This window comes from Malania oleifera, chromosome 12 (assembly GCF_029873635.1).
Source record: "Malania oleifera isolate guangnan ecotype guangnan chromosome 12, ASM2987363v1, whole genome shotgun sequence".
Lineage (NCBI taxonomy): Eukaryota > Viridiplantae > Streptophyta > Magnoliopsida > Santalales > Ximeniaceae > Malania > Malania oleifera.
Window position 1 is genome coordinate 6,213,428 of NC_080428.1, and position 72,089 is coordinate 6,285,516.

The 72,089-nt window shown below is 36.8% G+C and overlaps 1 protein-coding gene across 8 annotated transcripts; it reads right to left on the bottom strand.

The window, feature by feature from the left end:
• Positions 1–3,968: 3,968 nt before the first annotated feature.
• LOC131143792 (uncharacterized) lies at positions 3,969–56,065 on the bottom strand. Of its 8 annotated transcripts, XM_058092133.1 has the most exons (5): positions 55,658–56,063; positions 38,430–39,522; positions 23,588–23,918; positions 9,160–9,218; positions 3,969–4,626 (listed from the first exon to the last, which is right to left on the bottom strand). In XM_058092133.1, the coding sequence occupies exons 2-5, from the start codon at positions 39,472–39,474 to the stop codon at positions 4,595–4,597; spliced, it is 1,467 nt and encodes a 488-aa protein (XP_057948116.1). In that variant the 5' UTR covers positions 39,475–39,522; positions 55,658–56,063; the 3' UTR covers positions 3,969–4,594. The 8 variants fall into 8 exon arrangements, with proteins under 8 accessions (XP_057948116.1, XP_057948122.1, XP_057948121.1 ...); XM_058092139.1 differs by lacking the exon at positions 23,588–23,918 and having other exon boundaries at positions 9,039–9,218; positions 55,658–56,065; XM_058092138.1 differs by lacking the exon at positions 9,160–9,218 and having other exon boundaries at positions 55,658–56,062.
• Between the last annotated feature and the right edge of the window lie 16,024 nt (positions 56,066–72,089).

Here is a 72,089-nt window from a genome sequence, read left to right on the forward strand (position 1 = left end):
ATACCCACAACCAGACATATCATGTCTAACCTCTAGTTTAACGAAGCTATAGTCGTACTCTGAATCCTATGATTTTTTCTTTTTCCTAGTTTTGGGAAATGGTCTAGTGCATTTTTTTATTAACCCCAAATTCAATATGTTTCTTGGGTTTGGTTGATTATATATTTTGAAGGGGGAAAAACTTATGGCATTGAAGCTGCAAAATAAGGTATTATGTAGGGAATCAATGACATGTAATTATCTAACCCTAAAGATGGATATGATGATGAAATGGATTACTTAATATAAGTATATAAATGTTATACAAATTTTTGTTAGTGACTTTTGGATTGTTTACACCATTGCTCCAGCTTCAATTTTAGGTCATATGTCTAAATTTTCTTAGTTGAAGGGTTTTATTTCCAATATGGAAAGGAACAAATACTCATCAATCGATGCCCAATTTTGACCTAAGGGCTTTTAACAGTAACTGATGAGCTTAAAGGATGTCTAAGCATCTCTAGGGAACTTTTATTACCTGATCACCAAAGACATCACTAGAGGGGAAAGTTGCAGAGGAGGTATGGACAGGTAATGCTGTAGGCTACTCCAATTTGAGAGTATTTGGTTATCTAGCCTATGTGCACATTTCTGGTGAGGAGAGATCAAAGTTTGATGCAAAGTCTAGACATTACATTTTCTGGGATATCATAAAGGTGTGAAAGGGTGAGTTATGAGATCCAATGACAAACAAAGTGGTGATAAGTAGAGACGTGGTTTTCGATGAGAAAGTCATGGTGAAGCGTAGTCGGGAGGAAGAAGAAGAGAAACAAGTGCCAGAAAACTGGAGAAAAGATGAGCATGTGGTGCATGTGGAGTTAGAGACTCAAGGCAGTGATGACATTGTTTGGAATGCATGGAGTTCTAACTCAGGAAACCAGCAAGATCACAATATCACTATACACAGCCTCAGGCGCAATTTCAGGCCACGGCCCAAGTATGGATTTAATGATCTGGTGTCTTATGCTCTCATTATCAATTGCAATGATTTAACTACCTTTCAAGAGGTGGTGCACAGCCAGAAGAAAAGTAGATAGATAAGTTTTATGTCAGACGAAATGAAGTCATTGCATAAGAACCATAAGTGAGATTTGGTGGAGCTTCCAAATGGGAAGAGCGTGATAGGATGCAAGCGGGTGTATAAGAAAAAAGAAGCGGTATCAGAAAAGAAAGGTGAGAAGTTCAAGGCTCGGTTAGTAGCAAAGGGTACTGACAAAAGAAAGAAGTTGATTATGATGAAATCTTCTCCCCTGTGGTTAGACACACTTTCATCAGGGTAGTGTTGGGATTGGTGGCGCATTACGATATGTACTTGGAGCAAATGGACGTAGAAACAACGTTTCTCCATGCTGATTTTGAGGAGCATATTTATATGGTACAGCCAGAAGGGTTTAGTCAACCCAGACAGGAGCAATTGGTTTGTAAACTAAGGAAGTCACTTTACAGGCCGAAGCAGTCTCCAAGGTAGTGGTACAAATGTTTTGACTCCTACATGATTTGGATAGGTTACAAGAGGTGTGAGTATGATTACTGCGTGTATGTGAAGAGTATTGAGGATGGTTCTCTCATTTTTATGTTGCTTTATGTTGATGACATGCTGATTGCTGCGAAATATATGACTGAGATAAATCAGTTGAAGACTCTGTTGAGTGAAGAGTTTGACATGAAAGATTTGGGTGCAGCTAAGAAAATTCTTGGAATGGAGATTCGTAGGGACAAAACTGCAAGGAGATTGTGGTTATGTTGGGGCAGCTATGTGGAGAAGGTGTAGGAGATGTTTAACATGGTTAATTCAAAACTGGTAAGTACACCGTTAGTGAATCATTTTAAATTGTTTACCGCTTAGTGCCCAAGGACGAATAATGATATCCATGATATATCAAAGGTCCCCTATGCTAGTGTAGTGGGGTGTTTAATGTATGCTATGGTATGTATAAGATCATACCTAGCACAAACTGTCAGTGTGGTGAGTAAGTTTCTTTCAAATCCGGGTACAACATTGGGATGTCATCAAGTGGATTTTCAGATACTTACGGGATACTTCTCACTATGGCATCATGTTTGGCAAGCAATAAAGTGATCCATCAGTTGTAGGATATGTGGATGCAGATTATCTAGGGGATTTGGATGATAGGAGGTCTACAACAGGGCATGTGTTCACCCTTGTGGAAGTGCCTATTTGTTGGAGGTTCATGGTATAATCTCAGGTTGCACTATCAACAACTGAGTCGAAGTATATGGTAGTCGCTGAAGCTGCCAAAGAAGCATTGTAACTTACAGATTTAGTCAAGGAGCCGAGTATACAGTAAAGTGGAGTTCAGCCGCATTGTGACAATCAGAGTGCCATCTATTTGGTGAAATTTCAAGTGTATCACGTGAGAACCAAGCGTATAGATGTGAGGTTCCGTAGGATCCGGGAGTTGATTTCTTCAAGTGAACTTGTGCTTGAGAAAGTTCACACTTCTAAGAATGCTGCAGATATCTTGACAAAGCCGATTACCATGGATAAGTTCAAGCATCGATTGGACTTACTTAATGTCTCCAGTTGCTGGACGGGAGGCATTCCCAACCTATTGTCATAGGTGGAGCAGCGGGTTATGTTTTCGATTTTCTCTTGAGGGGCGTATATTTACCAAGGTGGAGATTGTTATAATATGTGGATCATATGTTGAGTGGAATACATGTACAAAGAGAAAACATGGTAGAAAACAAGAATGCTGATTTGCAGGATCAAATCGTCAACAATTTCACTAAAACCATCGACGGTTTTGCTATATGCAGCAAAAACAGTCGATTGTTTTTGTCCTATTACATCGACTGTTTGGTCTCGACTTCAAACCATCGACGGTATGTCTGAAATTGAAACCATCGACAGTTTTGCCAGATGCAGAAGAAATTGTCAACTGTTTTTGTTCTGTTACATCAACTATTTGGTCTCGACTTCAAACCATCGATGGTATGTCTGAAACCATCGATGATTGTTCTCGGTTACTCAGTGCTGGTTTTCAAATTTTGAATTAGGAAGTTGTATAGGTTAGGTTTCAAGGGAAAAACCTCCGAAAGGGTTATATACACATGTTGTATGATGTAACTCTATGTCTTTGGACACAATATTGTGAAAATTCACTGTCGTTTGCTCTCGTAGATGTAGGCATTGTTAAACCACGTAATTCTTTGTGTCATTATTTTGTTACTTTCATATAATTTGCGTGATTGTGTTTTTTGTATATTCCTCAGTCAAACGCTAGGTGAAATTAATTTTAGAATAAAATAAAACATTATATTATTAAACTATTAATAATTTCAAGTTTATTTAAATTTTTAAGCAGCCTTGTTGATTAACTATCTCCATAATTCTAGAACGTTTTAGAACCTTTTTTACATAATGCATCCACTCAACACATTAGTGTTGGTCAACACAAAAATATAACAAATTTTGATAAGAAATGAAAAAGTTCTCTAATTCTAAAAGTTAATAAATTTCATACTAAAATAGCCCAAGTTGATTTAGAAGATAATTTTTTTTTTTTTAAACAAAAAAAGAGTTGGAACAATAAATAGGTCATCACCCAAAAAATGTCTAGGAATTTTGGTAATTTTGAATACTTGTATAACTTAAAACACACCCACTCCTCACTTGAGGGGAAAATAAATGAAATTTACAAAAATATTCAATGGAGGAATGCATATTTTTCAAAGCATGAATTTCATTAGAGGTTAATCATATTTATTTGTTTCAAAATGATTGTGATAAAAAAAAACATAATTAGATCACAATATTTTTAATTGCTTGTTTCTTCTTGATTGTGGTCAAACAAATAACTAGTGTTTGTAGGATCTATATTTTATTGTCACTTATGCTGCATTTGGGAGCTTGAATTTCGATGATATCCAAAAATATTGACAATCGCCTGGCAGAACAATGGATCTGAACTCCAAGAAAAGCCATATTTCATAAATAAAAAATTGGGGTGCCACTAATTTCAGTCCTGTTGCAAAACAGAGGGATTTGTACAAGGAAGGAAACTAAGTGCTTTGAAGCTTGCTTTCTTTTTATCCGTACAACAATGAAATTCCTTCCATAGAACAGATTGGTTACAGTATCAAAGCCACACTGTTCATCTGAGTAAAGAGCATAAATGACAGCAGTGACGTTCTCCTTCCACAGAACAGATTGGTTGCAGCATCAACGCCACACAGCTCATCTAAGTGCATAAATAATTCAGCCATTCAATCATGGACTCCAAAGTGCAAGTGACTCATGCCGTTCTACGTTCTTCTCTAACTAAGATCGCATCTAATACCCTTGAGAGCAACTTTAGGCCAGGGGAGCTCCGTGCCGAGTGAAGGGAAGAAAAATATAAATATTTCAAGTTCCTGCCCAATGATTATGTATTTACAGACAATCTATCATCTCTGGTGAGAACTACACACAGAATTGCCGACACACAATCCAGGATGAGAAACAAAAATCCAACAAATTAATTTCTCACAAACCGGAAAACATATCAGAAAAAATTTATGCCCTGCAAACATTACTCATGATTATCAAGGGTTACCACATATCATACACCATGAGACAAGTTCCTGCATACAAGTGAATTTAAAGTGGATTAGTAACAGAAAATGAACAGTTAAAACCAAAAGAAAAAGGAAAAAAAAAAAAAAACATTTAACAGAGAGAGAGAGAATGAAACGAAAAATAATAGAACACAAACAAGGAATATGTTGTTGGAAAAGAATATCTTGCAAATCAGTTAAAAATTCTCCAAAGCACAAAACCCCAGGTGATCTATAAGACGATCCCACATGCAAGGATCTTGTAGTCATATTGACACTATTGAAGATCATAGTAATGTGTAGCCCTAACAAGGAACCATTTTAAATGTGGACATTCAACATCTTCAACACGATAAAAATTTCATCCGCACTTGAGGTAACATATACCACAGGCTAAAAACTTTAGTACCGCATAAATGTTTGACACACAATTGTTTAATAACATTCATGGATTTATTGCACAATGAACTATAATATTGCACAAATATCAAAGAAATTATTATATCTTCATTATATATGATCTCTATACTAGTAAGATGAAACATACACATTCACATACATTTTGGGTGAAATAGTTTTGGTTGCCACCTCCAATTATGCAATCTTACACTCTATGTTCCACTCCAAATTTAAAAACCTTTCCTATTTTAGGCATCAACTAATTGTAGAACAATGCAAGGTGAACCTCCCCTCCTCACCAAACCCCACAGCCAACCACAAAGAAATTTCTCCAAAACACCAAAACTTGGTGATAGTATTAGAATATCCCAAATGTAAACCACCACAAAGCAGACACACACACACACACACACACATATATAAGCAAACGAATAGACATTCTTGGCTTCCAAAACTGCAATTCTAATTTCTAATGATTTTGAATAAAAAAATTCAATCCAATTTATGTAGATCACTGAGATGTCCAATTTTTAATTTTAATAGATTTTTTTATTGCGAGATACCCTCATACTTTCATCAATAATTTATCTTTACAACAATTTAGTACGATTTTTCATGGAAAAAAATTATTCTATATTCTTTAAAGAATATGTGACGGTGAGTCCTAACATCTTAACCCAGGTCAAAGGTTCAACTCACATAAACGGTCTCGATAAATATAGAGGTAAGATAGCATACAGAATTTCCTCCCTAGACCCCTGATGGCGTAGGAGCCGTGTACACCCAGTGTTACAAGCATTTAAAAAAAGATGAAAATACATTTTTTACTAATTATTTATTCCTATTATAAATTACCTGTTGTAAAGTTAGAGACGGAGGAGGGAAGAGGAGAAGGAGAGTAGAGAGGAAGAGAACAAGAGAAAAAGAGTGGAAAGAACTGAGCGGCAATTTCCTAGAGTCTACGTACAGCTCCAAGTCTACCCTCTTATATATTATTAATAATAAAGTCTTAGGGACAAACATACCCCCATTAACACAACCTAATTATAAACACAACATATTCTTTTCAAACACTCCCCCTCAAGCTAGAGGTGTATAAGTATCACCTAAGCCTAGCTTGTAACAAATATTAGACAAGGTGGGCCTAAATAAAGGCTTCATAAAAACATCTGATTGACAAATTTCACAGAGGGAGTCCTCACTACCTTCTACAACATAAATCCCTCACATAATTATACTCAACTTCTATGTACTTTGTCCTCTCATGAAACATTGGATTCCTAGCTATATAAATGGGAGTTTGATTATCACAAAACACATCTATTGGCTTCATTACCAAGAATCCCATCTCTGACATTAGAGAGTTCAGCCACATAACCTCACTCACAGTATGAGTCACAGCTTGATATTCTGCTTCAGCACTAGATCTTGCTACATTAATTTGTTTCTTGCTACACCAAGTAACAAGATTACCTCCTACAAATGTACAATATCCAATGCTTGACCTTCAATCATCAACAAATCCAGCCCAATCTGCATCAAAGTAATCCCACAATCTCTCAACTTCTATTACATTTATATATCAAACCTTTGCAAGGAATGCTTTTGAGATGCCGCAAAATCCTACAAACAGCATCCTAGTGTGGTTGTTTGGGATATTACATAAACTGACTCATCACCCCACTGCAAAAGATACGTTAGGTCTAGTGACAATCAAGTAGATCAACTTGCCAACCAACTGCCTATATCAATGTTTCTCTTCAAAGTCCGGTCCAACATCCCAATAAAACTTCACATTTAGATCCATAGGAATATCAACTAGTTTAGCTCACAACAAACCAATCTCACTTAGTAAGTGAAAAAAGGGCAGCCTAGTGCACAAAGCTCCCGCGTATGCGGAGCCCAGGGAAAGGACAGACCACAATGGGTCTATAGTACGCAGCCTTACCTTGCATTTTTGCTATAGTCTGTTTCCACGCCTTGAGCCCATGACCTCCAAGTCACATGGCAATAACCTTACCGTTGCACCCAAGTCCAACAACTAATCTCACTTAGTAAGTCCAACATATAATTTCCCTAAAATAAATTTAACCTTTTTCTACACAGTACAATCTCAATACAAAGAAAGTATTGCAGAATACCTAAGTCTTTAATTTGACATTTTTCCTGAGATCACTGCTTAACATCTGCAATCCCACTACGGTCTTTATCAGTGATGAGGATATCATCAACATAAACTACTAGAAGTACCACACTTGTCTCCATTTTGCAGAACAAAACAAAATGATTAGAGTAGCAGTAGATAAAGCCAAATACAGAAACTACAACATTAATTTTGTCAAACTAGGCCCTGAGGAGACTGTCCAAGACCATAAATGGCCTTAATGCAACATGCATACTTTACCATCCTCCCCCTAAGCAACATACTCATGAGGTTGCACCATGTATACCTGCTGCAAATCTCCATACAAGAAGGCATTCTTCACATCCAATTGATATAAGGTCCAATCAAAATTAACTGTCAATGAGATCGATACAAGAACAGAATTTAATCGAGCAACTGGAGAGAAGGTCTCAAAATAATCAATACCATACATTTGGGTTTACCACTTGGCAACCAACTGAGCCATAAGCCATAATTCATTCGATAGAGCGGTCAGCAAGATATTTGATGGTGAAGATCTGACGGCACCCAACCAACTCTTTACCAAGAGGAAGATTCACCAAGTCCCACGTCCCTCAAGTGGTAGGCATACATTTCTACATCTATAGCATGCTTCCACCCAGGATTAGCAAGTGCTTCAACATGCAAGGAAAGGATAGAAACTGAGGAAATAGACAAAGCAAAAGAACGCATAGGACTAGGAAGGTGAAGAACTGAAACTTAATAAGCGATAGGATAAGCAACTAAGGATTGTTGAGCACATGTTCGAATACCTTTCTGGTGAGTAATGGGTAAATATCCAAGTCGCATTAGGATGAATCTCAAGAACCAGATGTTGAAATAGTGATGGGTATAGGAGGCGTCTGCATGGTGGTAGTGATATCTGTGTTGCTTTCCGTTGTCCATAAACCTTCAATTGTTTCTCCAGATCAATAACCTATAGATTTGGAAGAGGGGCAGAAGATTTCTCGAAAGGGATAAGGGTAGGAACAGGTGTATCAACACAAGAGAGGAGGACCTTAAATTGTTGATGGAATCAAAGTATATTCATTCAAGGAGCACCCAGCACTGGAAAAATAGGGTGTCCCCTCAAAAAAGGTGACATCAGCACTAACATATTTCTTATAAGCATGGGGATCATAACATCTATATCCTTTTTGAGTTCTCAAGTACCCAAAAAAGACATATTTAACAGCACAAGGAGAGAACTTTTCTTGACTAGTATGTGGAACATGAACAAAACATATGCACCCAAAGACACGACGCACAACAGAGAACATGGATGTTTCTTGGTACACAATGGAGAAGGGAATTTGTCCCCCTAGAACACTTGAGGGCATCCTATTGAGCAGAAAACAAGTTGCAAGAAGAACATCCATCCAAAAGGTTTTAAGAACATGTATATATAAAGGAATACAAACTGTGCTATGTCAAGTAAATATCTAATTTTTTGTCCAGTTACTCCATTCTGCTAAGGGATATGAGTACATGATGTTTGATACTTCAATGAATAATCCTTTTGGCCAAGCAAAGAGACTAAAGCTCATTTTGAACAAATTCAAGTGCATTACCAGATCGAAAAATTTGAATACTGACGCCAAAATGAATTTTTATTTCCTAGTTAGAACTCAGTAAATACATTAAAAAATTCAGACCTATTTTTTAACAAATAGATACAGGTCATGCATGAAAAATCATCTGCAAAGGACACAATATATTGATGACTAATGAAATTATTGACTCTACACGGACCCTAAATATCTGAATGAATAAGAAAAAATAATGATTTACTACACAAGACTTGACTCTAGACAGAAACGATTTCCTAATATGCTTTCCCAACTAACATGCAGAACATTCAAAACAAGAAACTGACTTGAACATAGGAAGCACTTGTAGTTTTTGAAGGGATGGATGATCCATACGAGCATGCTACTAATCAAGAGAAACACCAGGAGTAGAAATTGAAGAAGCCACATGACAAGAATTAGACCCACCATGACCACCATCGATATAGTACAAGCCATCCACCAATCCTCTTCTTCGTCCAGAGATCCTAAATAATACAATGAGAAGGAAAGAAGGTCACAGAGTAGTTATGGGACTTAGTTAATTGACTAACTGATAGCAGGTTCAAGGGAAATTTTGGCACATATAACACACACACAAAAAAAAAAAAAAGAATAGAAGGAATTGAGAGAATATTGCCAGAAACAAAAACCAATGTAATCAAACTATCAGCAAGAGTAACCTTAAAGTGCAAAGTAATGAGGTTCAAGGAATCAAACAAATTAGGACTACCTATCATATGAGAGGAGGTACCAGAATCTATAACCCAAGAAGCCCGGTTGTACCTGAATGGGCCACAATAGCACTAGATGTAAAAGACTGAGTTTTGAGTTGTTGAACCATGAAAAACAATTGTTAAACTTGATGATGTAATCAACTCCCCAGTGGAGTGGCTAGGTGCATTTGAAGTGTCAATAGTAGAATCGCCCTCCACAAGAGACTTATTGGCCCAAGCTGCTTTGCCAAGGAGATGCCAACAGCAATTAATGGTATGATTTTCCTTGCCACAATGTGTGCAAATGAGAGAATTGCCACGACGAACTCCTCATTGTATTACACAAGTGCTGCCACGAGCACAATCTAAACCTCATCCTGGTCCTCCAAAGTTTCCCCTACAACAGTTCGAGGTAATATGCATGGCTGACTTATCACAGGAAGGAGCTTGAGTAGTCAAGCAGCACACAGTAACACCAACAGCACTTTCAGGGCTTCAGAAAAAAAAAAAAAAACCAGAACTTACAACACTTCAAACTCTCTAAATCCAGAACTTAAATATGCAGCTATGACAAAAGAACTGAGCTTACAATATCCTACTAGGAATGCTAAACCACCAAGAACAGGGTAGACCACAGCAAAGTACTGCAGGCATTTAATAAACAAGCTGGCAGCAGTTCCAGCCATTACGGCTGGCAGCAACTGGAAATAAATGCATAGAAGAACAAGAAATAAATATTTGAACACCAATTGAAACCAACAAGTGACCAGTACAAGATTGCAAGAAATCAATCACGAATACTCATCAGAACAGAATCTTCAGCAAACCAGAAACAGAGTGACAGAGGAACAGCAGCAGCAGCAGCATACTAGAAACAGAGTACAACTGAGCTCACATCAGCAAATCACCATGAAAACACAGCTTCCTGCAACAACCTAACCCAGGGGAAGGTGTCCTTGAACGACTCTCAAACCAACCAGAAAATCAGATTTGAGGACTGATTAGGAGAGGATAAAGAAAAAAACGAAAAACAGAGCATCAAAACTAATTCAGATAAATCAGATTTGAAGGAGATCAATGCTCTGATATCATGTAAAGTTAGAGCAGGAGGGAAGAGGAGAGAAGCAGAGAAGGAGAGAAGAGGAAAAGAGAGGAAAGAACTGAGCGGCAGTTTCCTGAAGTCTTAACTACAGCTCCAAGTATGTCCTCTTACATATTATTAAAAAATAAAAAATAAAAAAGCACAACCCAGTGCACAAAGCTCCTGCATATGTGGGGTGTGGGGAAGGGACAGACCATGATGGGTCTATAGTACGCAGCCATATAATTAACAATAATAGTCTTAAGGACAAAAATACCCCCATTAACACAACTAAATTATTAAAATAACATATTCTCTACTTACATTACCAATTCTCTATTTTTCAAAAGATAAAAAATTACACATAAGACACCAAAGATCCAACTTTTAAATAGACAAGATATTAAAATGTTTACATTAAATAAAAGAAAAAGGATGTTTGACCATACCATACAAGAATTATAATTTGGTTGTATAACAAAGCTAAAATACTTCTGCAAGCCATTGAAAATTTAAAATTTTCAAAAACATTATTTATTATATCACAAATAAATTCTCTATTATACTTTCTTATCAATGCTATAATTCTTCTATTAAAGTATAATACATTTTTATTCCCAACTAAACAATATTCTATATCATTATTCCCATAAAACGACTTGTATAATAGTCAGTATTCTTCTTATTAGGTACACATGTGATGCAAAATTGTTGGGAAGAAAAAGACCCGTCTAACATCCAATTTGATAGAAAGTGTTCATCAAAAGGGCAATACTATTAAGGCTATCAAGGTCATGACTGCTGCATCTGATTACTCTTCTTGCCATGAGCAAGTGGTTTTTGTGCATTGCAACAAAGGGAACACCTTGTGGCTAACTGAAATAGCATATGGATTGGTCTTGCCAAGATATTCCTACAGGTTTGTCTTAATTTTTTTAAGCGTATTTATTGAAACTTTTGAGTAGAAATGAGGGAGGACCACCTACATCTTTTAGGCCACCCATTTGGCATAGTTATTTTAGGTGTAGATGACTTAGTATAACATTCCACAGTAAATAAGCGATTTGTTGGAGTCTTAAAATTTTACAATAATGGAAACAGAAACCCTCGTTGGCATCTCCATATCTAGTTTACTTACATTAGGACATCATGTTCGTATTGAAATTTTCCTTGCATTGTGTAGTTTCCCATTTTGTTGGGGTTTATATGTAAAATATGTGTTCTAGTGGTGGGTATAAATACTTAGCTGGTTAGTTGTTTAAGACAGTAATCAATTTCGATCAGATTGCAATTCAGTATCTCTCTCTCACACGCAGCCAGCCCTCCCCTCTCCTCCTTCCTCCCTCCTTCCTTTTCCTTCTTCCCTCCTCTTTTCTGTTCTGTTTTGTTCTCCTCTTTCTATCTCTCTCCCTAATTCTGCTTCCGAACTTTCTCCTCTCCTGTATAACTTCTGTCTTGCTGCTTTCTCTTCTTCTCCCTTCCATCTTCTTCTTTTCTCTTCTTCATTCCATGCCTGTATCAGAGCAAATCCAATGATTCACCCACAATCTTCCTCTGACCTGTATCCATAATTGTCTGTAATCAACTCCCTTGAATAATCCAAAAATTCTAACCCCAACCATGAAAATAACTGAAATTCACTTCCAATCTCTGCACATTTCTTTAAACAGATAAAATCCAACAATTTAGCAAAGAAATCAAGGGGAAAATTCAAAAATTTGAAGCACTGTTCATCATTCGGAACTTCCCCAGAAAATTAGTCACATCCCTTGAATTCAAACACCAATTTCCAGGCATCCACATCTCTCTCACCATTGAAGACAGATAACAATGAAAAGCCATCCCTGATGTCCCATTACTGCTCAACCACCAGAGAAGCCCCACACACCGACTGAAGTTTTCTCGGATGACTCCTTCCAGAATCCCACTATTCCCAAAGTTACTTTGACATACCACCACCACCAATCGAATCACCATTTCTTGATCTACGATCAGCCAGAATTCCATGGCTGGAGTAGCCTCACTGGCAGTGCATGCACCCCACACACCAGCAATATGCATGTAAGACAGAACCAGAACGCTCTGCAGACTCCAGATTTGCAAGAAATTGCTTCCAGCAGAGAAAATTTGGTTTTTTTCCCAAGATGTCGAAAAGAATTGAGGAATTCAAGTGCTAGTGTGTGTTACATGTATTTGGAGGGTAAATTCAAGCTATCAGAACCTTCGCATAACTTGCAGAACATAGATATTTCAATTCCAGCCAAGATATTTGCAAATATGTGCAATATTTTGATCTGTATTGCTAAAAGTTGGACTGTCAGTGTACCATCGCTATTCTGGAGAGTCAATTATCACTGCAGCACCAAGGATTAGACACCATTGCTGCATTTTCATGCTAGCATCAGATTTAGGGAGACTGATTGTGGGATGCTTTCTGAGAATTCAAGGAATTGGGAGATAGCTTGAGCAATTTGCGTGCCTAAGCTTAGACCCATTGTAAGTTGTGCTTAAAGTCTTTGTGAGGTAACCAAAATCTTCCATCTCTTCTATCTTGGACTGTGATTGCTCTCTTCAATGGTTTTTGTTAGATGAATTAATCTACCAGCATTCAGATTGAGAGACTCAGCTGCAATATTTGAGATTTATTGTGATATATTGGTTTTCCTTCCTGATATTGTGAGAATGATCTGAAGAAATTTAATTGATAGTATTAAGGGTTATCTTAGTCATCTAGCATTGTTAGTGTGCGAGTGTTATGTTCACAAGTGAGAGTTAGTAAGAGCATTATGGCCATTGGTACGTACCTTGACATATATTATAGATAAAGAGAGACCCCTATCATTGTGATTAGGTCTTCCATTTCACCCAATTATTCAACACGGTATCAGAGCATGATTCTGAGACCTAAACCCTAATTGTCACAACCACCATCGAAACCGAACCCAAAACCCTAAATCCATTGCTTGTCTACCATCATAGAAGTTTCCAGCAACACCATAGCCGTAAAAAATAGCCAGCAGCTGTGGGAAGCCAGAGCAGTCGCTGCAAAATTTCTGGGCAACACTTCCAGTTTAGGAACACAAATCCACAATAGAGTTTGCAAAAATAGCAGCATAGTCACCCACAGATGCTGCCGATCTGCCCCCCACTGAAATGTCATCTCCAGCAGCTTCCTCATGAGCCGGTCGAAGGCTGCCAGGGCCAACCTCACATGCCGGCACGTGAAGCCAATTTCAGGCATGCTCCTAGCCTGAATTCTTCCAGCAGGGCTCAAATCCCTCTATAAACATATTATTGATGTTCATGATGTTTTGTCCAAAGATCTCACCTTTTTTAGTTGCTCATTTATGACATTTGAGGATGGTTAGTCGATGCTTGTTGAAGCTGTTTGTCAATGTTTATTGAGCCTTAAACAGTAGTATTTTCTGTGTTTTTTATTGGTACGCTGTGGGCTTGTGGTTTGCATCAGTTGCCGAAGGTTGTGTATGTTGCAATCGAGTTGGTGAATTCGAAAAACATGTTTCCCACTGTATATGTTTGATTTTCTGCTCTATCAAGGTTGTATTTGTGTTCGGATGGAGTTCCCAAATCCCAAAACTGTGTCACCCTCGTCAGTTAAGTGTTTAAGTGAACAGCCTACTATAGTTATTTCATAGAAAGAGTATTTAGAGCTCCCATAGCATCAGGCATCCCAACAAGCATCTCATCACATTGCCTCTTTTGCTCAGAAAAGTATCCATATCACCTATATGCCATCCAGTATCTCTCCCACTAGGCCCTAGATTATTGACTCTACTGCTACTGACGATATTACACGTGTCACCAACTTCTTTTCTACTCTCTAGTATTCTACAAATCTACCTCAAGTTACCATTCCTGATGGTCCACCACTGCTGCTAAGTGAATAGGAACAGCAAATCCTATTACCTCCATCTCTCTTTCTTCTATTCTCTACATTCCTAAATCCCCCTTTAATCTCATGTAATTAGTAAAATTACATATATGTAACCTTGTTTTCTAACTCTGTTCTTATTCAGGATCTGAAGACAAGGAAGACGATTGGCACAAGGCATGAGCCTAGTGGACTTTACCACTATGAGTCATTGTCTTCTCCTATTGCCTGTAATTGCCACTACCACACCACATCAAATCCATTGTCGCCTTGGTCATCCATCATTGGACAAGTTAAAATAGCTAGTTCCTTCTTTGTGCTCACCGCTTGCTCTCTCATCAATAAGATGTCATTTTTTGTCCTTGGTGGTAAAATCCCATATTCAATTATCTTCCCTAAAGCTCCTTTGTTCTCCCTTCCTCCTCATATATTTGGTCTTATGTCCTTCATTCATCAGCTAAATCCAATAATGGATATATTGGATCCTCATGCAATCAAATGTATTTCTCTGGGTTATTCCTATACTAAAATAGGATCTCGATGTTATAGTCCCACTTTACATCAATCCTTTGTCTCTGTTGATGTCACCTTTTTTGAGTCTACATCATAATACTCTGATTCCTTCAGTTCTATTGACCTTGATAAGCCTCTTCCTCTGCTTAGCCTTCCCGATCCTATTTCATTTCCCTCATCCAATCTTCCTGCATCTTCATCCAATTTAAGTCCTTCTCGTCGCCTGGATCATCCCAATCTGCAAGTGTCAAAATGACGACTCAAGGGAGAAGAGCCTCATCCAACTTCCACTTCTACACCTCCAATTTCCTCGTAAGATGATCCTATTTCCCAAGTCGTTGATCCTCCTATTGTTGTTTGAAAAGGTAAACACACTTGTACCCAACATCCAATCTCCAATTTTGTTTCTTATAATTTCCTGTCACCCTAATACAATTGTTTTGTTAGTACTCTATCTTCTATTGTTTTTCCCAATTCTATTTCTGAAGCCATGTCCCATTATGGGTGGAGGAATGCAACGATAGAAGAGATGCATGCTCTACAGGACAATGATACTTGGGACTTAGTACTTCTTCCACCTGATAATTCTATGGTTGGTTGTTATTGGGTGTACACTGTGAAGGTTAATTTAGATAGTTCCCTAGCTTGATTGAAGGCCCGCCTAGTTGCTAAGAAATACACTCAAGTGTATGGCCTAGACTATTCAGACAGTTTCTCCCTCGTAGCCAAAATTGCCTCAATACATTTGTTCATCACCCTTTTTTTTATAATAAAAGAAGAATTCATTCATAGAATAAGGATATACAGCTAGGAGAATAAAACATCTCCTTAACAAAATCTGGGAAATTCAGATAAAAAAGACAAAGGAACAACCTCTAGACTAAATAACAAAAGAGAAAAAAAACCATCGTGAAATGACACTCCAACACAAAATGCCATTTGCACTGAATATCAGAAAATCTCACCCCCTTAAAATTCCCTTGTCCCACATAACAAAGAGAATCCAAATAATGTATCTTTTCCCAAACCAGCAACTGAGCCAACTTCTTCTCTAAAAAATGCACGCATTACACTCCATCCACAACCCCCAAAAAAACTGCAAAAAAAAGCACATTTTCAAAGCCCTGCCCTTTACCTTTTTTCTTGCCAAATCCAGCAAAATTCACTGCCAAAAAATCCTCCACTATCTGAGAACTCACCCAACATTCTCTTAAAATACCAAATAACTTGCTCCAAACAGTCCAAGCATATCAGCATAATCGCAATGAATGAACAAATGCGATGATGATTTTGAACAATTAAAGCAAAGAACACATATGTCTAGAGCTGTAGCCTTCAAAGGTCTCCTAACCTACAGCAAGTTATTGGTATTAATTCTATCAAGCGCAACCAACCAAATAAAAAGCCTTAATTTTAAAGGGGATTCTGGGGAACTATAGAGAGGAAAATAAAATTTTGACCTATTCAAAAAATCACAAAAAGATTTGCACAAATAAACCTTTGAAGGATCCAAAGACCAAAACCATGTACCTCCTCTAAAGAAAAACAACAGTTATTCAACAAAACTAGCAAAAGGATAGCTCTCCCATCTCCCTATCATTTAACAATCCACGGAAGTGGAAATCCCGAGGCAAAGGACCACCAAAAGAAGAAATGGACTCATCCTGCCATGAGCTTAAGCGAAAAAGACATAGAACCTGTCTTTAGTACCCCCCTTGTGCAGTTTCAGAGAACAATTGAATACATTCTTCCCATATAGCTGTGTGCTTTGTGTAGGTTTGTCACCTGGTCCTAAAGCTTCGTCTCCCTCTCCTTTAGAGTTTTCCTCTATTAATTGAACCAAGGCTTCCTCTTCATACAAGGCTAAATCAGCTCCAATTGATCCACCAACAATTCCTTCTCAGATTCACAAAAGCTCCTCAAGTCATCTTCCCTATTGGAAACCTCCTCTAACCCCTCTTTCTCACGAATCTCTAGCTCCTTTTTTATGTTCCACCAGCTAAATTTAAAGATAGTTGTGGCTCGGTATCAAGCGATGCAATCCACAAATTCTCCTTCATCACCTTCAAGTCTTCCAAGCATTGTGTGTTTAATACCTCTCCATTCAATTTTTCCTTGAGAACTTTGCCCGCCCTCCCTTTCTAACTTTCCCCCGGACTCCAATCCACCTAACTTACTCATCAAACTGCTAGAAGGGAAACTCGCTTCATTGAATCTTAAATTTTTAGGTCCGGAAGGTCCTATTTCCCCCTCCGAAATCAGTTTTGAAACCATATTACTTTTACCCTTTTCACCCCATCGGCAAACAACCCTTCTTGGCCCGTTATTTAAATGCCCACGTTTGCAATCCCCACTACCATCATTAAGGGAGAAATTACTCCAGAATTGCCCAATTCTTCTACCCCTTAACGAATGCTCTTTGACAACTTCTAAAGAATGATCTGTTATCCAAAAGCCTATAAAAGCCGCTTCTAAGAATGGTCTGCTTCCAACGAACTAAGTTCTTGGAGCCACAATTTGCACATCTCATGATGTGATATTCTTTAAAGTCAATAGACAGCTTCATTAAGACTTCTAAACATTTGTTCCATCGCTCACTCTGATTTCATTCTAGGGCACAAAGTGCCTGCCTACAACCTCTAAGACGCCGCTTTTCAATATAAATAAACCTACCCCTCTCATTGCTCCTTAGTTCAACACGAATCCTGTCTCCCTTTCCACAAAAAAGAGCGTCCCCTGTTCATCCATTCACTACTTCTAATAGACGCAAACACAATACCCCCCAGGAATCTCAAGATCCATAAGCACTCCTTTTTCAGTAAGATATAAGATAAGAAACTCCCAAAAAATTCAGATTGCTTGAAAGTTGAAATGTTCAAGTAATTAGCATTGAAATTTTTTCTCTCAATCTTCATAGTAGCATGTCCAACTATCTCCTTTCCTTCCCCTATACCCACAAGCAAATAGGCAGCTAGAAAATAGGCACTGTTCCACTAGGCAAAAGAACACAAACAACCAGAAAATTACCAAAATAGCAGGTACAAAAAATAACCAAAAACAACCGACCTGCCCCAGGCTGGAAATCTGACAGCCTCCCAAAGTGAAGGTTGGAGGCTCACACAGCCTTGCTGAAGATTAGCAGGAAAACTAGTCGGGCTGCAAGACCATCTCTGATGCTAAAGAATTCCATGCAAACAGTGTCAAAAGCAGGGCCATCTTAGATGTTGAAAGTCAAAGAGGACAACCCAGATGGGAAACAAACAGAATCAATCACTGAAGAGGGCACCCACAGAGAATCGACATAGATAATCAAGCTAGAGCGCTAAGACAGGAGCACTGGAGTTGCTGAGATACACTGCTCCTATTTGATTCTCACAGCCAAGGAGGACTTGCCGCAGCGATGCACTGCTCCTACTCGATTCTCACAGTCAAGGAGGACTTGTCGTAATGATACACTATGGTTCAAAAGTGGAATATCTCTGGAGAGGATCGAGAAAATAAGACAAAGTAGGGTGCAGGGAACGACCCTTCAATTGATGAATCAAGTTGCTAACTTTCATATCGTAAGTTTTGCAACCTTAATGAAGTTCAATGATGGAGTAAAAACAACCACAATGTCCTCTTTGGTCGTTTCTAGGTATTACTTTGGGCAACAGAGGAAGATAATCGCAGAGGGTTAGGCTAGGGTTCTAGGTGATAAGTAAGGAGATGAAGGAAGAACAACTACGATGAAGGAAGATCAACTTTGCTGTGTGAAGAAGGGCTAGGAAATGGTTAGCAAAAGGAGGAGCCATCCTTGAGGACTCAAAGGCTAGGGATAAAGGCGCCGAGAGAAGAACATCGAGCTAGCTCCTTTTCTTCCAACGAAAATCTACATTTTCATCTCCTCAACCACAACCTATCACTAGCCTCTACACCAGCTAGACAAAAAGAATGCTTTCCTACATGAAGATTTTCAGGAGGAGGTCTATATGGAGCAACCACCTAGGTTTGTAGCTTAGGGGGAATTAGGCTTAGTGTGTCAGCTCAAGAAGTTCCCACATGGTTTAAAATAGTCTCCAAGGGCATGGTTTGGTCGCTTCAGTGTTGTAATACTTGAATTTGGCCTTCAACGGTGAGCAGTAGTAGATCATTCTTTACTTTATCATCATATTCCATTCGGAAGGATTCTGCTTATTTTGTATGTGAATCATATTGTGATTACTAGTGAAGATGATCAAGGTATTTAGAGCTTAAAGCATTTCCTATAGACTAAGTTTCAGACAAAGGATTTGGAACCATTGAAGTGCTTCTTGGGAATAGATGTATCAAGATCTCGTACCAAAACCGTCTTATCACATAAGAAGTATGTTCTTTATCTTTTAGATAAGATTGGGCTATTAGTTCCAAACCCGTTGATAAACCTATGGATCCTAACAATAAGCTAGTTTTAGATATAGGTGATTTGTTGCTCAACCCAGTACAATATGAAAGACTTGTTGGAAAGCTAAATTATCTCACAATCACTCAACTAGATATATCTTTCACAAGAAGTGTTGCAAGTAAGTTTCTTGATTCTCCAAGAACAAGTCACTGGGATGTAGTAATTCGCATCTTGAGACATCTCAAAGGGGCACTTAGATAGGTCTCTTGTATCAAGATCGAGGTCACACTCATATTCAGGGATATATTGATGCAAATTAGGCCAAATCGCCTTTTGATAAAAGATCCACAATCAGGTACTATATCCTTGTTGGTGGAAATTTGGTTTCTTGGAAGAGTAAGAAACAAACTATGGTGGCCATGTCAAGTGCAAAGTTAGAGTATAAGACCATGGTTCACACTACATATGAACTTGTTTGGTTGAAGAACATGTTGGCAGAACTAGGTTTTCCACATTCTCAATTTGTGGAGCTGATGTGTGATAATCAAGCTGCCATTCATATTGCTTCCACCAGTGTCTTCCATGAGCACACAAAACACATTGAAGTTGATTGCCACTTTAGTTGGGAGAAACTTGTGCAGAAGCTCATTACCATCACTCATGTGAAACCTGACTTGCAACTTGCTAATTTATTTACTAAAGCCTTGGGGGTGCTCATGTTAAATTCATTCGTAACAAGCTAAAAGCATATGATATATATGCTCTAGCTTGCGGGGGAGTATTGATGGTTATCTTAGTCATTTAGCATTGTTAGTGTGCAAGTGTCATGTTAACAAGTGAGAGTTAGTAAGGGCATTATGGTAATTGGCATGTGCTTTGACATATATTATAAACATGGTCTTAAATTTCCACAAAATTGTCAAAATTTCGGTCAAAATTTCCAGTTTCTATCACCCTCGAAATCAAAATGGCAATTGATTTCCATCTTCAATAATTTCTATTGAAATCTCAACAAACCATCCAAAATTTATCGAAACCTCGAAATTTTAGCAAAACTTGTTGAAATTTGAACAACACATTGAAATTTCCTCAAAATTCAAATGAGAGATTTAGGAGTGAAGTGAAAGTTCTCTCTTAATTTATTTTATTTATTTTTATCGAAACAAAAGATTATTACAAGTGCTTTTGAAATTATATGAAAAAATAAACTTACAACAACATTTTATTTAACCATTAATATCTAAATTATCATTATTTGTATAATGAATAATATTTAAACGATTTATGAATTTCATTTGTATTAACTGATTCACTAAATATGTTTAATGTCCATTATCTTACAAATATGTTTGATGCACATATTATATTACAACTTCTCTACCTCATACACATCATAGATGTATTTACTTGTAATATATTAGTCCTAGAACTTACATTATTATGTCTATTAATCATTTCTAAAGCTTCATAAAAGAATTCCATGCTTTGCTACTGATTTCCATTATTTTTTCAAATCAAAATTGACATCGAAATTTCCGTACTTTTGGAGCTTTGAAATCTGAGTCGAAATTGAAATTTAAGACTCTGATTATAAATAAAGGGAGAAACCTATCATTGTGATTAGGTCTTCCATTTCACCCAATTATTTAATAAATAGTATACGACATATGAGAGACATTCAATACCAGAAATACTGCTTAACCTGAAGACTTTGAATTGGGGCAATACTTGTAATTCCTGACATGATATGAATTTGTGAAACAATACATGAGCTTCCAAGCCTTGCCTTGAAGTTTCTCCTTGTTTCAATGGTAAATTTTCCAAGAGAAAATTCACAGATTGGCTGTTTCATCATGATCTTTATTTTGAATCCAATGGAGTATCAAAAAAGAGGACAAGATTTGCACCTTATAAGCATGTGGGCTATGCAGCTAAGTGGTGGTATAGAATACAATACTACTAAAGACAACAAGGTAAAACTCAAAATTTTCTATGGTTTAGAATGAGAAGTTTGTTAATATCAAAATTCTTCCCTGACTATCATGATGAGATCATTCCCCATCTAAAGAGAAGAAGAGAGTTCTTATTTGGGAGCAGCATGAGCTTCCAATCTCAAAACAGCCTATCAAGGATGAAAAAAAAGAAAAAAAAAAGTTACTATGGACTACACATATGATCAAAAAATAGAGGAAATTGCAAGTGACTCTAAATTAGTGAATCTAAATTGTCAAAAAAGCCTATCAAGGACGAAATAGAAATTGATGTACACCTATGAACACAAAGTGAAGAAATTGCAAGTGACCTCAAATTTATTGTTGTCAAACATTAACAATGTGGCAATGAAAAGCTCAACTGATTGTGTAGATGGTAGACCACATGATGCCATCCTGGGACAGGCAAATGCAATGGAACCAAATGTTCAAGTTATTGAAGAGTCCTAGAAGCAGCCAGCGAATGCCTCCCTCCCTGTCCTACATCAAGAAGCTTCAAGAGAAGTAAAATCTCTATATTCCCCTTTGTTTTTTCTAATATTCTTGATTTATTTTTTTGAAACTTTATTTCTAGAATTCTCAATGATTAATTAATTCTTAAATTTGTTTATCAATTTCTAGGCAATTTCTATGCATTATCTGGAGCAATGAATTGGATTTTGTTTGGCCTTTTTATGTCAAGGTGCACATTAGGTAATTGTTTTTCAAAAAACCATGAATGATATACCCCTTTCTCTCATTTTTTCCCCCTACTAAAATGTTTCAGTTAATATTTTTTTCTTTTGAATTTTGTTTTTTTCATTGTTTTTACTCTTAGGATTTCAAATGATCACAAAAAGTTCAAGTTCTCGACATGAGAATGCTAAGGTGGATGAGTGGTATAACATTAAAAGTTAAATTAAGGAATGAACACATTCACGGTAAGTTAGGTGTAACCCTTGTAGAATATAAGATAAGGGAGGGGCGGCTCAAATGGTTTCGACATGTGCAGTGTGTCAAATAGTGCACCAGTGAGGAGTGAGCTAGCTACCGTGGGGGCACTATCAGGTGTAGGGGTAGACCTAAAATAAATTCGAATAAGATAGTGAGGATCTATAGTCCTGAATTTGTCAGATGAAATTGCCTATGATCATGTAAATTGGCGGAAAGGGGTTCATGTAGTCGACCCCACCTAGTGGGACTTAAGGCTTGGTTTGTTGTTGTTGTTGTTATTGTTGTTGCTGGTTTGTGATGATGTATTCAATATAAAATTTACACTTTGTACATTATAGATCTATGCTAGATACAAAGAAGGCATGACCACTCATTTTCAATTATAGACAGGCTATAATCTAACTTTATATTTTAGGATTTAGGAATCTAGAAATCCTCTAGAAAGGTGCATGCTAGACAAGCTTTCTTGAAAGGCATAACTGAGTTATCCTTTTCTTTATGTATTTGTCTAGCCAGACCTTTGTACTAATAACATTGCTATTCTTCTATTTTCCGATTTCAGTTTGTGACAAAGATTATAATGTTGTTTTGTAATTTAGAATTTTAGATATTTTCTCCCCTCCCCCCCCCCCCCCCAAATCTCTCAGTAAACAGTGACATGCTTACATTACACTTGTCACTGGCATGAAAATAATTCCCACCTAGTCTTTTTACATTTTTGAACCAAAGCATGTTGTGTGATCAATCTAATTTTGTTTTTCTTATAAACAATTTGCAGTTATTTTATTTACGAGTACTTGATTAGCAAACTACCCAATTAAGCACCTCAATTTGAATTGGTGTATCTTAGAAATAATTACTGCAACTATCAAACTGTATTGCTCTTTTCCTTCAGATTGAGCTAACTGCAATGTTCTAACTTCCACAGATAAAATATTGTGTACTAGCAAGCTCAGGTCTATTTTGGCTTGGAAATCTCTTTAAGTTGAAGGTTCTCTCTGTTTTTCCGCAGCATCTCTGAATCACAGAGCAATTAATATTTGTTTTGCACATCTTATTTCATATTTTGCTTTAAAGACATTTAATTATTTGTTTGTACTAAAGATTAGTAGAGGGCTGTGGTGCGTATATTTGCACACATGGATATGCATTGGAAAATTAGGATCATACAGCATAACAATGAGTCATCAAAACCAAAAGAAATCAAGCATTTCATTTGTCATATAAATTATTAGGGACTGGTCAGAACAATGAAAAGAAAAATCGTGCATACTACCATCTATATTCTATATGGAAGATGAATGGGAGAAATTACAGTTACAGTTAGCCAACTGCTGACTGGCCTGCCCAGGTTCAATAAGACTCAACTCCATATCATGAGTGGCTGTCCACCCAGGCTCATAGGCTTCAAGAAAACCAATCTTTGCTTTATTAGGAAGATCATGGGGATGAACAAATGGAACTCCTTGTGGCCAGCCAATCTCCATTCTTATGTTGGTGCATGGACTGTCAAGTGAGTGGATGTGACTCTCACACTCTTTCAGGTTGCAGAACCTCAGCTTGATGCCCTTCTTATCAGCAATGTCTTGAACCCTCTCCTTGAGAACTCTCTGTGCTTCAAGCCGTAACCTCTTAGAAGGTGGCAGAGGCTTGCATCTTGAATTATTTTTCCTCCTCCTCATCACTGGCTTCATAGATCCTGTACCAGCATTTCATCGATCCAAGGACCTGTTGTTAAAAACTGCTAACTAAGAGCTACTCACATGGAGAAGCAGCAAAAATAACCCAATATCAAGACAGCCTAACTAAAAGAACACCAAGAAAAATATAATTAAGATTTATCCTCATTTGATATAATATTACTACTGTTAAAAACACAGCTAGGCATCACAAATTTCACTTTCTATCGAAAAAGGAAAGATCATTGATCTCTTGTGCCATCCTGATTGCTTCATTTTTTCCATTCAGAACATAAATGATTATTGGAAATGGCTACATATTGCTATTAGTGTTGTGCTCCTTTCAACTCATAGGGCAAGAACTCTACAAATATCAGTTTAATGATAGTCTAAATGCTTTCATCAAAAAATAAGAAATAAAAAGGATTCCTAATGCAAGATAATAAACTAATGTTCGGGCAAATTACTGATCACTAAAGTCAAGCATAACTTTATATATGATTTATTTCCATTTAGTTTCCAATTTTATGTGTGTGAGCCTCAACTCAATGTAAGGATGTTACATCCAAACCTGAAGGCAGAGAATCAGAGATTCTAATCATAGAAATAGTCTCTCCAAGCATAGAGGTAACACTGCACACATCAAGCGCCCACCCCCCCCACCCCCCCCGGGCCCAGGATGGTGTGGGAACCTTTAGCATTGGGTGTCACATTTTTATTTTTCTATTTCTTTTTCCAGCAAGCACTAACTGATTTACTTTTATACCAGGACAGAAATTGATTCAGATTTTACATTTTTTTTATATAATAAAAGAAAGCGTATCAGATAGTGCAAAAAGAAGGTACAACCTGCAGGGACAAGGAGTCCACAAAAAAAAACTGAAGATCACACACCATGAAACTAGAAAAATTAACCAAGAAAACCCCTTTTTAGACCCTTTCCATCATAATTTACCAAACTCTTCAAACTAGCTAATTCACTTTGACCCTTCAATTTAAGCCTTTTGTCACCATCCAAGCAAGCCTCCTTCCTCCAATATCACTCAACTTTAAATCCAGCTTATCCAAAAGATGTTGGGCTTCTAAATCCTCCTTGGGAATTTCTTCCACAGGAGTAGGCAAAATTCCATCACTATGCTGTGAATTGTTTACAAAACCATCATTTTCAAAAATAGACACTCCCTCCAAACCTTCCAATGGGCCAAGATGAAAATAAGATAAATCCCCTACTTCGCCGCAATAATCAGAAACATACCCATATTTTTCAAAATCTCATCCAACAATAACCCCCCACCACAGTCAAGTTCATTCAAATCATCACTTTCTGAATCTGAAATATCCCTCATTTCTTAACCTCCTTTTCTTTCCTTTCCCTATTGTTGCACTCGACCTCCTTCTTTGTAAGAGAGTCTTCCACTCTGCTAAATTCTTCTCTAGAGTCTTTACTTGAAAATTTTGTCCTTGTCACGCCAGAATTTTCTCTGTTCCCATCAAACACCTTCCTCATCTCAGCGCCCATACAAACTAGCTTCCAGCAAGCATACACCTTACTGCCCTCAAATCTATCAAAATCTGGACACAATAAATCATCAATCTCCCCCATAACAGCTCCTTACCTCCCCATTTTTTAACACTTCCAGATTTGTTATATTTTTAATACCATAGTCTAATTTTAGCTCTGTACAATTAATAGTCTGGCTATGTACTGGAGTTTAATCAACCTGACTTGAAGTTTGGAGTGATGGACTCTGAATGTGAATTTTAATCTACTCCTTCCCAGTGCTCGTTTCCTGAACTCTTTAAGGACTGATATCTGGTCCTTTCCGTTCTTGAAATCCGGCCTGGCTTGTCTGATTCCCTGTTTCCCTGTCCAGCATCCTGACCTTCGCCATTTACTTTCTGAATAGTACCCAAGGAATGAGGACCCACTCTAGACTCCCAACTAGAGCCAAACTTGGATAAACCTAAGTCTTGGGCTTGCTCAAGTAAATGGCTCAGTTTATATAAAAAAAAGAAAAGAAATACCCATCTTTTCAATAAGTTGGGCCAGGTCCAAAACAAGAATCATACCTCCCGGCCCATAAATCTTTGCTTCCTCCACCCTGACTGCAACCGTAGCAGCCTCCGAAACGAAGGACTCCTCCGCCAGAATCCTACCTACCTTCTCAGGTAATTCTGACTGGTTGACCAAGATTGCAGCCTTCGGAGGTTGCTGACTGTTTGACGATTGGTTAGCTATGGTTGGCTCCAGCAGATTGATGGAAACTGCTGCTGACTTCAAAAGCTCAGCCTTGCTCATCTGAACTATACCGCCATACCTGCAGCACCTATCCTCCTTAACAGCTGCCATAACTCAAACTCCAGAGAGGGCTTGACTATTGCAACCCTCGCCTCTCTGTATATTACCTTCCAGCACGACATGCCTCCACGATTTGAAACGTGGATGACCATCTGCAGCCATAACACCCAAATCTTTTCGTAACTCCTTTGCCAAGTCACAGAAAACATTTGCAAATCTTCTCCATCCCTCACCTTTGTGCCGCCAGGCATGGACACAGAAAATATCCTACAATTCCAACCCAACCCTAACTCCAAGAACTTTTCCACCTTCGTCCACCTAATCGACAGCCAATAGTTTGTAATACCCTTCTGAAAACTCTGAAAACCCTTCTCCATCCGACCAAAAAACCATCAATCCTTTGACAAACCACGAAACAGCCTCTTTTGATAACCTAACCCATCTGTTATGAAACATAACTCTTCTCAACCACAAGCAATGACGATCACCCCTTGCCTTTATATAGTCGCAGATCAAAGGATTTTCCTTCGATCTGAATTGCTCGGCTCATCAAAACATGCTGCAATGTGGAAAAGAAAACTGAATATTCCACTAATGAATGAAAAAGATTACATTCCCTTTAAATAGATGATAATTCTCATCTAATTACTAGGGATATTTACAACCTACTAAAAATAGAATATCCTATTTAAAATGGAAAGCAGTAAAATAGGAAATACTATCTACAAAATCGGGTAACATGCTATCCAAATCCCCTAGGATCGTGGAACCAAAAATAGCTAACAAATCAACTGATTTGTTAGCTGTAAATCTCCTAAAGATCAGCCTAGAATAAAGGCTGATAGATATCTAATAATTCTACACTCCCCCTCAAGTTGGGCTGTAAATATTGATTAGGCCCAGCTTGGAACTCAGATTATCAAAATTCTTTCTTGACAGAGCCTTGGTAAGGATATCGGCTGTTTGGAGACATGTAGGCACATACAACATCTTGATTATTCCTTCCACTATTTTTTATTTTATGAAATGTCGATCAATCTCCACTTGTTTTGTTCTATCATGATGCACTAGGTTCTTTGCAATGCTGATGGCTGACTGATTGTCACAGAACATCTTCATGGGTTCTTCACCTGAAATCTTTAATTCCTTTAGAAGCCTTCTTAGCCATATTGCTTCACAAATGCTGTGTGCCATTGCCCTGAATTCAGCTTCTGCACTGCTTCTTGACACAACTGATTGCTTCTTACTTCGCCATGTAACTAGGTTTCCCCACACATATGTGCAGTACCCAGAAGTTGACCTTCGATCATGTATTGATCCTGCCCAATTTGCATCACTTTATACTTCAATATCTCTTCTTTGATTCTTCTCAAAAAATAATCCTTTACCTGGTGTTAGCTTCAAATATCGTAGGATTCTATAAACTGCCTCCATATGTTCTTCATTGGGATTGTTCATGAATTAACTCACCATACTGACAGAAAAGCCAATATCAGGTCAAGTGTGAGACAACTATATTAGTTTTCCAACTAGTCTTTGATATCTGCCTTTATCCACTGGTGCACTATCTTCCTTAGCTCCTAGTTTGGTTGTTGAATCCATAGGAGTATCTTCTGGCTTGCATCCGAGCATCCTAGTCTCTTTCAAAAGATCTAGAACATATTTCCTTTGGGAGACAAAGATTTCCTTCCTTGACCGTGCCACTTCCATGCCTAGGAAGTATTTGAGATTCCCAAGGTCCTTGATTTCAAATTCTTTAGCTAGAAAACTTTTGAGACTATTCATTTCCTCCTCATAATCTCCCATTAGAATGATGTCGTCCACATATACAATGAGGATAGAAATTTTCCCTTTAGGAGAGTATTTAACAAAGAGTGCATGTTCTGATTGACATTAAGGATTGCCATACCTCTTGGGGATTGCTTGAGCCCATATAAAGATCTTCTGAGTTTGCAGACTTTGTTGTGTGTAGCATGTGTCTCAAATCCGAGAGGAATTTCCATGTAGACTTCTTCAGCTAGGTCTCCATTAAGGAAGGCATTCTTGACATCTAGTTGGTGTAGAGGACAGTCTAAATTTGCTGCCAAAGATAAAAGGACCCGCACTATATTTAACTTGGCTACAGGAGCAAATGTCTCTTCATAGTCGATTCCATATGATTGAGTGAATCCCTTTGCTGCCAGTCGAGCTTTGAATCGGTTAACACTTCTATCTTCATTGTATTTCACAATGAATATCCATTTGCAACCTACTAGACGTTTTCCAGTTGGTAATTCTGTGATCTCCCGTGTTCCATTCTTTTCTAGTGCACTGATTTCTTCCCAAACAGCAGACTTCCATTCAGCTGTACCGAGAGCCTCTTGTATGCTATTAGGAACCGGGATTTTGTCGAGGTTGGCAACAAAAATATCTAAAATTCGATGACAGCCCCTAATATGACACAAAAGTGTATATTGGGTGTTTTGTGCATGATCTCACACCTTTTCTCACAACAATAGAATAATCACTATCATCATTAGTTAACTCATTATGGGAAGTCTCGGGATTTGAGTTACCTGATGGATTTTCACTTGATCTAGGGCTCAAATCAGACTCTTGGATTTGCTCAAGGGATGCTTGTTGTTCTATCTCCTTTTGGTCCCTTCTCCTCAGTGAATAGGTAATCAACTCATCATTTTTTGTTGGTTGAATAGTGTTCAAATGCTGATGTTTCACGGGAGATTCTAAGAAGGGATGTGAAGGAGAAATGGAGTCAGTAGTTGGAATAGATTCAAAAATTTTTTATAGGTGAGAAGGGCCAAAATCAGAAGAAGGTTGAGATAACTCTTCAATATCCCAAAGCTAGAATTCTTGTGTAATCTCCCCCTGAATTTCAGATTTGGGGTAATATGGTTGTTGCTCAAAAAAGGTAACATCCATGGAGTGATAATATCTTTTAGTAGCTGGTGAATAGCATTTATAACCCTTTTGGTTTGGAGCGTACACGAGAAAAATGCACTTAAGGGCTCTAGGATCAAGTTTACCCCGGTGTTGACTATGAACATGAACAAAAGCTGAGCACCCGAATACTTTGAAGGGAATAGTGGAGATGAGTTGAGCACTAGGAAAGGACTTGAGTAGAGTTTGAAAGGGAGTTTGGAATTTGAGAACGCGAGAGGGCATCCTTTTTATGAGGTAGGCTGCAGTGAGAATGGCTTCACCCCAAAAGTGTTTCGATACATGTGTAGAGAACATGAGCGGGCAACATCCAGTAGGTTCCGATTTTTTCTTTCGGCAATTCCATTTTGCTGAAGAGTGTCGACACAAGAACTTTGGTGTATTATACCTTGACTCAAGAGATAATCACCAAGAATGGATTTGAAATATTCTTTGGCGTTATGAATTTTCAAAATCTGTACTTTTGTTTGGAATTGTGTTTGGATTATGGAGTTAAAATTTTTTAAAATCTCACCTGCCTCTGACTTTTCTTTCACGAGGAAGATCCAGGTAAGTCTATTGTAGTCATCTATAAAAGATATAAACCAGCGAGATCCAGTAATATTCTTGATCCTAGATGGCCCCCACACATCACTATGAATCATTGAAAAGGATTGGAATGCTTTGTAGCGTCGATTAAGATAAGATTTGCGAACATGTTTTGAAAATTGACACATCTCACACTGAAAATCATTTGGATTTTTATAATTGAATAATGAAGGAAAGAGTTTCTCGAGATACAAGAAATTGGGATGTCCTAACCTATGGTGCCACAACATAATTGCACTATCATTATTAAAACAAATGACAGAAAAATAACTTTGACTTCTAGACACTAAACAATCGGATTTGTGAGTTGTTCCTTGAGGAGGATCATTAACCTCGAGAAGATAGAGAGCCCCAAACACATCTTAGCATTGCCAATTGTCTTTCCTGAATCCAAGACCTGAAATTCACACATATTTGGGAAAAATTTGGTAACACAATTAAGATCCAATTGCAATCCAAATTTGGCACTGATAGAACTGAATTGAGTGTTAGGTTCTCTTAACTTTAACAGAACCTGTACCAGCCACCTTTGAGAGTGAACCATCTGCTTTTAAATTTTCATAATAGGGACTATAAGTAGAAAAAAAAGTTCCATCTCTAGTCATATGGTCCGATGCTTCTGAGTCTATAATCCATGGACCTAGCTTCTCCTTTTTAACATTAAGAGCACTTAAAAAATTACCTTTGTGTGCCAAAGAACTGGTACCAACCACAGTAGTAGGGGCTACTAAAGATTGGCTGAACATTTTCTGCAATAATTCTAGTTGCTCCTTGCGAAAGAGACTGGGATAGTTATTCCCATTAAGTTTGTGTCCTGTTATGGGCATGAGGCTGCTATCTAAACTACTGCTGTTGCCTGAGACCGTGGCTTCCTGATTGGTTGTGACGTTTGAGACTGAAGAGGTGGAATTGCATCTCCCGGTGGCCATACCATATTTGGTCATATAGGAAGATTAGGGTTCAGAGGATGCTCTAATACCATGCTGAAATGTGGATAAGAAAACTGAATATTCCACTAATGTATGAAAAAGATTACATTCCCTTTAAATAGATGATTCTCATCTAATTACTAGGGATATTTACAACCTACTGAAGATAGAATATCCTATTTAAATGGAAAGCAGTAAAATAGGAAAGATTATCTACAAAATCGGGTAACATGCTACCCAAATCCCCTAGGATCGTGGAACCAAAAATAGCTAACAAATCAACTGATTTGTTGGCTGTAAATCTCCCAAAGATCAGCCTCTAATAAAAGGTTGACAGATATCTAATAATGCTACAAAACATAACCCAATCTTCATCGCAGCGAACGTATGAGGGGAGAAGGAATAGTATCACAAGAGGGAAAGAGAGGGGGGAGAGAGAGACGAATAATCCCTCGATTGCTTACTGGCATCAGTGTCAGCATGGTCCTAAATTTCCATGAAATTGTCAAAATTTCCATCAAAATTTCTAATTTCCGTAACCCTCAAAATCGAAATGGCGGTTGATTTCTGTCTTGCATAATTTCCGTCGAAATCTCAACGAATCATATGAAATTTATCAAAATCTTGAAATTTTAGTGAAACTTGTCAAAATTTTAACTATACGATGAAATTTCGTCAGAATTCAAATGAGAAATTTAGGAGTGAAGTGAAATTTCTATCTTAATTTATTTTATTTATTCTATCGAAACAAAAGATTATTACAAGTGCTTTTGAAATTATAGAAAAAATAAACTTACAGTAACATTTTATTTAACCATTCATGTCTAAATTATCATTATTTGTATAATAATTAATATTTAAATGATTTATGAATTTCATTTGTATTAACTAAATATGTTTAATGTATATTAACTTACAAATATGTTTGTTACACATACTATTTTACAATTTTTCCACCTCATACAAAACATAGATGTATTTAATTTGTAATATATTAGTCATAAAACTTATATTATTATGTCTGTTGACCATTTCTAAAGTTTCACAAAGAATTCAATGCTTTATTACTAATTTCTATTATTTTTTCAAATCGAAATCAAAAATTCCGTCGAAATTTCTGTACTTTAGGAGCTTCAAAATTTGAGTCGAAATAGAAATTTAAGACCTTGAGTGTCAAAGCACTGCTGGTGCAGTGTTGGAGCAATGCCGGCTACATTCGAAACCCTAGGGAGATTCGTACAAATTTCTCTAAAATTATTCCCTCAGTGACAGAAATTCTCTCCTCTTTGCAAATGACATTATCATTTTTTTGTTGATTGTCACTATAATTGACTATGAAATATAAAATCACAATTTCAATCATGACTAATAGCCCAAAATCATAACTCTAGATTTACTTGTATGGCGATTTACTCAGATTTCACAATAAAAGGTAAACTCCAATCATGATTTCCAAAACCATGTTTCCAAAAAAATATTAACAAAACTCCTAGAAAAATAAATTGCCAGCCATTGCTGCATCTACCAATATTTCCACCAAATATTTAATATAAAATAAACTCACAGAGTCTCAAAAAGTTTTATAAATCTATAATTTTCTAGTGCCTTCGCAAATGATACATTCATCCAACAATATTTTGGAGGGAAACAAAAATAAATAAATAATAAAATAAAATAAAACTGATTTCAACATTGCCTTTTAATGCATGAGGTGCCCAATTTTGACATAAGCATCTAATGGCAAAGATACTTGAGAGACTAGTCCAGAACACATTCAAAACTGAAAATGAATATGTCACTCTACCTCATGGATCTCTCTATTAAAATACTGATTTTGATATTCGAAAATAAAAAAGAATAACATTTATCAAAAGAATCTACATCTTCTGCTCAAGGCAAAACACATAAAGAACTCAAAAAAGGACATGGTAAGAAGAAAGAGACACTAAGGGACCTGAACAAGTCAAAGCAAGCTTCGTTTGGAGAGAGAGGAGGGCATAGCACATCCAAATTATCTTGTCAGTTACCAGTCATCTCTAAATTAATCCAAGAAAGATACTTCTTTACAAGCCAAATTTTCAGGTTAATAATCCATCTCAAATTCATTCAACAAAAACCCTTTTTTTTATAAACAAAGAATTTATTTAGAGAACAAAAAAGAAAGGCACACGACATAGGACAATGTAACCCAAACAAACATAAAAACAAAAAATACAAAAGAGAAAAACTGAACAGTAACATAAGGTTAATGCAACAAAACTTTTCATTCTCTCTTCAAATCATTCATGGAAATCCCTCTAAAAGGAATTAGAAGAATACCAAACCAACACAAGAAAGACCACCCTGCTCCAAACCAAACCAGTAAGAGTAACAGAGCACTTCAAAAGAGCCTTCCTTCTTCTCAAAACCTTAAACTCAAGGAGACAAACGCCATCCAAAGAAAATGGGCAAATCCAATGGTCCAAGAACACAAACATATTACTGCAAATATGAGGGGACAATATAAAAACAAATGAGAACAATAGAGTATAATGATGTGTGCATGTGACATTGGGGCATAAACATGTATGAACAGCATTAGTTTGTCAAAATTCCAAAATCAATAATGACGACCTCACTGAATTACAAGTAGTCCATTTTTTTTTTTTATCTCTGCAAAAATGAATTCAATGTAGCATGTCTTGTAAAAACATATGCTTCTCAGTTTGACATATTCATGTAATAAACAGGGAAATGAAAAAAGGTACACTAACAAAAATCTAGTGAACAGGGTGTGTTTTTTTGCCTACTATTATCAAAAATCCTAATGAGATACATGCCCAAGAGTATACATCTCAACCACATGACCATACTCTTGCCTGTGTTGTGTTCTGTTGTTGTTCTGCACTCCATGATACTTCACACACTTTTGAAGTGCCAGTAAGACATAGTCCTCTCCGACGTAATCCATCTGCTCCTGAATCCAACAATGCATATGTTTTGGGAACATATTCGTTGTATTAAGTAAATATTTACATATTTAGAATTAATATTTACTTGGCTGAAGGATTCATTAGCAGGCAGCCCACGAACAGAAGTCATTTATTATTGAGGTGTGGATAGAAACAATGGCAAGTCATCATTCAACATTGTAGATCTTGATGCAATCTCATCATCCCTTCTCATATCAGAAAACTCATTAATTCTCTGGTTTTTATGTTAATCAGTATAGCTTCCAATCGAACTGTCAAAGCCAAAAGTTTTTCTATTTTAAATTGATTGGTAATACCAACTATAACCATGTATTACTGAGTTTTCTGGGAAGATGACATCTATGATGGTAATTTTAGGTGAATCACAGAGGAATTGAGAAATTTTTTGGTCTACAATGAGCAAGAATACTTGGTGAAGTCAGTCAGGGCAGCTGAGTACTTCATTCCAGCAAGGCCAGTAATATGGGAAAGTTTATGTCTGTTGACAATTTCTATGGTAAAAGGGGCTACAGATCCATAAGGAGACCAGATTGTACTCATGCATCTGGTTGGTGGTCCTTTTATCAAGCCACTACAGGATTGTTAAAAGGAAATTGATTGATAATGGTGCTGCAACTGAAGAATCAAAGATTGCAACCCAGTTCAGGATGTTCTATGAACGGAGGCTCCTGCTGCTTGCAATGTGAGTAACTGAAAAATCGGCAAACTGAGCAAGATACAGGGATGAATAACGAGAATACAGGTAGAGGGAGTGTGCCTCAGACATCGTCAGTCTCAGATTCTTTGAGAGAGGCAAAGAACCCCAAAAATGAAAAATGACGAACAGCAATTGTAGTTTTTTTTATCACCAGTAGCTTCCTCGGATAAGGGGTCAGTTTTGCTAGGGGAAAGGATGATCTTTTGAGTAAGATTTTCAGTATAAATTTGCAGGCGAATCAATTTCAGATTTGAAGGAAGTGGACCTCAGTTAAATAATTAGCAACAAATTAACAATGATGGGTCAGTTAAGTTGCTAGGTGATGGCCCTTAGTCTAATGATGTTAAGTATATTAAGGAAACTGGGCCAGCAGGTGTTAAATATAGTGGACCGGAAGTTTTATCTTCTAATGGAGCTAATCGTTTAGTCATTTGATCCATTTATCCTTTAAATGAGGGTCAAAAAACTAAACAAGCTCAGCAAGGATCAAATATTTTTCCAGCCCAGCAAGAATCTTCTTCAACCTTGAGCGCCAACTGTCACAAACAGCAGTCCAGGTGTTCAACTGGAGTTGGAGCATGGAAAACTCACTCCAAACACAAAACCAGTAGAGGGAATGGACTTGCTCGTCTGCAAGTACCTGACCAAGAAGAAGCCCAAGTAACTAAGGATGTGAACTCAAAGGTTTGTTCATCAGTACAACAAGAGGCTATGGTGAAAACTACTATTGATTACTTGAAGTAGGCAGTGGGAATACCTTCTGAATTGAAAAGGCAATCTGATTCTGGTGAGGGGGAGTCTAATGATGATCGCTATCATTTAATGAAATGCTGGGTTCAGAGTTTGACTGCGACTCAAATGATGATAGAAATTTTTTAACAGAGGCAGAGGGATGATGTTGATATTCCAGTGTTGCCCACAACTTCTACTGCAGAGTCGAAGATGTTTGAGGGGTATAAAAACCTAATAGATCAAGAGAGTAGAGAAAATAGTACCAGTTTGCAAATGATGCAGCATTCAAAGGATGAGGTTCTAGGGGTTCCTGTCTGGCTCTCTGAAAGAACTCCAATTCCAATAAGAATATTATTTGGAAAGCTAAAGCTCCCTCAATAATAAAAGCCTTCTTTTGGACTGCTTTACCTGAAAGAATTAACGAGAATCCCAACAAACACATGTATGGTACTTCCAAAAATCTATTAGAACCTTTCTAAAGAAAATTTAGGTTTCAATCTCTTTAAATGTGGAGATAGGGCTGTGAACATCATCCCTCCCCAGAACCACAGTACAGTGAGGGAGCCTTGTGCATCGGGCATTGCATTTAAGCACCAAATCCATTACCCAATGAGGGTTTTCTTGAAACTAAAGATGGATCTAATCCTCAAAACCCCTAACTTCAAAGGTAATTGACAACTCCCCACTTGATCAAATGATATTTCAATTATTCCCCACTGTTACCCCATAGTTAGGCTTCTGGATATCTTAAAAGTGTCTTTGTCAATGAGAGAGGAACGGGGAAAAAAAGGGACATGAAGTAGATGGAAAAGTAAGACAGACTACTCTTTATTAGTGTAACCCTCCCTTCTGGCAGGAGGCTCCTACCCAGCTAATTTTTTCTCAAACTTCTGAACAATAAGCTCCTATTTTATATCCCAAAGCTTGAAGTATCCCATTGAACCTTTTCCCAAAGGAAACAGCTGACTCTGGCTCAAGTAGACCTGAAGGCTGGAAGCCACTTTGAAACATAACAAGATGCATCTTAGATTAAAAATTGCTCCACGCTGCAAGATACAATGTTATCTGTTAGACTCCCACTCTAGCTAAAAGCACACACAGTTAGGTTGTGGGCCACTAATGTATATCAAGCTTTAAAACTAATCCTACCACGACCGTCATCCAAATCTCTTCCTCATCTTCCAAAACCTTCCCTACCACGAAACCTTCCCTACCACGATCAGAAGCAGTGCTAACCAACGTCTTAAATTTTGATTTCGACTCAGATTTCAAAGCTCCAAAAGTACGGAAATTTCAATTTCAATGTCAATTTTGATTTCAATTTGAAAAAATAATGGAAATCAATAGAAAAGCAAGGAATTCTTATGGAGCTTTAGAAAAGATTAATAGACATAATAATGTAAGTTCTAGGACTAATATATTACAAGTAAATACATCTATGTTGTGTATGAGGTAGAGAAGTCGTAATATAATATGTGCAATTGTGCATCAAACATATTTGTACAATAATATACATTAAACATATTTAGTGAATCATTTAATACAAATGAAATTCATAAATCATTTAAATATTATTCATTATACAAAAATGATAATTTAGACATGAATGGCTAAATAAAATGTTGTTGTAAGTTTATTTTTTCATAGAATTTCAAAAGCACTTGTAATAATCTTTTGTTTTGATAAAATAAATTAAGAGAGAAATTTCACTTCATACTGAATCTCTCATTTGAATTCCAAGGAAATTTCATTGTGTTGTTCAAATTTTGACGAGTTCTGCTAAAATTTCGAGATTTCGATAAATTTTGGATGGTTTGTCAAGATTTCTAAGGAAATTATGCAAGATAGAAATCGACTGCCATTCCAATTTCGAGGGTGACAGAAACCGGAAATTTTGACAGAAATTCCGAAAATATCATGGAAATTTAAGACCATTGTACAGCTAACCATGGCTGAACTACCACAGGAAGAAGCTGTAGAAAGAAGTCAAGCAGCACACACTAGCACAGAACAGCACTTCAGGACTTCAAAGATCCAGATCCAGAACTTAAAGAGGCAGCTATAACCACAGAACTGAAGTTACAATATCCTATGGTGAATTACTTGACCACGAAGAACAAGGCAGACCACAACAAAGCACTGCAGACCCTTTATAAACTTGGTGGCAGCTACAAGCTAAGGCTGACAACAAATGGAAGTGAGTGCAGGCAAGAACAGCAAATAGAGTCATCGAACACCAACCATAACCAACCATAAATTGGTACAATATAGCAAGCAATCAATGACGAACACACACATTATCAAAACAGCATCATTAGCAAACCAGAAACAGAGAATAACTGATATGATCCTGTGGAACAATGGAACAGCAAAAGCAGTATAGCAGAAATATAGCATAACTGACTTCACATCAGCAAAAACCACCACGAAACACACAGTTTCCTACCAAGGATGCTGCACAACCTAACCAAGAGCAAGAGTGTCCCTAAATGACTCTCCTACCAACCAGAAAATCAGATATGAGAACTATTTAGGGGAATATTAAAAAAAAAAAAAAAACTAACATAGGATGAGAATCATTTCAGATAAATTAGATTTAGAGGACATCAACACTCTAATTGCACGTTGTAAAGTCACAGATGGAAGAGGGAAGAAGAGGAGAAGAAGAATAAGGAAAAATTAGGTGTCAGTTTCCTTGAGCATAAGTACAGCTCCAGGTCTACCTCATATGTTAATAAAAATAATAATAATAATAGACTTAAAAGCCAAAAATAGTCCCTCAGACAAACCTAATTACTAAAATAACATATTCTCTTCGAGCATTTTCTTTAAGTCTTCCATCCCACAAACACCTTCCCCCCCCCCCCCCCCCAAGAAAAAAATTCATAAATGAAAAAACAATAGCCATATAAAGTGCTTTACTCAATGAAGAGACAACCCAGGGTGCCAGATATTGGAGATAGAAATAGCTATTCCTTGGAATAAAAAGCAATATAGTGAAAATTTAGAGAATGTAGGTAATAGAGATTTCTTATACGTTCCTTATTTTTTTATTCAACATGTAATAAGAAAAGACTATGCATTCCCATAGTGAAATTTGGGAATAGTTATTCCTTGCCTATTCCTAGTTATGGACTCATAAAAAGTTTCACATTGTTATTTTCTTTATAGTATCACCATAATTTTTTGTGTAACTAATTGTAACAAACATATTATAACTAATCTGTTCCAAGGAATAGAAATTCTGCAGACCAACCATAGGGTAAGTTTTTTATGGCTTATGCAATCAGTTTACAATTGAACTAAGGGAATACCTTACGCATTTCCCACTAGTTTATCAAACCAAAAGATAAAATAATTTTTAAAGGGATGCCTACCATCTTGGGCAGTAGGAAAATTGAAACTTGAGAAGCTGTTCCGATTAAAGAATTGATCAGTGTGGTGGGATCTCTGCATAAAGTCATCCACTGGTATTGGAAGCTGGAACTGAGCTTCAACTCCATGACCAGCTGCCCTCATCTCTGAACAATTGAGACTAGTCATGGATTTGGGCATGAGCTTGAAAGCCAAAGAACATCGTCCAAACATGTTCCCCTGTGGATTACCAATCTCTGTTCTGTGCAGTGCTGGGCTCACATAGCCTGCAGTTGCCTGGTACAGCGCGAGTCCAGGGTACACAATGGCTTCTTGGGGGCCAAGATCCCCATCCACAAGAACCCACCGACCATGAAGATCTCTTACATGAAAACCTGCTTTATCTGACTTAACAAGGGAGATCAAGCTTTTATCAACTTGCTGCTCATGGTCAGGAAAAATAACCAACTGACCATCTTCTTGTGTTGCTAGATTATGGTGTTGTGCTCCCTGAAATGATGGCCTTGCACGACAGCAAATAGACAGGACTGAAGATGATATTTCCCTACCTCTCAAAGGAACATTATCAAGTATTTCAGTAAATGGAGAGCTACGTAAATTCAAGTAGAAGCTGATGGCATCCAATATATCCCGAGCTGCCTTTCCAAGCAGTGCAAAGATGTCAGGTAATCCTGCTGGTGGAAATTCCATTGCATTATTGGGCTCTGCAGGAGTCAGCCCTGGTCTGTAATCATAGGTTTCTTGCCACAATTGAGGATCGGCATAATAGCCAGACGTCTTGCACCATTCACGGGAGTCATTGGTATGAATCATATTAGCAGCTGGATACGATGTTTTTTGATGGAAGTAGAGGCGAGCCGAATCCAAACAAGATCTTAGAAGAGCCCCATCACTTGCTGGAAGCTGAATGATGGCAGCAGAATATTGAGCCAGTGACTGAGACAAAGTTGACACTGATAGTCTGTAAGAATCAGAAGGAATGCCTTCTGAAGGTATTAGATCAGTAAGCTTCACGCGACCCAAAGATGGCAGGCCATTGCCTGCCATGAAGATGCCTACTTTCTACGTGTATGAAGAGAAGACGCGTTCTTTACACTGCATCCATTAAAGCAATATTTGTCACAACTCAAAAGAACAAGCTATTAACACCATCATTAGATTTGCATGCGAAACATAATTAATGGCTAAACAATATACTTTCATGACTTTAGTCTGTTGAATTTACAATCACCCCCAATATTTGGTCAAAGTACATATTGGCTCCTAAGTGTAGATTTCTTACGATTGTAACCCTTCAATTTAGAGAAGTTTAATTATATAGTTGTCAAATCAAGAATCAAATTGAATGGTAATATCAGTACAAATTTCCAAAATAAATTCTAAATGACATGCATATATTATAAACGAACAAGAAGCAAAATAGTAAAGTACGTTTAAATTTTGACAATTAAAAAAATCATATTTCATGTGTGCGCTTTTCCTAAACAAACGAAATGGAAATGAGTCAAGAAATATAAATTAAAAATGAACTTTTTGCTGTTTAAGGGAAGGAATCGAGAAAAAATAATAAGAAACTGAACTTTGGTGTTTATCGATAACTTTTAAAAAAATAATATTTCATGCATATTCTTTCTTGAAGTAAAACTTTCAAAAAGAATAATAATTAACTTCAAAAAAATGATAATAATTTAATGAACTAAAAAAAGCCAACTTTTGAATCTTAACAGCACAAGAAAACATGAGTACCATCTTACCCGATGAGTGATCTGCCCTTCTTCTCAAATGGCAGAACATTATACTTATCCAAGAGTGAAGGACGGTTTTGTGAAGGCAAAATGAGACCTAAATTTCTATTTTCTCCCTTTTTGGTGCAAGACTAATGTTAACAAGGCATCTGAGATAATAGTGTAAAAATAAAAGCAATAAAAAAATGCTGTTTTCAGGGTTTTAAACCAGTTGGGTCAGTTAGAACATGATATGTCCAGAATCGTGTGAGCGATGGATTCAGATCGATTCCTTAGATTCAGGGAGTGGGTCTATAGATTTGGCAATGATTCAACTATTTTTAAATTCCCTAGTAATATTTGAATCGATTTGGTGTGGAAGTGATACAAATCATTTGAATCAAATTGCATATCATAAGCCTATAACACTGAGTTTAAATTTATTCCTCTAAATTGGCTACGATATATTTTCAGTCCCTCAAATATAGCATTGTCATGATTTTAGTCCCCCAAGTTTAAAGTTCCCATTTCGTCATATATAAAACACAAACAAGGAACAAACACAACCATAATGATTACAAGAACTAAGGGTATAACCATAGTTACCAGAATAATGCTAACAACCTAGCAAACCATGATGGTAAGTGCATTCCAAAATGTGCTACATTTTTTGTTCGGGAATGCTACATCTAGTGATCCAAAGTATTAGTTAAATATTGTTTACACAGCATATTTTTTATAAATTAAGTGGAGAATTATCATAGTAATTCTATTTTCAGTCATTATTAGTCTATTTTTCAAAAGAAATCTCTTATAGATTTAGAAACTCCTCAAAATCTTCTCCAAAAATATGCAAGTGTCATTAATGCATTTTTTACCAATATAGTTCTAGAAGTAGAGAAGAATTGAAATAGTATTTCTTATTATTATAAAATAAGGTACAATCTGAATGTCTTATAGACTACAAGGATAATCTAAAAGGAAAGAATAATAAAGGAAAGAATAGAAAAAGGAAGGAATGACAATTGCTAACAAATCTCCTAGAATATCTCCTAAAAATATATCCTAGAATATCTCCTAAGAATATATCCTAGAATATTTCCTAAGATTATTTACAAAATTACAGAAATTTCTCCCATAATCAAGGAGAGTTGACTGGATAAATTTTGAAACTTTACAACACTCCCCCTCAAGCTGGTTTGAAGATGTCTTCCATAGCCAGCTTGCCGATCAAATTTTCAAATTGCTTCTTTGGTAGTACTTTTGTAAGTATATCTGCTACTTGTTCAGTAGTAGAGATATAGGGTAAAAAATCAGTCCACTGTCCAGCTTCTCCTGTATAAAATGCTTGTAGACCTCAATGTGTTTTGTTCTGTCATGAAGCACTCGATTGTGAGCAATGGCTATAGCAGATTTGTTATAGCAATACAGTCTCATAGGTAGTGGATTAGTGACTTTAAATTCTTCCAATAATTTTTTAATCCACAACACTTCACAAACTCCATGAGCAACTGCTCTAAATTCTGCCTCTGCACTACTCCTAGCTAACCACATTTTGTTCTTTGCTTCGCCATGTAACCAAATCTCCACCAACAAAGGCACAATAAACAGAAGTTGATCTTCGATCGGTTATACTGCCAGCCCAATCTGCTTCAGTTTATACCTCAACTTGTAGATGTCTATGGTCTTCAAACAATAAACCTTTTCCTGGAGTTCCCTTTAAATATCTCAAGATGCTATAAATTGCATCAAAGTGATCAGGCCCTGGTGAGTGCATTAATTGGCTTACCATACTAACAGCAAAGGCTATGTCAGGATGTGTATGTGATAGATAAAGTAGCCTTCCAACTTTGGTACTGGTCTCTATAAATTACTTATTCAGGTTTGGCAGGTTGCAGTTTAAGATTAGGCTCTATAGGTGTCTCAGCTGCTTTACACCCTAGTAAACCTGTTTCTCCAAGCAAGTCAAGCACATATTTTCTTTGTGAAACAAAAATACCTTTCTTGACCTTGCAAATTCCATACCGATAAAATACTTCAAGTCACCCAAGTCTTTAATCTCAAATTCATTAGCAAGCATCTGTTTTAATTTCTCAAGTTCCTTGCTGTCATTACCTGTCAAAATAATATTGTCAACATAGACAATTAGAATAGCAACCTTCCCTTCACTTGAGTGCTTATGGAACATGGTGTGATCAGCTTGACCTTGGCTGTAACCATGACCCTTTACAGCCTTCCCAAAGCATTCAAACCAAGCTCTCGGAGATTGCTTCAGCCCATACAATGATTTTTTCAATTTACACACCCTGCCAAGATTACCTTCAAAACCTGGTGGTAATTCCATAAATACTTCATCCTCTAGATCTCCATTTAAAAAGGCATTCTTTACATCCAACTGGTGTAAGGGCCAGTTAGAATGTACAGCTAAGGAGAGTAACACTCGGATTGAGTTTATCTTGGCCACTGGAGCAAAAGTTTCTTGATAGTCAATTCCGTATGTTTGTGTAAACCCTTTTGCAACAAGTCTTGCCTTATATCTCTCTATATTGCCGTCAGCCTTGCATTTAACTGTAAAAACCCACTTGCAACCTACAGTTTTCTTTTCCTTTGGTAAATCAACAATTTCCCAAGTACTGTTGTTCCGTAGTGCATTCATCTCTTCTAGAACTGCTAACTTCCAATCCAGATGATCCATAGCTTCCTAAATGGTCCTTGGAACAAATAGGTGAGAAATATTGGATGTAAAGGCCTTATGATTATGAGAGAGTCTATGGTATGATACATATTTGGCAATGGGGTGTGTGATATAGGTTCTAACTCCTTTCCTAATGGCTATAGGTACATCAAGGTCAATAGATTGATCAACTGGAAGTGTAGTAAAAGGATTACATGGGATTTCCAAATGACCAGTTTTTGGAGGTGATGATTGATTCTGCTCTGAAATTGTGGGATGATCCTTAGTATTAGAACGATACCTGCCTCTAGTATAAACACAAAGTTCAAAAGAGGGATTATTCTGTAGCAATTCTCCCCCCGTTTGTGATTCCCTTATGCTTTGTACAGGCAAATTGGGATTTCCATTTTTTTCACTATTTAAAATTTCAGTTCCTTGAATGTTTTGTAAAGGGATGTCAATGTCAAGGAAAACATTAGGCATTGGTATAGAAGTTTGCCAAAACTGATCTTCACTACTCTCTTTCTCCCCCTGAAGATAAGTTTGGTTAAAGTAAGACTAATTTTCAACAAAAACGGCATCCATACTGATGTGAATTTTTTTTGTTTTTAGATTCAAACATTCATACCCTCTCTTATTGGGAGCATATCCAAGAAACACACATTTTTCAGCCCTAGGATCAAGTTTAGATCTAGGGTGAGCTGGAAAATGAACAAAAACAGTGCATCTAAATAATTTTAGAGGCAGATCAAAAATTATCCTATTATCAGGAAAGGATTTTTTTAAGCATGCCAAAGGAGTGATATATTACAGCACATGGGTCGGCATTCTATTAGTAAGGTAACAAACAGTTAGAATAGCATCCCCCCACTAATATTTTGGAATATGCATTGAAAACATTATAGCCCGTGCAACCTCAAGTAAAAGACGATTTTTTCTTTCAATGGTGCCATTTTTTTGTGGGGTGTCACGACAAGTGGATTGATGTTGAATCCCTCCTTCCTTCAAAAAATTTCCCAAAACTTAGTTGAAATATTCTGTACCATTATCCGTATGAAGTATGCTTATTTTTGTGTGAAATTGATTTTCGATCATACTATAAAAATTCTAGAATAATATTTCAACTTCAGATTTTTCCATTCATCAAATATACCCAACAAATCCGAGTATGATCATCTATAAAAGTCACAAACCATTTTTTTCCAGATAAGGTAGTAACCTTAGAGGGACCCAAAACATCACTATGAATCAAATAAAAAGGTTTTGATGCACGGTAGCCTTTTGAAATATAAGGAACTCGAAGATTTTTTGATAAATGACATACGTCACAATGAAGAGAAGTACAATTCAAATTTTTAAACAGATTAGGCAACAAATATTTTAAATAAGAAAAACTAGGATGCCCTAATCTAAGATGCCAAAGCATTATTTGATCACGCACAGGGATTGAACTAGTACTACCACTCAAGCCCTGAGCTTGTTTATTGTTGAATAGGGTATCATCAAAATAATAAAGGCCATCAATCATCCTAGCACTGCCAATCATCGCCCCCAAGTTTTGGTCCTAAAATTCACAGTGAGAATCAAAGAATATGATACGATAGTTAGAATCACAGGATAATCTACTAACAAACAAAAGATTGTAAGTAAGTTTAGGAACATGAAGGATAGATTTTAATTCTATTTTCCCGGAAATTCTAATTGAACCTGCTCCTGCAATGGACGAAAGAATCCCATCTGCAATCCTAACCTTTTTATTACCCAGACAAGGATAATAAGATTGAAACAATTGAGATATACTAGTCATACGGTCGGATGCACCTGAATCAATAATCCATGGTGCAAAGGCTAAAGAGCTGGAATAGGCACTCAACATATTACCTGTTTGGGCCAAGGAACCAATAGAAGTACCAGATACCAGATTGGATTTCAGCAGTTGAAGAAGTTGATCCATCTACTCTAACTTAGAACATTGGTCTTGGCTTCATTTGCTCTAGGAATCACTTGGTTGTTTCCAAGTCCAGGTTTGCTGCTCTTCCAATTTGCTGGTTTTCCATGTAGTTTCCAGCAGGTTTCTCGGGTATGGCGTGGCTTATTACAATAGTCACACCATACTCGAGATTTTTGACTGGGATATGACCGCCGTACAGAGGCATTAGCTGCAGCCAAAACAGTAGGAATAGCAGCAACCAAAGCCAAATTCTCAATTGTTCCATCAGCCCCTTTTTTCTTTAGCATAACATTCTGACGACAATCTTCACGTCTCACTTAAGAAAATACCTCTCCGATTGGAGGCAGAGGCTGTCTACCAAGAATCCTCCCCCTGACCTCATCAACCTCATCATTGAGTCCAGCCAAGAATTTAAAATTCTTGCATTTTCCACCATCTTCTTGTTGTAGTTGCAATCATCAGGGCTCTTCCATTCATAATCATTGAATAGATCCAAGTCCTGCCACAGTCCCTTAAGGACATGGAAATACTTAGTCACACTATCTTCCCCTTGTTGGGACTTAACCAATTTTTTGCTGCAATTTATAAATCTGGGAATAATTTCCAAGGTCAAAGTACATCTGACTAACATTATCCCAGAGTTCTTTTGCAGTAGCATAGCACATGTAATTAGCACTAACATCTTCATCCATTGCATTCACAAGCCAAGCCATAATCATGGAATTTTCAGCATCCCATATGGCAAATGATGGGTCTGCTCTATCAGGGGCCTTGGTTTCACCAATAAGGTACCCAATCTTACCGCTCCCGTGGATATACATTCGAACTGACTGAGACCAACTCAAGAAGTTGGCTTCATTGAGATGGATATTTGTGATTTGGACTGAATGGGGTTCGGCATGGGCTACCTTGGTTTCAGTTTTGGTGTTGACCACAGGTTCAGGTCTGGCCATGGTGGAAGTTTCGGAAATTTCAAACATAATGGAGGCTGAACAGAGTTAAGGCAGTGAGGCCTAGGTTTTAGAGGCTATGACTGCCGAAAGGAAAAGAAAACCAGGCTCTGATACCATCTAGAAGTGGAGAAGAATTGAAATAGTATTTCTTATTATTATAAAATAAGGTACAATCTGAATGTCTTATAGACTAGAAGGATAATCTAAAAGGAAAGAATAGAAAAAAAGGAAGGAATGACAATTGCTAACAAATCTCCTAGAATATCTCCTAAGAATATATCCTAGAATATCTCCTAAAATTATTTACATAATTACAGAAATTTCTCCTATAATCAAGGAGAGTTGACTGGATAAATTTGGAAACTTTACAACAATCGTCATATATGTAGGCCACTAATGTTTCACATTTTAGACCACTGCCATACCACAATTCCACTCCCATTTGATGAACCAGAACCTTCATTCTAGGTACATTGGGTCTAACTGTTACCTCTCATTCTTACAAGCATGCAATTTTTTATAATGGCCTGTTCATCGATTATTAGTTTCTTTAAATGGGCCACCATATATCAAATTAATTATTGAAATCGAACAAGTGCATAACGAAAAACAAAGATCACGATTCATGAACGGCATTGAAATACTTTTCCTTGGATAGTTCAGATATGAAAAGCTAATTTACACCTTCTTAGCTTTTATATTTGACAGAATAAAATGGCAACAACACTATATTTGTCAGATTAAAAATTATTTAAACCAATTTAAGAGTGGGGCACTAAACTAGAAAATTGTAACAATCATATATGGGACCAAAAAACATATTTTAGTCAATTTCCACCGCAGGGGGCGAGGGGGCACTAATTGAATAGTTTTAAAGTTCAGGGAAGGAAAATCATGACAGCCCTGTATTAGAAGTATCAGAAATGTATTTTTATCCTTAAATCAGTCAACCATAGATACACCTGACTCCATGAAATTTAGGTGTAGATAAGAGAAGGGAAAATATTTATTAGTACATTCTTAAACTACTTCTCTAATTAAATTTTAGGAATCTTTGTTGATCTTAAGGAGGACATCTGAGGTAAAAGTCAGACTGGACATTGTCAATGCCAGAGTTCCCACAACGCTGACATTAGTGCCATACAGCAGGCTAAAAAAGGCTAGTCAGGCTGATGTTTGGGGAAAATTTTTATTGTTATTCTACATGTCACAAGATTTAAAACCTATTCTTAAATGTTATGCCCACCCTCTTTTATTGAATAACCAGAAGGCAAAAGAATAACCCAATTACATGAAAAGATTGTGAGGTTATACCAGAGGAAAGCTTAACCACGCATTGATGCAATCCTGAAATCTTAATTTAATTTTCTGTTTATGCCAAGTTTTGTAATTTCAGAGTTTTGGGGATATTTTGGTCAAATTAGCTTTACGGGATCATTTTGTAATATTCAAGGGTATTTTTGTGATGGGAGTTATTTTTAGTGGGCTCAAGAAGATAACTGATTTTTAGAGGGGGTTACGTGTAAAATAGTTGTTGGCTTCTCCTCAAAGCCTTAGGCTTAGTGCAGATAGGAATCTTCAGCCACTTCCCCAGGAGGTTTTTTTGGCATTTATCTTTGTGAAGATTTCTCTCTAGAGCTCAGCTCCAGATCAGCTACACTTGTGAAGATTTGGAGGGTTGAGTTTTGATGATTCAAACCTGCAGTGCCTACCAGTCCCTCCATCGCAGCTGTAGGCATAAGAGGCTAGCAGAAAGGTGCTGTTACTGTTCTGAAACAGTGCCAAAACAGGCATTGGATTAATTTGCTATTGCACCTAGAAATTGTCATATTTGCTGAATTGAAATTCACAGCAGTGTTCTCTTTAACATTTTGCATATTTAGCAGTCCTTTGAGTCAAAGAAGGTTGCTAAAACACTATTCTGAAATCTCACTTTTTATTTTTGAATTTTTCTACCTACACCTATTTCATCAAATTGGTATAAAAGTAAGTTTGATTGGTGGGTTCATGGCTGCAAGGGGTGGAAGTGGAAATAGGGGCCATAGAGGTAGATATGCAACCATTTAGATGTTCGGAGAGCTACAGGAACTTACTCAGCTTGTTACACATGCTATAGGTAATTGAGGCCACCAATATGATGGCAATAATGAATATGATTTTGATAGAGGAGCAAGAAATAAAATATATGAGCAATCTAAGGCTGAAATTGGCAGCTCTAGTGATGATAAGAGTTCTGAAAATTAAAGGCCTGAATGGCAGAATGACAGCCTCCAAGATGGGAAGATTGCACTGTACATGCTCTACAAAATTCCAAACAGTACGGTGTACAGGTTTGATGGTGATATGGAAGTCAAAGAATTCTTGGACAGTGTTTTGCATCGAGAGTTATTTTGAATGGAAAGATGTTTCATAGGATAGGAAAGTGAAGCTTGTGGGAGCAAAGCTTGAGGGGACCTGCTTCTACTTGGTGGAAACATTATCAAAATGATCGTGAGAAAGGGGGGAAAGGAAAATCAAACGATGGGGCAAGAAAAAGAGAAGCTGAAGCTCAATTCCTACCCTGGGATTATAAGCAAACCTTGTACCAGAGGGTTCAAAACTTGAGGCAGCATGGTAAGTCAGTCAAAGAGTACGCCCAGGAGTTTCATAGGCTTTCATTGAGGTGCAATCTCGCAGGAACTGATGTTCAAAGTGTTGTTACTCAGTGAACGGTCTCAAAATGACCATACAGGACCAAGTAAGCTTGCATCATGCTTATAAAGTGAGTGATGCCTATCAGCTTGCACAAAAATTAGACCGCAACATGCCTAAGAAGCTTGGGACAGAACGCAGCAGTGGTGCATCAACTAGTAAAGTGGGTGGCAACACTAGAGGTGGTCAGACAACAGCCCAAACATGCTAACCAACAAACCAGCAACAATAGTAGGAAAATAGCCCATGTAAACCCAGGAAAAACAGTGATGAAATGCTACAGGAGCTTGGGCACAAGTCCAACAAGTGTACAAAGAGGGCTGAAAGCATAGTTAATCTTGCCGAGGATCAAGAGGTTGATTGTGAAGAGAATTTGGCAATTCTTGAGGACCAAGAGCAGCAACTAGAAGCTGAAAAGGATGTGGCAGAAGAAGGGATTGAGCGTGATGATCTTGGACAGGCTTTATTCATTCAAAGGTCATTACTTTCCCCTCCAGCCAGCAGCAACAATTGGCTATGTAAGAATATCTTCCAAACTAAATCTACAACTGGTGGAAAGCTTTGCAACTTGATAATTGATAGTGGGAGCAGTGAGAATCTGGTTTCTCAAGAGATGGTAGACAAGCTGGGATTGAAAACTGGAAGACATCCACAGCCAGACCAGATTCAATGGTTCATTTGGGTAATCGTCCCTTCCAGATGCCTTCCTCATTTCTCAATTGATTCCTTCAAAGAATCTGTTTGTATCCATGATAGTATCAAGAATACTTACTCATCTTTTGTGAAAGACTGAAAAAAAGAGGAAGCTTGTGTTGAAGGCGATGAAGGATGATGACGTTAAGAGGCGAGAAGGTGGTTGTTCACTTACTCTTTCGAATAAAAATGATTTTGCTGAAGAAAGGAAGGAAAATGGGCTGGTTTACATCCTTCTCAAAAGGAAGGGCAATTCAATTGGACTTCAGACACTGCTAAAAACATTGAGGAGATAAAGAAGATGATAACCCAAGCGCTGATTTTGGCCCTACCAAATTTTGATAAGATTTTTTATGTAGATTGTGATACATCAAACATTGGACTTGGGGCTGTCTTGAATCAAGAAGGAAGACCAGTGGCTTATTCAGCAAGAAACTCAACAAGGATCAGCAAAACTACTCTACGTATGAGCTAGAGTTTTATGCTATCGTTCAAACAATGAAATTTTGGTGGCATTATCTTATTCAAAGGGAATTTATTCTGAATTCTGACCAAGAGGCCTTAAGATATGTAAATTCCCAAAATAAGCTAAGTTGGAGGAATGCTAAATGGGTGACACTCTTACAGGAGTACACTTTCACATTGAGACAAATGCAATGAGTATAAGGGCATATTTGCTAAAAATTATGTCTATTAGTGTTGGTGAGTTGGAGCTGATCAAGGAACAATACAAACAAGACCCTTATTTTCTTGAAATTCTTGAGAAATTTGCAGCTAAGAATTGTGATGTATACGCAGAATTTGTGCTGAAATGTTCAAGGGTGTTAAGCTATGCATTCCCAAAGGATCGCTAAGCAAATACTTCATATCTAAATTGCATGGGGGAGGTTTAGGAGGTAATTTTGGCAGCGCTAGGACACTAAATTAGTGGCTGAAAGGTACTGTTGGCCTTCCATGTGCTATCATGTGTAATAGTATGTTGATCAGTGCCACACTTGCCAAGTTTTAAAGGGGCAACAGCAGAATACAGGATTTTACACTCCTTTACCAATAACTACATCCCCATGGGTAGATGTTAGCATGGGTTTTGTGCTCAGACAGCAACAAACAACTAGGGGTGTTGATTCGATCTTTTTAGATGTGGATCGGTTTTCAAGGATGGCTCACTTTATCGCATGCAAGAAGACATTGGACACAACCGTGTGGCAACACTTTTCTTTTAGTACATGGTAAAAATACATGGGGTACCAAAGACTATCACATCTTTTTTTTTTTTTTTTTTAAATAATAAAAGAAGGTATATTAGATTGAGAAAGAGAAGTTACAATCTAAAGGGACAAGAGGTCCACCCGAAGAAATAAAAAACAGAAACAAAACAAAAAATAATAATAAAAATGAGAATTTAAAAATAAAAAATATAAACAAGAAATAATCAAATAGTACTCCTAACCAAGAAAACCCCTTTTCAATCCCCTCCCGTAATAATTCCCCGAGCACTTTAAACTTGCAAGCTCTCTTTGGCCCTTCTTTGCTCTGTACTTAACCCCATAAAGCACACTTCAATTCCACCAGCATCACACATTTTTAAATCCAGTTTATCCATTATATCTTGGGTTTCTAAGTCCTTGCTAGAAATCACTGGTGTAGGTAAAATTCGATCATTACACTGCAGTTTATTATCCAACCCATTGTTCTAAGATAGGAAAACCTATCCAATCCTCCCAAAGGGGCAAATTGTGCACATGATAGGTCCTCGAAAACATCACAGGAATCAGAAACATAACAATAGTGTTATCAAATCTCATCCATTAGCAAACCACCAGCATAGTCAAACTCATTGATGTATTCACTATCATTATCTGAAAAATCTCCCCATTTCTTTGCCTCCTGTCATTTTCTAACTGCATCACTTGCTATGTCCTTCATCTTAGCAAGTGTACCTTCCACAATGCTCAACTCTCCTTCAGAATCTCTCTTTATAATCTTTGGCCTTATCTCCCCAGATTGCCCTCTCTTTGCTTCACATAATTTCCTCATTTCCACACCCATCATAGCATCCTTCGACGAGCATACACCTTAGGGCCTTTAGATTTTTCAGAATTAAATCCTAAAACACCAGATTTCCTACCCAATCCAGCTTCTTATTTTTTATTAATCCTGGCAATGCCAGCCTCTAATTCCTCTGCAAAACCAGAATCAACAGCCAATCTGACATTTATATTATTATCATCATTATTTGTATCACAAACTGTTTTCAAAACCAAATTAAAATCCTCCTGAATATGCTCAGAATGTTGATCCATTCTATGCTTATTTTGGAGAGTTGGACAGAGATTTTGTATTTCGTTACCATCTTGCTAAATACCCACCTCTCCCGTATATAAATTTGTCCAGGAAAGTGGACTTGTTCAGAAGCAGGGCAGTGCAAGGGAAGGGCCTGATCACCCATATCCTTGAACTGGGCCTTTTCAGATACGAAGCCCATCTATGAAAGCCCCTGTTTATAAGAGCCTTCTTTTGAATCCAGACAAAGGCTTGTGGCATTCGTGTCAAAACACTGGGCTTCTTCCATTAAATGACCCAACTTTAAAAAGAAGCACCACCTTTCTCACAAACTCAGCCCAAATCCAAGATGTGTAGAAGATGATCAGGCCCAGACTTCATTGCTTGTCATCCCCTATCGCAACCCCAGCTGCCTCTACAAGATTAGCAGCAATCACTGGAACCCTAGTTCCCTACACCTTATGGATGTTCACCCATGATCAAGTGGTGTTGTAATCTGGTAATGGGACCCTCGCTTCCTTCAATCACAGATCGGTCCCGCACCTAAAACAATTTTTCTGATTGTGGACTACTTGAGCAGCCTTCACCTATCTTTCCTTCCATCATCACCATACTCTGCGGTCTAGGAGCTGAAGTGCTTAACACTTGCTCCTTCAAAATCATGACAAATTTCCTTCCCAAATTCGCAGAACTCCTTTGCAAAGCTTCACCATCCAATTCCTTTTACACCTTCATGAATGAACATGGAAAAACTTTAACCTTTCCCCCTCATCCCTAATACCAAAAACTTCCCCACTCTCCTCCACCTAATCACCATCTAGTAATGGAAGTTTCGCTTGCGAATACATCTAAAGCCCCTTTTTAAGCGGAAAAAAGTTGATAAACCATTGGCAAGCCAGGAAACTGCCTCCTTCATGAATTCAACCCACCTATTTCGACAAACGTTATTCTCAAGAACACACAATAAAGGGGTCTCCCCCTCCTTAACCAATCTCAAATCAAAGGATTTTCCTTCGATCTGCACCAAGCACTTTAAGATCGCCTCCTAACACAGCCATGGTCATGTTTGTGTGAGGGTAAGACATTCATTATGTGAGAGAAAGACAAACCCAACCTCAGGTTTCTAACAGTATCTGAAGTCTGGATCTTCGATTCAAAGAAGAACAACAAATTGAAGCTTCGAAGATGAAACTTTGAACGGTCAAACATGCTAGAGCTTGCCAGATGGAGCTTCAAGAACAAGCTGGGAACAGTCGAACCTGCTAGGGCTTGCGAGATGAAGCTTCGAACTTTCAGTCTGCACCTTTTTCCATATGCATAACCTGCTATTCAAAAGCTTCAAACAGCTTTCAAGTTAAAGGAGTTGGAATTGTGGATTGATCAATGACTAATCAAAGACATCTGATCAAGACACAAATTTCCTTGAGCCATTTTTGGAAGACCTTACGGAAGATATTGGCCACAAAATTAAATAGATGGGCCAACTGGAAGTGGTGAACAGAAGTTTAGGGAATTTAATGCAATACCTTGCAAAGGACAACATTCAGCAATGGAATTTGATTTTACCACAAACTGGCTTTGATTATAACAACACCATTAACAGATATAAGGGTCAAAGTCCTTTTCAAATAGTGTATAGTAGAAATCCGAATCAGGTTGTTGACCTTGTGGATGTCCATAACCAGCCAAGGTCTAGTGATGGTGCTATTGCTCATGCTGAAAATTTAAAAGAGGTCTAAGAAAGGGTCCAAAGGAGGCTTGAAAGTGTAAACCAACTCTACAAGGAAACTGCTAATCAACATAGGTGGTTCAAGGGGTATCAAGTTGGTGTCTAGGTGATGGTTTTCCTACAGAAAGAGAGATTCCCAAGCAAGGGCTTACCACAAGTTGAAAAGTTGAAAGGTTTGGCCACGCAAAATTTTGTGCAAATTTGGTGAAAATTCCTATGAAGTTGAACTCCTTCATAGCTTAGATATATCACTAATCTTTAATGTGGCTGACTTCTACCTATTTCATGGTGATATACAAAGCATCGAGTGCAAGAACTCCACCAAAGTCACTTCTAGCAAGGTAGAAAAAATTGAGGCTATCATACATGTGCAAGACGTGATGACTAGGGCTGGAATTTATTTTAGATTCTTGGGCAAATGGGTAGGCAACCCAGATTATGAGAATTCAAGCATTAGCAAGGAATTGATGAAGATTGACCTTGACATGTGCCGAGCAGCCAAGATGAAAAACTTGCACTAAGGCAATTTGGTGAGTCCTTTCTAAGAAGGGGGTATTTTGTAATTTCTGAATTTTGGGGTTATTTTGGTCATAAGTCACCCCCACCTTCACCACACAGCCTATGGAACTCACTAGCTTTAAACCCATATCCTCAAGGAGTTATTGCAGGTCTCTTTTGTCTCTCTCATTTCCCCCAAAGGACTAATAGCAATGACATCTCCCTTAATGGAATCCCCTCCCTGGCATACAACATGATTTGTAAACTTAGAATGATTGGGAATGGGAATGATAACTCTTTGAGAATAATAAGTTCCATAATCCTCCAATGAAAGCACAACCACATCACCAATCACCCTCTCAATAGACATGGAATCTCCAGGAATATCAATGGGATTAGGCTCAAAATCAGAAAAGATGGCCAAAGAACCCTTATCGATCAAATCTCTTACCTGATTTTCAGTGATCCTTAAATGTTGAACACCAATATGTGCTTCTTCAAAGAGCTTCTTAGGACAATCTACCCCATCTTCCAACTGATCGAACCGAGGAACATCTTCCAAACCAATTAGAGCTTTCGACTCATTCACAGGCTCATTCACAAAATCAGAACATGGAATTACAGACGGTTTATCATCCCAATCAATCCCATTCTCTGCCAACAGTTGATCAAAAGCCAAGCCTTTTTCATATCCACAATTCCACACATACTTCTGATTTCTTCATCAAAATCAGAATAGAAATTCACATCTGAACGAAAAATATCCAAAGAATGCAGCACACCTCTAATGTCAGACAACAAAGAAGAAAGAGCTCTTTTAATAGGAAAACTCATTTCTGGCAATTTATCTTTAATCTGTTTCACTTGAACATTGGAGACTGAACCATGATCTTCCAGCTTATGATTCTTCAAACCGCAAGGAGATTCAGTGCCCATACTCTGTACACCAGAATCACGTACTTTTCCTTCCTTATTTTGATGGTTTTCAGCACCTACGTTAAAACCCAAAGTGGACTTACTGTAGGGCAACTTTATTGCAATTTTCCTTCTTTGTTTTTGGGAGGACATCTGGTTCTCCTCTTGTTGTACTTTTGTTTGTTCACTTTTATATATATTCTTCTTATCCCACCAAAAAAAAAAAAAAATCATTTCGATAACAACCGAGTCTATCATCATACTACATGATCACACATCGACAGTACCTAAATATAGCTCATTTCACAAATTATGTGTTGCATCTTCACTGACCCCTTGAAAAAATAAGCACATAACATCCTGCAATTGCATTTCAGTGCAACCGACCAATCTTAAAATTTAAAAGTTACTAAAAATTTCATGACTTAACAAATCAGAACCTACTTAAAGTGGGACTAAATAAGCAACTTCTTATCTTGTAACAATGTAAGAAATACAAATACCAATATAAAACGGGGCAATATGTCTGTGGCCAACAACTTACCCCCTTGAACAGCTCTTTGACTCTTGTCACCCTTGCTCTCAGAGTAAATTCTATAGATGCCAACACTTAAATCAATCAAAAAAATTTGAAGCAAAATTAACACCTTAAGTTGTTATTGATTGCTAAGAAAATCAAGGCAGGAAAAAGACAAAAAAATTGAAGTGTCCTACGAGGAGGGGGGGGGAGGGGAAGGCAGATTCTGAATATAACAGGAGCAAACAATCGTACAAGAGTAACCACATAGAAAGAAAAACTAAAGGTTTGAAATTTTATTTCTTTACGTCGTCCTTCGACTTCCGAGAAACCAAACGGAGATTCTATCAGAAACACATTCACTCATACACATGCAACCAGCTAAAATTATTGCAACATATACATTACAAAAAAAAAAAAAGTTTACAAAATAATTTATATAAAAAAAAAAAAAAACCAATTACAACGACAGGATAGAAAGAAAAAGTTTGAATTGGAGCTAAATTGCGGTTAGCAATTAGGGCGTCCGCTTGGATTGATAAAATTAAGTGAGGGACAGAGATAGGGGGGATCAAGGAAAGGATATGAGTGTTCGTATGTACCTTCAGTGTGTAGAGAAAAGCAAGAAATGGGAGTAGAGAACAGTGGACGAGCCAGCCATGCTTTCACTTTTCCTTTTCTTATTTGATGCCAAAAGCTTTAGAAACAAAATAACAAGCCAGCGAAATGTTCTCTCTTCCTCACTCTTACAATCGTTGTCTTCAGGAAGAAGAGCTCCAGAAATGCCGCAGAGAGACACAGAGCGAGACTCTGGGTGGAACTGATGGGAATGACAGTCGCGGGTCTGGCCGGTCAGTGGCCGATTTTGCTCCGGCCTCCTTTCCAATATATACCCATGCTACGCATTAAAATTGAACCATCTGGGCACGTGTCGCCACCAAATTTTTTTCACTTAGATTTTTTTTTTCTTTTCTTTTAACTTTTCCTTTGCCCCTCTCTCTTTTCATTTCTAGATTCAATTTAGCCCATGTCGTTTTTTTTTTTTTTGCTTCTCTTTTAGAGTAGGGGCCTTAGGTCTTTTACAATAGAGAGCCCCACTATTTTTTAAAAATATTTTTTCTAGCATATGCAGAGCCCACGCAGGACCTTTCTTCTTTCTTTCCCCTCCTTTCTCTCTCAGGGCCTCATAGAAGCCCCACTAATTTTTTAATAGTTTTTAAATTTATTTTTAAATTTTGTCCCTTTTTCTTTGATTCGATCCCTACAAAATTCCTCTCTCTCTATATTGAATGCACTAATTTTTTTATAAAAAAATTCTTTTTATAGACCATATTTAAAAAGTCCAACATCAATGAATTTCGCTAAATAATTTTTTAAAAAATAATCCAAATTCAACTACTTTCTATCCCTTTCTTTTCCAATACTTTTATATTATAAATTTAATTCAAATTTTTAGTTTCAACTTTCTTTATTATTTGTTTATATTTACATCTATTAAAAGTATAGATTTAATTTTTAGTATTCTATACATTACATCATTTTCAATTTCTCATTCAACTTGCATAAAAGATCCGAGGTATCGAAAACTACAAGTGCTAGTTATTTCTTCATCATCAACATTCCTCCTATCATTATTAAAATTATATTTCATATATTCTATTTTATTTCTACTTATCCTAAAGCATCTGGATTCCAAAGCTTTTCTCCATAATTCTAACTCAGCATCTACTTCATTCCTAATTTCGTCAATTAATACAATATTATATGCAAACAACATATACCATGAAACCTCCTTTTGAATACTATTAGTCGATTGATCTATCACTAAAGTAAAAAAGATAATGACTCAAAGCATATCCTTGATGTACACCTATGGTGTTTCTTCATCTATAATCCTTACACTAGTCATTACTTCATCGTATATATTCTTAATGACATCAGTATACCTACAACATACACCTTTTTCTCTAAAACCCATCATAAAACTTCCCTAGGTATCATATCATATGCTTTCTCAAGGTCAATAAATATCATATGCAAATCCCTCTTCTTTTCCCTAAACTTTTCCATTAATCTTCTTAAAAGATAAATAACTTCCATGGTAAATCTCTCAGAGATAAAACCAAATTGATTTTCTGATATCTTCATTTCTAACCTTAATCTTTATTCAACTACCATTTCTCATAGTTTCATCGTATGTCTCATAAGTTTAATTCCACAATAGTTTTACAATTTTGAATATCATATGTGTGTGTGTGTGTGTGTGTGTGTGTTAAGTGTGTATATATATATATGTTAAGTAACCTGAAGGATCTTGATCCTTTAGGAAACCTTTCCTGAGAAGCAAACCCCGCTTCTCTCTCTATGCTGAACTCTATCTCTCACCGCCTCTCTTCTCTCTCTCTCTCTCTCTCTCTCTCTCTCTCTCTCTCTCTCTCTCTCTCTCTCTCTCTCTCTCTCTCTCTCCAATTTCTTGACATTTCTCGGTCGGATTGAAAAACAAGCACCATATCCAAGTCCCAGCTTCGCTCCTGAACACGTTAACCGGAGTGGATTTGTCGTTAGGACATCGTAGGCATCACTCCAGGGTTAAGGTAAGGGGAATAAATTATGTTAATTATTTTAAGAAATTTAACAGATTAAATTGTAATATGAGATTACAGGGAAAATATATATATATATATATATAAATATATATATTCTGGATATTTTGGTATATGGAAATGGGGATTTTGAATTATGATTATTATAGGTATATATTTTTGGGAAAACGGGTATATTGAGTTGATTGAATCCTAGAAGATGATGATTCTTTTAATTTTCAGAAATATATATATATATATATATATATATATATATATTTCCCAAGCAGTTATTAAATTATGAATTATCATCCAAATCGTGTGGCATGGGTATATACTAATTTTAGAAAATGTTGTAAAAATTATGAAATTATGATATGAGTATGGATGGTTGTGTGCCAATTGTAGTCGGTTGTGTGCTGAGTACAGATGGTTGTGTGTCGATTACAGATGGCTATGTGCCAATTATAGATGGTTGTGTCGAGTTATGAAATAATGGTTTTATATGGAGTTATGAAATGACATATTTTATACAAATTTATGCAAATGTGATAATGTTATAGTTTGATTATATGAAATATATTATATGGTAATAGAACCTTGATGGACTGATTCAGATTGAGAGTACGATACCGTTGCTAGTATGATATTTCAGTGCAACCACACTATTCAGAGAGTGTTGGTAATGAAAGTTGATTTGGCCTGTGAAGAGTAGAGTTACCCCCTGAAGTCCGGACGAGTTGGGTAGGCAAATGGTACTACAAACCTCGTAAAGTTTGACTTAGCGTGGTAGGCCATCCATTATTAAGTCCCGCTTACGGGCCACACAACCCAATCATATGGGGTTATTACAAAAATAATTATATGATTGTCCATTCAGTAAGGTTCTTCATGATTATATATATGATAATTTACATACACAGAGCAATTTATTATGACAGAGCATGTTTTGAGAAAAGTATGTATTTTCTAAATATATAGGTGTGAGTATAAATTTACATAATTTCTCAGTTAAAGTTGATAAGTTGATAAATTGATAAATATATGTATCACACTAAAACTCATATTGTCACACATTGATGATAATCTATTCCGTTTTACTAAGAGGTGTCTCACCTCATCATTATCTAGTATTTTTTCAAATGCCATGAGGAGCATAACAGTAATCAGAGTAGCGTAGTGGAAGCGTGGGTGTGATAGAAGGATTTATTTTGAATAGATCTTTATTAAATTATGTTTTTTATGTATTTAGAATTTTAAGGGTGTTAATTGTGATATTGGAAATGATATTGTTATATTGGGATAATTAGTACTCTGGTAATGTATATTGGAGGTCTTTCGTTGTATGAAATATTTAGGTCACTACAAGTGGTATTAGAGAATTTTAAGCGAAATTTTCTAGGTCGCTACAACTGGTATCAAAGCTATGGATATAGATTGTTTTGACTCTATGAATGATTATTACTAGAATATAGGTATGAAGTAGGATGAGGATAGGAATGGGTAGGCTAGGTGTTGTAAGAGTGATCGGGTATAGGATGCATAGTGGAGTAAAATACAACAAGTAAATTAGAATTTTGGAGTTTTGTCTCGCAGTCGAAAGTAGAAATTCATCGAGTGTTTTCTATGACTTTTCTGAAATAGTTGACAGTTCCAAAAAAGTCACGGCAAAACATTGACATTTTTTTATAGTTATGGTGCAACCCCAAGAGGGGGGGGGGGGATTGGATATTTAAAAAATGTGTTGCCTAGGTCTACTGATTTTAGCAACAATATAATTTAGCCTAGGGTTAGTCTATGCAATTATCAAATACACATACACGTGCAATAAATGTAAATTGCGGAAATGTAAGGAACACGCACGATATGATATCGGGGTTCGGCCAACTGTGCTTACGTCTCTGCCTTGGCCACACCAGCACAAGGATTACTACTAAAATGCTCTCTTAACTGGGTGGAGCGGCACAAATACAACCAGGTCAATTCAAGGGGCTGACTTCAACCGACACGCCTTAACAGGATGACGCACCTAACTTTCCTAACCGGGTCTAAGTCAATCCGGGACTATTCCACAGGACTAGTCTCCTTCTTCAGGTCTGAGCCTAGAATACAACCAATGTGTATAAAAATGTTTGTACACGGAAATGCGCTTCAACATAAGCAAATGTGTGCACCAATATAGCTCAGTCAATAATGCAAGCACGAATGATATGTAAATATGCTCACTACTCTAATGTGTGCTAAACACTCAATCAAGTATATATTTTCAGTCCAGATCTAGAGTGTATATATAAGTAAGATTTGAAAAATAATATTTGAATATCACAAAATCATATCAGGGTTTCAAATATGCTAAAAAAGATAAATCAAACAAACTCAATAGTATATTTCAATGTATAAAGTACAATGGAGTTGTTTGAAAGACTAACTTTTTATAAAAGGATTGTTGCACACAAAATCTAGGTTTAGGTAACTTGCAACAATAATGCAAGAACCAAAAACCCTCAAAGTCTTTCCACATTAGATTTATCAAATGAAATCGGTGGAAAAACTTTTAGACTATACTCTCAAATAAAATCAATCAATCAATATACCAAGAGAGAGTATAAGCTAGAGAGATTTAAGCACAATAGCCTTATAGAGATACTCACAATGCTTAGAGAAAGAGAATGAGGAGTATGTGAGTGTTTTCAAGAAATATTTGGCTAATATAGGGTTTTTAGGGGTTTGAGAGTTGAGAGAATTTTTACCCTAATCAAGTTTTCTAATCCTTGCTAATTAAGATAAATGAACTGGTATATATAGGCAAGGAGAATTTTTTGTCCGTTGGGGACACAATGGGTATAATTAGAATTGTTTAAAACATCATTAAGAAAATTAACCCAGTTTACCCCATTTAAAAATCAGTAAAAAAAATTTTAACCTGCAAGGTTCGAGTGCCCGGCCTGAGGTTCAGGTGCCCAAACAAACACAATCAAAAAATCAATTTTAAGAGGTTCAGGTGCCCGAGTTGAGGACCGGTTGGCTGAATCAAATTCAGTAGCCAAATATCCAAGGTTTGGGTGCCCGAAGCTGAGTTCGGTTAACCGAACCAGGTAGTTCGGTCGCCCAAGCCTCTATTTGAACGCAAACAGATGGTCGCCCGAGTAGTTGAAAAGTGCTCTGGAGAGCATTCAGGTGCCCGAGGAAGATACGTTCAAAAGAGGTTTGGTCGCCCGAAGCTAAGTCAACATGTTGACTTTGGTCGCCCGAAGCTAAGTCAACATGTTGACTTTGGTTGGTCGCTTGAGCCGCTTTACACGGCATGGGTTCAGTCGCCGAACCCTCTCAACCTTTTCAATTTAAGTCCATATTTTAGCCAGCTGTAGTTCCCCCAATATGAAGATGATAATGGGGAATTTTTGTGCATTTTTTTAGAGACCTAAGGTCTTTCTATCCTACCGGATAAATCCCTAAGGTCTGTGTAGGTACTTAAAGTCCAACTATGGTCGTTTTGAGCATACCTACCTACCATGCATGATGCAAATTATTACAAGCCATACACGCGCACATTTCATAATAAATTACATCCCAGAATGAAGAGATAAATACATAAATACAAATACAGCACAAACATCTTCATTTTTCGGCATGAACACCGCACACCATCATGATATGTCTTTCAGTCCAAATACACGTGCACGGTGAACCTGCATGCAATTCTCAGTACAACAATCAGTACCAAGAGTATTTGTCATAATCAAAACTGGGTGTGAACAATGAGGTCAACATTTTTTCTCCCGAAATGCTACACTATGATCTTGTCTTGAGTAATTAGTCACTACAAGAAATGAGCCACTATTCGCAATACTAGAATATTTTAATTAGAATCTTGTGCATTTTGGAATGTACTCACAATGGAGTTTACTTCTAGTCCCCTATGGTTCCTTTATGGTTTAGTATACTTGGATCTAAGAGCAACTGAAAGAATGTTGATGACTACTCTCGGGTTTAAATGCTTAGAAATCCCAGGGGTTCTTTAATGGTGAAGTTCTTGGGGACACTGGTTATCTTAAGGTTTTATGAAAAGTTATAGTTCTTTGGTGTATGTTATTCTCTTTTTTATTTCTTGTGCTTAAAGAAAATATTCAATCTTTCGATAAGTCAACCATGGGTCGTTAGATCACTTTCTAAGGAGAGCAGAGGGTCAATTCAATTCCAGGCTGCTATAAAAATGCCACGGAAGTAAATGTAGATTTTGTTCGAGCAAAAGAGGAATGGAAGATATTCTTTTACAGCCCATAAGTCAATAATTCAATGAATGTAGAATTTCATAGAGTAAGGATCTTTTTAAAGTGGTTAAAGAAAACGAGGCAACAATAATGGAATAAATTTAAATTAAATGGGGCTACACATAGAAGGATATGGAAATAATAAATTCAGTTAAGTGTGAGAAGATCCTGCAAGAAGAAATCATATTACTAGCCTATGGAAATGCATGCAACACCCAAGGGAATATCAACATGTAAAAGAGATTGCGATGCATAAGGTGTATTAAGACTCATCCCACGATCAGTCGGACCAGTCATCTCAAATTTGGAGGTTACAATTCTTGCGTTTATGTAACAAGATAATCTAGTATATTAAGTTGATAAGTTAAGGAAAAAATTAGTTTGGAAACCAACAAAGTTATTTAATGTATGGAATTATAATTCAAATAAACAAGCACACATATATAGTATGGAGGTGAAACTTCCGCAAAGTAGGTTCAAATTGGAGGAGAAAACCAAGATTTGCAACTAATGGAGTTAGATTCCCTCATTTGGTGGTTAGACAGATTTGGGAATGTTTTCCTTCGCTTTTGAAAATTGAAGAAAAGTGCTCATTACAAAAGTTAGTGAGATAAGACTTGGATGGGGACAAAAGAAAATTAGAATGGTAAGTCTATTGAATTGGTGGATATTTTAAAAGGAATATTGTTCTTCCAATTGTTAAAATATGATTGAAAATTTATCTCCAATGAATGTATTTGAAGACTGCATGTCGGCTTACTAGGACAGACATGACATGGTTTAACGGTTAAGAAGAAATTAGGAAACGTGTGCGGAGGTGTGATCGGTTACATTATAAAAATGTCTTGAGAGTACCTTTTGCCAAGTCTTTGAATTTTGAGCTAGTGTATTGTTGTAGCCTTTTTCCAGGGATGGTGTTGGAGCGGTGCCTCCCAAGATTCTTTAGACATTGTGTTCTATTATGTGGGATCTAAAACAAGGCCATTTTGTATTCTGAAGCTGTTAGACATGTTCATGCTTGTATTCATGCTTGTCCTTTATATGATTGTAGGATTCCAAAAATGTTGATTGAAAGGTGTAAGCCATGCATCAATTTGGCATTGAGAAGGTGTTGGAAATGGTGTGATCCCAAGAGGGGGGTGACTTGGGTTTTAAAAACTTTTTGGCTAATTAAGCATTTCATCAATTCACCACAAATCATATCCTATTCATAATGCAAACGTGTATGTAAAATAATTGAACTATGAGTGCAGGCATACACATGTGCAGCATATCTCATTTAAAATAAAGGTGTGCATGCAAATAATATAACAATAAATAAATAGGCATACACATACTGAATTTAAAGTGCAGTAATTTAAATGAGATAGGGAGAGAGCGACACAAGATATTTGTTATCAAGGTTCGGCCAAACCAGCCTATGTCCCCACCTTGGACATACCCCCCCAAGGATTACACTAACAGTGCTCACTTAAATGGGCAGAGCAGAAGCCGTTTACATCCTCTCCTTACGGGGCGAGGAAAAACCTAGTTCAATTTTCGTCCTGAACCGAACTGGTCTCACTTACAGGGCTGAGACTCCCCAGTTCAATTTCTGGATTGAACCGAACCGGTCTCACTTATGGGGCTGAGACGCCCTAGTTCAATTGCGAGATGAACCCAACTGATACATGAAAATATTTTTGTACATATTAAAATGTTCTAAATATAAGCAGAGATGTACAACGTTTAAGCTCATAAAATATGCACTCTCTAAAGATATGAAATAATGATCAATAGAGAAATGGTGCTTTTCTAAATAATATTTTCAAAATCTTTTGACAAAAATATATATAATGAATATTTCAAAGATTTAACCTAAAATGAATATTTCTCCCAAAAATATTTTTCAATGAAATAATCGGAGAAAACTTCAAGCTTACTCTCAAAAATTGTTCTTGAGAAATCAAAGTATATGTGAGAGTAAGTGATCTAAAAATAAATGCCCAAAACAAATAAGCTCTCTTTCAAAATAATTTTTGAAATGAATAAAAAGAAAAAAAGTTTTAGAGAGTAAAAGATTTTCCCCAAGAAATAATTTTTGTAATAAAAATTAAGTTAGGGGAACTTTGATTAAATGAAAATTAGAGAGAAAATATTTGTTAATCAAAGTTGCTAGTCTTGACTTATGAAGGGGTATATATAGAGTCTGAGAATTTTTTTGATCATTGGGGATACACTAGGTATTATTAGAAAAGTTTAATTAAATTTTAAACCCGTTTTAGCATTTAAAAATACCCCAACCCGAGACTATATTTTAAGTTCGGTCGACCCAATTGCCAAGTTTGGTCAACCGAGAAGATTTTGATCTGAAAGTTCGATCGACTGAAACAGGGCGATTTTCGAACCCTTTTAGGTTCGATTGACTATATTTGAACTTCGGTCTTCTATTCTTATGGTTCGGTCGACTCAATAAAAAATTAATTGGAAGTTCAGTCAACTTAGTTGTTGAGGGGCAAACACGTGTGAGTTTGGTCGACTGAGGAAGATACGTCAAAATCGTTTGGTCGGCTGAACCTTGGTCAAACTGTTGACCCCTGAGTGGTTCGATCGATTGAGCTAAATATAACCAGCTATGTTCGGTCGACTGAGTGACTTTCATTTATTTATTAGGTCTTGATTTTGAGTTTAAAGTTACGTGCAGGGACCTAGGGTATATCTAAGATCAAGGCTCTTTAATTTAGCCTAAAAAACCTGGCATCGAGCAACCGACCTTAAGGTCTATCTACAGTTATATCTGAGCATTAATCCCTTGTCGACGAACTTCAGGCTTCTGCTAAACCCCCTCTCAGTAAATTCTATGACGAGACATGTGTCCACGTTGATGAGCCCAAAAAGGATGCTCGTCGACGAGAACCCTGTGTTCGTTGACGAGACGCTATGAGTCCCTTTTTAGAATTTTCCTTTTCCTTTTACTATTTAATTACTATAATTCTTCGAATGGAGGAGGTGGATGAGAGAGAGGGGGATGAGGAGGGTGTGGTGTGTAGGGAAAATTATGATGTGTTATCTAAGGGAGATATGGAGGTTTGCATTGATACTAAAAAAGAATATTACCTCGATCCATATAATGTGACAGTGGGTCGATCAGAAGGAAGAAATAAAGATGATGGGCAAGTAAGAAAGTTTAAGAGGGCTAAGGAAGTGCCTAAAAAATTGAACTTATGATTGACAAAGTTATGTTTTGGAATATAAAAGAGTTGGGCACGTCAAAGAGAAGATTGAAACAAATTGTGAAAGATCAGAAAGTTTCGATTTTGGCTGTTTCGGAACCTTTTCAAGATATAGAAAAGATTCGAAGGTGGGCGGTGTATTTGCAATTTACTAACTTTTGTTCTAATGTAGAGGAAGGTGGGAAGATTTGATTGTTTTGGAAAGATGATGTTCAAGTTGATTGGGTGGGTGCTTCAAATCAATGTTTGACAATTTTGTTAACATAGGATAGAGACTCTCTGCTTTTTACTTTTGTATATGCTAAATGTTATCATATTAAGAGAAGAGAATTATGGGAACAATTTCAGAGGATGTCGAGTTTTGATGTGACTTGGGTTGTTATGTGAGATTTTAATGTAATTCAGTCAGATGAGGAAAGGGTGGGAGGTTGACCTCGCTTGGGTTTGTCTATGGCTGAATTCAATGGTTGTATTAATAGATGTGGATTATTGGACCTCATATTCGAAGGAAGTCAATTTTCATGGTGTAATGGCCAACAAGGATTGACGAGAAGTTGGGTGAAACTTGACAGGGTGCTGATTAATAATGCTTTTTTCTATAAAATTCAGTGAAGCTAAGACAACATCGTTGAAAAGAAATACTTCAGATCATTCTCCTATCATATTACAGTTGTGTGCGAGTATGGAGAGGTATGAGCCAGCGCCTTTTAGATTTCAAAACATGTGGACGTCGCATGGGGATTTTTTGAAAATAGTTGAATCATCTTGGAGAGAACACATTGTGGCAAATTCAAGATTGTGTAAATTGGAGGGTAAATTGAAAAGGCTAAAACAAAGGCTTAGGGTGCAACGCCCCAAACCCTTAACCCGAGTCAGGTGCGTTATACCTGATAAAAACCTCATGATCCATAATATAAGCAGCGGAAAACATAAATATAATCTCCATATATAATACCATAATAACATAATACCATAGTTTACTATTCCTATCTAAATTCCATATAATTCATCCATCACCTGCATTTCCATAAATTTTCATAACTCCCAAAACATTTCAGTATTTTCACAACCATTCCTTAGTCAACATCCTTAAAACATAATGACATAAAACATAAAACATATACTTAAACTTAATACAATCCCACAGTACATAAAAAATATACCCTTTCTCTTTTACAATCCTCAAAAGACTATAAACCCTCGAGCTCCCTAAGCTTGACCTCGTGGATGTCTTGAAAAAGAAATTATTATATTTGGCTGAGACACATCTCAGTAAGGGAAGATATATACATATTAAAACAGCATGTGACTAACATGAGGTATATGGATATCATTTTAAATACATTTGCAAATCATTAACGTAACACTGAAAACATTTTCTAAACCTAATCAATCACATGCAAAAGATTTAACCCACGAGATTACCCGAGGATAGGGGTGATTACCCGTTCATACAAGTTGCACCCCTCTGCTCTGATACATAAGCAACCTGAAAGTCACTACTAAAGCATGCCAGAGCACTCACCTTACTTAGTAAGTCCTCAAGTATTAGATTAATCTCGTACTAACACAGTTCAACAATAGTTTACTAGCAAAGGCCCTAAGGATAGAAAAATCTACTTGCCCATACAAGTAGGTTCTCTCTGCCCTAGTACGTTATGCAGCTACTGCCTTATCTGAAGTTACTAGTGCGCTCGCCATACTCAGCAAGTCCTCAGGTGAAGAGTACGCCTTGCCCAATCATAACATGTTCTGCATACATAGATACTTCTATATCATAATACATTATTATTTTGGTAATTATTCAATCATACACATCTGTTCATGTTCATAACTTAAACATAACATTACATTTCACTTTAGGTGACTTTTTCCATTCATATCGTTCACATTTCACATTTCATTCCTTTATCATTTCATTGCCATTACATTACATTTTCCTTTCTTTCCTTTGTACTACAGTCGCTTTTTAACCATCATCAGTTAGTCTACAGCTCCTTTTAGTTGTTATCAGTTAATTTACATAGAAATGTATTAGATCTGCTAACACGGCTCTCTTTCAGCTATCTTACATTTACATGGTTGCATTAACATACACAAGCAGCATAGTCCATAACATATTTTATTCTTAATATTTTACTTACTTAGCTTGCATCTCATACATTTAACATATATTTGTACAAAATTTACATTTACTCATTCCACATAATTTAGTAGTAAAATTCATACATATTCCTATAAAATAGACCAACCAGGGCTGACTCTTCACAATATGGGGCCCTAGGCGAATGATTTAATCAAGGACTCTTAATATATATTTTTTAATTTGTTTTTACTTAAAATTAATTTTTCTACCTTTTTGAGATGCAAAATCACTAATTAAAGTTTTATATTCTGGATTTTTAAGTATTTCTTTTTCTATTGATAACATAGTCAATCCATTTAATCTTTCTTGTGACATAGTTTCGTAAGGGGACTGGAGCAGGCTCATTTATATTTTGTTTAGAACTAAAAATAAATTTATCAAGAGCTCTCTTTTGAGATGACACTAATTCTTCTATTTTTTTTTTCTTTCTTTCTTCGTTTTTCATATCCGGATTCATATTTTCTCGTTGACATAGTTAAATTTCAAAATTAACACTATAAATTGACAAATTATGTAAACAAATAAAAATAAATTTAATAAATCTATAGAAATAGTAGATTGAAACAATATAACCTGATTATTATTATTATTATTACAAATCGATCGGCGAGCGAGACTTTAAAGATATCGGATTCTTGCCGGATACAGCGCTCTAACCTCAAAGCTTAAAAAATCTAAGATAAAATAGAAAAAAAAATTCAGAGTGAAAATAATATACTAAATTGAAATCAAAATTAGAGTTAAAGAAAATTACAGAGAATCGGAGGCCCGAAGATGATGAACACAATAGTTAGAGCAAAAATCATTGAGAGACCAAGAGATGAGAGTGAGAGAGCGTGAGAGATGAAAAAATGTTTTTGGAGAGACTAAGAGAGAGAGATGGGAATAATAGATAATTTGAAATACAATAAAGTTGTTAGTTGGGAAGTATAAGACTTGAAAAAAAAAATTAAATTGTATTTATTTTATATTTTAAAATATAATTTCATTTATTTGTTAGTTGGGAAGTCAATTATGGGAATAGAGCATAATAAATAATATTAATATTATTTAATTAAAAAAAAATTTGGGGCCCAAAAAGTATATTATTATATTAAAAAAAAATTGAGGGGCCACAAAAATTTGGGGGCCTTAGGCGGGTGCCTTAATGGCCAAAAGGCAGAGCCGCCCCTGAGGCCAACCCACATTTAACAATTATATGTTGAGAACACATTTCATGTCTTACATAATTCCTCCGAAATTACTTTTCACTTTCATTCGTTTATTTTCACATATACATAGCTACATAAGAAGTCCTAGGCTCAAAAAACATAATTTTTACATAGTTGACATTTTATAATTCACACCAAAACATACATATAATGTAACATAATTTAGTACCTTTAATTTCATAAAATCTGATTTAATATATAATTTCCCCTTACCTGACTTCCGAACTATGCTGGTAGGATCCTCGAACTGATACCCACAGCATTCACTTGGACCCTGAACCAAAAATCCTATTTTAATTAAAATAAATTCTAACTAACTCAAATCTTAAGAAAAACACTTATTTACTACTTCCTAGGCTCCAAATAACATTATTCATTAAGAAAATCCCAAAATAATTCACTTACCCTAATTTTGGGATGTTTCCCAAACCTCTCAAACCAACAATCAGCTCCTACTGCCTTATAGAGAATGATCTTACGAACCTCGTGGTGGTTTCGAATCGTCAAACCGGGTCAAATCCAACCTGAAATCGAAGAGAGAAGGCTAGTGGAGCCATTTTTTTACAGTAAGAAGGAGAAGGTTTGCAAATTCCCTCATTAAAATGAAGAAAACTCTATTTATAGGCAGGGCTTCGTTGACGAGACACGTGGGTTCGTCGATGAGGCACTGTAGAGACTTCGTCGACGAGAAGATACCTTCGTCGACGAAATTAAGAGTTCCAAAATTCTCTCTCGGGATTCCTTCATCGACGAGGAACTAACTTCATCAATGATCCTTAAAGGGACACTCGTCGATGAAGACAGGACATTCATCGACGAGGCCTGTTGTTCCTTCTAAAATCCTTCCTTTTCCCCTTATTATCCATTAATCCATTTCATTTATTATACTTACTAATTATTTTAATAATTTTAATTCTCTGGGTCATTATATTCTCCCCTCCTTAAGAAATTTCGTCCTCGAAATTTTACTAACTAATCATCCTTTTACATTACTCAAATTCATTTTCTAACTACCATCATAGGAACTCGACATACATATTATCATATAATTCATTCATTCATTCTTCATTAAATTAAATCATCACTGTCTTAAATATAAACTTATACTTGCTTCTCTAATGGCATCCTCATCAGCTCGAAGTGTGTACAGCTGGGGTGGAGCACCTCTTCCAAGCGGTACCTACTGTTTTCCCCGATCCTGATTCTGTACAGATACCATAGGCAATGGTTCTCGGCAATCCTTCTTGATATGCCCTAGCTTACTGCACCTATAGAAATTCGGAGTGTCAAACCAACATTCACACCTATGCCTCTTATTACACTTCAGGCATACAAAGCCTATTGCTTTTTTCCCTTGCTTCGCTGACCCCTGACTAGTCTCAGACTGAAAATTAGATGGTGCAAGTATCTTCTTCTGCTCTGAAGGCTCAGTGTTGCTCTGGATACTCTTTTCCAACATCGAGGCCTTATCAACTAGTTCTGAAAATCTCAGAACCTAAAACCCAACCACCAGCTCGTAGATACTGCGCCTCAAGCTTTTCTCAAATTACCTAGCCTTCCTTACTTCATTTGGAATCAGAAATGGAGCGAAACGCGACAATTCCAAAAATTTAGCCGCATATTCCACAACCGTCATATCCCCTAGGTCAGATTAGTAAATTCCTCAATTTTTATACTCTGACAGATGAAAGAAAATATCTATCAAAGAATAACTCCTTGAATCTCTCCCAGGTAAGAGTTATCTTTACGAACCTCTGATCCTCTAGCAGCTTCGTAGAAAGCCACCAGCGCTTCGCCTCTCCAGTCATCTTAAATGCAACATAACGAGCCTTTTGCTCATCCGTGCAGTCAAGTACAACCATAATCTCCTCTATCTTTTGTACCCAATTTTCTGCAACCACTAGATCAGGTCCTCTTGCAAAAACTGGAGGGTTCATCCTCATGAATTCTTTAATGTTGCAACCTTGTCTTGCAGGTCGACAGTTCTGTTCCTTAGGTTCCTTCTTCATTTCTGCCTTAACTTGACGGAAGATACCCCGCAACACCTTAGAGGTATCTATTTCTTCTTCACTAGAAGTCACTAAACCCTCTCTTCCTTCAACCTCTACATTCTCATCTCCAGAATCCATCCTGAAAATAGGACAGAGAAGAGATAAGTGTTGGTTTTAGAAGGCTTAACATGTTGTTTTGATGCTAACAAACAAGTAGAACTTAACATATTTTGTTCAAGTGATGTATTTTCAGAACTCAATGATGAATGTAAGGTTAAAGAATTGATGAAAGCTTATATTTCAAAGAAGAATGATTTATATCAAGCTTGAAGCATGGATTCAAAAATGGATTTAAAGATAAAGCTTGAAGATCATGAGAGCATGAGGATTAAAAAGAACTTGTTGAAAGCTTAAAGAAAAATGAAACAAGCACAAAGACCTCAAGGAATTCAAAAATTGCAAATTTGAAAGAATCTCTAGGAAATTTCATGTAAGTACTTCAAATAATTTCAATATGGATACATGAAACTCTTAGGTTAATTTATTGGACCTAAATACCTTTTAAAATACTTGAAAATTTTTTTTATAAGGTCAAAAATTATTTTAAAAAGGTTAGAATCATTTTTGGAATGAAAAACATCAAAAAGAGGATTTTCAAAATGCTGTTAATTTTTCTACATCTGCATTGAGGTGTATTTTTCTCTATGAAAAACTCTTTATTTTAAAAAGTGTTCAATATAAAAGTTGTAGGATTTTCTCTTAGATTTCATTTTACACCAAGATCATCAAATTTGGAGTTACACAAAAAAAGTTATGACCAAAAAATAGAAGGGTACTCGAAGCTAACAACAACTAGTAGACTGCCTGAACCAGGACAGGCGCCTGGGTGGTCAAGCCAGGCGACTGCCACCCTACTACCCCTGCTACTCCTTTAAAAATAACATGGCAGGCGACTGCCACGAACAGAATTTGAAAAAAAATCTCAACGGAAACATTTTTTAAATGATTTGCTTGGGGCTCAAACTTTGTGAAAACTTGGGGGAGACTCCAAGTCACTTGGGGACCAAGTTACATACCTTTTAAAGTCTATAAATAAGCCTCAAATATCATTGAATCAACACACCAAGAATTCAAATTCAGCAAAAATTCAAAATTTCTCTCAATTGCTCTCAAATTCTCAAGGCTCTCTCTTGCTCTCAACTTGCACAAATTCAATTGAGATTTTGCTAATCTTCTTCCACCGGAATTGTGCTGCAAATTGTAAATCTTTCAAACATTGAAAGAATTAATCAGTGATATACTTCATTGAGCTTCAAGTTAATTTCCATATTGTTATTTACTTTGAAGTATATTAATTTCTAAATTGTTGTACTAATCAGCTCTTTGTGTGAGCAAGTTTTTGTACACATCTATTTGATTTTTATCTTGCATATTGACGATTCCAAATATTGTTTGGATCATTGGCTAAGTAAGGGGATATTGCTTAGAGAGGCGGTCTTTAGCCTATTTAAGGAGTGACCGAACGAGGGGACATCGTTTGGAGAGGCGGGCTCTAGCCTAGTGAAGGAGTGTTTAAGCGTGGGGTATTGCTTATAAAGGTTTTGTTCCACCCGTCAACAAA

What these genes read in the sequence shown, in the direction of transcription:
- LOC131143792 (XM_058092133.1), bottom strand. Translation starts at nt 39,474, where the DNA reads ATGGCAGGCAATGGCCTGCCATCTTTGGGTCGCGTGAAGCTTACTGAT. An exon ending in TTTTCCTACTGCCCAAGATG is followed by an intron (nt 23,919 to 38,429) that starts GTAGGCATCCCT and finishes ATGCTGGTACAG; the next exon opens with GATCTATGAAGCCAGTGATG. An exon ending in CTATATCGATGGTGGTCATG is followed by an intron (nt 4,627 to 9,159) that starts GTGGGTCTAATT and finishes ACTTGTATGCAG; the next exon opens with GAACTTGTCTCATGGTGTAT.